Source organism: Salminus brasiliensis, chromosome 22, assembly GCF_030463535.1.
Source record: "Salminus brasiliensis chromosome 22, fSalBra1.hap2, whole genome shotgun sequence".
Classification (NCBI taxonomy): domain Eukaryota; kingdom Metazoa; phylum Chordata; class Actinopteri; order Characiformes; family Bryconidae; genus Salminus; species Salminus brasiliensis.
The window spans coordinates 30,780,829-30,852,917 of NC_132899.1; the positions used below are offsets into that span (position 1 = coordinate 30,780,829).

The 72,089-nt window shown below is 44.9% G+C and overlaps 2 protein-coding genes across 7 annotated transcripts in view; one reads left to right on the forward strand and one right to left on the reverse strand.

The window, feature by feature from the left end:
- Positions 1-1,845: 1,845 nt before the first annotated feature.
- On the forward strand, positions 1,846-51,482 carry arhgap27 (Rho GTPase activating protein 27). 4 transcript variants are annotated; one of them, XM_072666655.1, is made up of 18 exons: positions 1,846-1,991; positions 3,861-4,788; positions 37,959-38,429; positions 40,403-40,636; positions 40,932-41,012; positions 41,116-41,217; positions 41,495-41,566; positions 45,271-45,338; positions 45,427-45,514; positions 45,876-45,977; positions 46,084-46,182; positions 46,890-47,004; positions 47,437-47,565; positions 47,664-47,762; positions 48,333-48,410; positions 48,566-48,697; positions 48,794-48,899; positions 49,002-51,482. In XM_072666655.1, exons 2-18 carry the CDS (start codon positions 3,916-3,918, stop codon positions 49,174-49,176), a joined length of 3,024 nt encoding a protein of 1,007 aa, XP_072522756.1. In that variant the 5' UTR covers positions 1,846-1,991; positions 3,861-3,915; the 3' UTR covers positions 49,177-51,482. The 4 variants fall into 4 exon arrangements, with proteins under 4 accessions (XP_072522756.1, XP_072522759.1, XP_072522758.1 ...); XM_072666658.1 differs by having other exon boundaries at positions 48,569-48,697; XM_072666657.1 differs by having other exon boundaries at positions 47,440-47,565.
- Positions 51,483-65,835: 14,353 nt separating this feature from the next.
- ppp1r9bb (protein phosphatase 1, regulatory subunit 9Bb) overlaps positions 65,836-72,089 on the reverse strand; it is a 19,664-nt gene continuing 13,410 nt past the window's right edge. Inside the window, exons 3-10 of one of the 3 annotated variants that reach the window (XM_072667140.1) lie at positions 70,831-70,951; positions 70,611-70,715; positions 70,087-70,222; positions 69,579-69,743; positions 69,367-69,420; positions 68,982-69,211; positions 67,632-67,722; positions 65,836-67,102 (exon numbers count right to left, since the gene is read on the reverse strand). In XM_072667140.1, coding sequence (XP_072523241.1) covers positions 67,049-67,102; positions 67,632-67,722; positions 68,982-69,211; positions 69,367-69,420; positions 69,579-69,743; positions 70,087-70,222; positions 70,611-70,715; positions 70,831-70,951 — 956 coding nt within the window. In that variant the 3' untranslated portion in view covers positions 65,836-67,048. Of the gene's footprint in view, positions 67,103-67,616; positions 67,723-68,981; positions 69,212-69,366; positions 69,421-69,578; positions 69,744-70,086; positions 70,223-70,610; positions 70,716-70,830; positions 70,952-72,089 lie in introns of all 3 variants that reach the window. The other 2 variants (XM_072667138.1, XM_072667139.1) reach the window with 2 other exon arrangements.

Below are 72,089 nucleotides of genomic sequence, written 5' to 3' on the forward strand. Positions count from 1 at the left end.
ACCACCTCGTCTCAAGGGTCTTAGTGTGGTTGTTTTGGTTGGCGTCCGAGTGCGATTGCTGTGTTCAGACCTGCCCAAACGAACCGCACCAAGGGTGGAGACGGACCAGGGACTGATTTAACTGGACTAAGGGTGTGTTTACAGTTGTGGCTCTGTTACCTTGGTCTGAGAATGATGCCCAACTCTAGCTGCAAGAACACCTATAACACAGCCATCTTGTGACATCACTTCCTGTGTTTGGTTGGTTTAGATGCCGTGTTGTGTTCATACTTGTGTTTGTTTAGAAACGGGTCGAGACCCACCTGCTTAGGCGGTGTTGGTCAGCTTGTCTGGTGCACAGCAGAGCTCATAAGGCATTCAGGCGTACTCTAACTAACCGCGCTAACAGAGCAATCACAGCACAGTTGAGCTGAGAAGTGTAAACACACTCTAAGAGCGTTTTCACACCTGCACTTTTAAGTCCGGTTAAATTAAATTAAATTGAACTCATTAATGTGATTTTTTGGGGCAGGAGTGAATAAAGACATTTAGCAGACGCTCTTCTCCAGAGCAACTTCCAAAAGTGCTTCACCGTTTACTTAGAAAATAGTCTAAGCTCAGATTCTACTAAATACAGAAGTCAGTCTGGAGACCATAATACTCTACACACTCTACACTCTGTACAGTAAGTACTCTGGGAAGAGGAGGGTCTTCAGTCGGCGTTTGAGGACAGCGAGCGACCATTTGGACACCCAGGGGAAGTTTGTTCCACCACTTTGGTGCAGGACAGGACAAAACAAATACATAATTGTTTGTAAATAAATTAAAAATACATAAATAAATAACTGATTCAGACCAGAGCAAATTAATAAAATTAATTTTTTACTTTTTTATCTTTTAAACTTTTTTACATTTCTCAGACGTTTTGTCTTGAGTTTTGTGAATCCAGACCCAGATTTCCAACCATACCTCAGCCCATTATCTGTACATCAGCAGCTGTAGGCTAAGACGCACCACAAACTGAGTTGGCTAAAATGCTAGCTGCTCTCCTCGCTTCTATGCTTGAGGAGAAGTGAGAAAGTGATTAAGTCTCATTTCCTGATTAGGCTTGATGCGAAGTATTGTGCTTCCCCACCCACCGCATGAATGCAGTCCACTGTGAGAACCTTGGCCTGTTATTACTGAGGTATTTCAGAGCCGGTGTGGAAATCTGCTGCAACTCAGAGTGCTGGACTGAGCAGGGATGACATTTAGGCTACTGTTGTTTTTCCCCGGCAGAACACAATTACTGGAAAAGTCATTCCTCTGTGTTATGTCCACTGAAAGGTTTACAGTGGCATGTTATCGGGCCTGTCCAGGGGCTCGGAGGAAGCCAACTTGAAGGTTAGGTCTTGTAAAGCTGGAGAACCATCGATTTTACATGTCTACTGTACCGTGTAACATGGCCTTCAAAATGACCTTCGCTGGTTGAGTCACACATCATAAATAGCTCATGAAGGTACAGCTGCGCTACAAATACACGCTGTCAATGTGGGTTTGTGTGGGTGTTGCCACTGTGTGGTGGTTTGGAATAGAAACCACAGCATTAATCCTTCTTCATCCACCCAGCACCTCCCCTGTTCCTCTTTCATTCACCAAGTGTCTCCTCCTCACATTTTCCACTTCTCCCGAAGCTCTGTTGCTCTGTTGCTGTTGTTGCCAGAGCATGTCAGCTCCCAGCGGACAGTCTAGCATCTCCTGAAACACTCCTTCGCGCTGTCAACACGCCCTCCCTCTCACACACACGCATACACACACCCACAAACCCGTCCTGCAGCATGAGCCGCCTCCCTTCTCACATTCGCTGCTGTGCTGAGCGCTACAGTTCAAAGGTTTTCTGTGTGAAACGTGAAGCTCTACGAGAACCACCAGCGAAAACCTGGGGGAAGGGAGGCTGACGTGATGAAAACACCTGCTTCTGCAGTGCTGTGGGCCAAAAGGAGAAGTTTACACTGCCATCTCGCTTGCTGTAGGTAGGCCTGCCATCATTGTGCTTTAATTTTCAGCCTACAACCCTGACGCAAGTCTGATGTCTGGTCATGTTGTGCGATTAGTAGGCATCTGAAGTGTGCGGTGGTTTGTTCCTGGGTCATACGGTGATGCCTTCTTGACGTTGCCTTGAGTGGATTACCGAAAGTTGTCGGGAAGTCATGATGATCAGCTGGATTTGGCCACCCAACCATGCCTGGTTGTAGTAGATTGATAGAACAATGGTATGAGCATAGCCGTGACCATAGTTGGAGTCAATGAAGTTGTTTTGGGAGGGTCTTAATGGCACTGGGGAGTTAGTGTCATCAACCAGTACTAGATACACCGTCTGTGGACAGCTTTAAACCATGCATAGTGGCAACTGTCAAAGATACACTGGGCTGGACTTGCTGTGAGCCACCTGATGTTGGTGGTATCAGTCCAGAACATGGGCTTAACTAAAGCACCGCCTCCTCAATTCTTCCGTTCGCCTTCCCTTCTCGTACACCATCTTGAGGTGCCACCGTTTACATGCCTAGAGATTTCCATGAGTACTCGTTTCATGTTCTCATGAAACTGCATCCACTATGCACTGTGTATTTTTGTTTGGCTGGCGTGAGGATTGACAATTGGGGAACTTCTTACTCAGCCCAGCCAGAGCGATCCTTATATGGGAATCCGAGATTGCAGTATATCACACTGGCTGATGCTGTACAGCAGACAGCTGAAGGTTTTCCTGTTCTGTGGGTTGTGACTACATTTCCCCTATTTCAAGGGCCTAAACTTCTCTATGGGCTTGGGGTTTTGTACAGGCGTTCCTGCAGACTGCATTCACTTCCTGTCGCTGGTACGGTACAACAAACGTGCCTGTGCTATGCTGCACTAATGCAAAGCTGTAGGCATCTCCCCGGTCTTTTCTGTTGCCCTCATTTCCAAACCCAGTTGACTGGACTTGACGTAGCAACTCAACCAACCACTCGGTCAAATGGAAAAAGGGCTTGCACAATAAGCATCCCAAACCTTCGGCCTCATTGTGACTTTCTGTGATGCTCGTGTACAGAAAGCATGTTGAGTAATAAGTTATGACTGAAGAAGGCAGTGTTTCATACAGTGAGGGACTGTGAGGGACTGTTCTGCTTCGAGACTCCTGGTGCTTCTAGGCAATTTCAGAAAAATGCTGTTTGGTCCAGGTCTAGGCTTAATCTGTGTCTGGAAAACCGGTTCTTCATGTTCGTAGACAGTAGGTTTGTGTTGATGAACTGTCACATAGTTGGCCTCTCCCTTTTCTTACCCCACGGCATTTGAAGTAGCTCCAACAACAGCCTCGCTGTTCCCCTTGTCCGTCTACATTCCTGTTCTCTGAAAAGACCTGGGCACTGATCTGAGGTGAGGTCCTACCTACCTGTTTCGCGGTAATCTTCAGGATGTAAATAGCAAAAAGTGATCCAGGGTCAGCACTCTTGGTCCGAGAAAGTTGAACCAACATCTGCCCTGGTTTGTTAAGTAAACCAAATAGTCTCAGAAGACAGGAAGACATGATTGATTTGACACAAGGCATCCAATTAAAAAGCAAGAGTCAAATAAAACATGCCTTACATTTCTAAACTCAGCTTGTATCCTTTGGGTTCCTGTACTTGTATGCCCCAGGGGTCAGGGGTCGGCAACAGACCTACTAAAGCAGACAATTGACAGGTGAGTTGAATCAGGCAAAGCACAAAACTGCAGGAATCCAGCCCTCAAGGACCATAATTGGCCACTCCTGCCCTAAGTGGATTTAGATGCATGAGAAGTTTAGAACCTGTCGATAAATCCAGTTTGTGAAGCGAACAGTTTAACGCCAAGTGTTCAAATATCTTCTTGTTCTTGATCCACAGCTCCAATGATGATCCACTGTGAGCCTTGACCTGGGAACACGGAGCGCTGGGAACAATGTCAGTTTTACAGGTGGTGCAGGTGAACTTCCAGTACGAGTACACAGCTCGAGATGGCAACCAGGTGTCCATCAAACCCAACGAGCGCTATGTGCTGGTGGCCAAGACCAACGACCACTGGTGGCATGTGCGTAAAGACGAGACCACCAAACCTTTCTTCATCCCAGCCAAGTATGTAACAGAGTTGCCCCCTGAGCCTTCAGCAGCAGAAGGTGGGCAGGATCCCTCAAAAACAGCAACGCCTTCCTCTGAAACGGCACCTCCTACTACAGGGGATTCTTCGGAGGTAACCATTCGAGACCCTAAGTCCATCAGGAGAGATGTAAAGAAGGACGGCCACAGGATCTCAACGTTCATCATCCCGCAAGATCTGTATGACAACAGGTTATGTGAGCTGGAGGCATCTGAGGCGAAAGCTGGGCCAGACCCTGAACCTTACGACTTGCACGTTGATAAACCCCAGGTGGATGACTCCCGTGGGGGCCCAGCAAACTCTTCTGCTTTTGAAGAGGACGAAAGCCCATACGCCGTCTCTCCACCACACTTCCTTACTGTCCATTCACACGGCAAAGAAACAGAACCTAGCTCAGCGAGTGGCGAGGCCCAATCCCCTAAAAACTCTTCGGTGGACATAGATGAAGATATTGTAATGCTCAAAAGAGCCGGTTGGGACCTGAAAATATGGAACCTTAAGGAACATGGTATTTATGAGTCGATAGGTGAAGTGAACAATTCCGTGGAGACTACAGACACTGAGGCAGAAGTTCCACCAATCTCACCTGGTTCTTCTTTACCCACTACCAGTCTGGTCTCTGCAACGGAGCAAACTCCTGGATCTCCCACAGGGGTGCCAGATGCTCCTCCAGAAAAGGTAAAAACACTTCTGCAATTTGTGCTCATGTTCCCAATCCTGGTCCTGGAATGTCTTTGCACATGCTTGTGTTTTCCATGCTGTAACATATCCTAACTACTCCAGCTCAAGAGCAAACTAGTTGAGGAGTTGGATCAGGGTAGATGGTCCCAACTGGAGTTAAGAAACTCTAGTGTTCTAACATGTCCTCTTCAAGTCCTGAAAGGCTTGATTTCATAGCTAGGACAGTGGGCTCCAACCCTGGTCTTGTTTTTTCCCTGCTTTGACACACTCATTTCAACTTGGTAAAGACTTTTTAATGAGTTAATTAGTTGGCTAAGCTGTTCCGGGAGCAGGGAAAACAATGAACATGCTGGACAACAGGCCTCTAGGGGGGCCATTGGTCTAGCTCAACAATTAGGAACCACAGATTTTGGAGTGCCCTGAGTTTCTGCTGATGAAAGGCCATGCATGGCCACTGTGAGGTGCTGTACTCAACCAAATCACAGATCACTGTTGGGAAGCCTGTAGCGTGTTAAGCTCAGCTCAGTGAGGTGGTGCTCTCTTGGAATGACTCACATTCAAGAGTAATAAAGCCTGCGGTGACGGGGAGGCGATGAGGGCTGTGCAGTCACAAGACTTGACCTGTTCTGAGGTCCTGCTTTGGTAGCACCTACACTTACACAAAGAAAATATCTCAGATTTATCATGCCCAGATGTTTACCAGCTGTGTTGGAGGTGTTTGAAATGATTGATCATTGTAGATCACCACAAAAAAATAATAATACAGTGAGGGGCTTCATGTGGCTCAGTGGTCTAATGTGCTACCACTATGGCCCGGGGGACGCAAGTTCGAGTCCAGAACCATGCTGCTTTGCCATCAGTGGCTGGAGTCTGAGAGAGCACAATGTTGGGAGCATTGCTAGTGCTAGTGCTAGGGGGACTTAGGAACGGGTGGGTGCACTGCCAAATGATTGTAATCTAAACTTTTAGTGGTGGCCTTTAAGATTATCCATTACAAAGCTGTTTGCTTCAGGGTGGAAGTTTATTTATGTAATTGTTGATATTCATTTCAGCGAGGGCCTTTTAATGTTGGTCATAGTTGTGCTAAGAGGTGTCAATTGGAGCCTGTGACCAGGAATGTGGCCAGGGAGTCTAGGTCTCTTACCCCAATTATTTTTGTTTGACAGATTTTCTCCCTTTTCTCCCAGTTTGGTTCGGCCAGTTAACCCACCTGTTCGTAGCTCCCCTTAGCACTAGCAACGCCCCCCAACACTAGAAGGGTAAGGGTACATGTGAAGGCAGCCTCTGCCTCCTTTCACCAGCTAACAGACGCCTGTGCCAACACCGCTTAAGAGCAATAAAGCAAAAGAGGGCCATCTACCCACCTGGAGAGAGAGCGCAGCCAGTTGTGCTCTCTTGGACTCCGGCCACTGATGGCAAAGCAGCATGGTTCGGGATTCAAACTCGCAGCCATAGTGGCAGGGCAATAGACCACTGAGCCACTCATAGATGCCCTACTCCAGGGGTTTAGGTTATTATGATTTGTTGATCTCTTGTCCACTTACTGTAAAAGGCGCTATACAAATAAATTAGATTAGATTAGGTTAGATTTGATGATGTATCATGATATTGAATCATATATTTATGTCTAGTTGAAATGCTACTGGTAGCAAATTGAGACAAGTCGAAAGGATCCATGTCTTGCCGTCAGAATGCAAGTTATTTATTTATTTATTTATATTTTATATTTTATATTTGTGTTTTGCAGAATCTGTAAGGTTCACCAAACTAACCTGCATTTACTCCAGCCACGCTGCTGCGCTTTACTGATAGCGCATTTTAACATTTTCAGAACTTCAGGAACTGTGTGCAGGACGTGAGAGCAGCTACTTTTCCACGATCATCATGGTTCACTTATTTCTGTGCTCTGATCGAACGCCCGGGCTAACAAAGCCTCCGTTTTAATTGCTGCAGCGCAGAGCCAAAGTAATCTACATGTGAATGGCCTGGCTGTCTTTTCTCCCTGACTAGCTTGGTTGGGCTAATGCTATGAGACGCGCACACACACACACACACACACACACACACACACACACACACAGTGCCCAGAGAAACTCGCTGACTTATCACTGTCTTGTCTACTCTACAAGATATTTGTGCCTTTTCTCACAGTTTTCACAGTAACTTTAAAGTCCAGCGTAGAGCCGAGGAGCCTGGCTTACTGTTTACTGCCATCTCAGCATCGCTAACAGCAGGCTGACTCTAAACCGACTCTAAACTGATTCTAAACCGACTCTAAACTGACTCTAAACCGACTCTAAACCGACTCTAAACTGACTCTAAACCGACTCTACATTTACTCTAAGCCGACTCTAAACCGACTCTAAACCAACTCTAAACTTACTCTAAACCGACTCTAAACCGACTCTAAACTGACTCTAAATTTACTCTAAACCGACTCTAAACTGACTCTAAATTTACTCTAAACCGACTCTAAACCGACTCTAAATTTACTCTAAATTTACTCTAAACTGACTCTAAACCGACTCTAAACCGACTCTAAACTTACTCTAAACTGACTCTAAACTTTTTTTTCAGATTGTTAGCAAAAAACAGTATATCATAGTTATCCATTAAAAGCTTTTTTGAAACTCAATTATTTATCTTTTTTACATTTAATAATATTTTTTATTCTAATAATGCTAATTATTCCTGGGGGATGGAGCACTAATCGCTAATTCAATTAAAGAATCCACAGTTGCTGTAAGAAGAAAAGGATATGGTTAAAATTAATTCATTTACAGATAAATTATCAATAATCATAATCATAATAATAATTATGTAGCTAATTTCTGAGATCTGAAATCAGGGACGGCCTCTTAGCTAGCTGAGTGTTTTGCACTATATGGGAGGGGAATGTGAAGGGGGAAGTGATATTATTGGTTAATATTACATAATTAATAATACACCTGCCCGCTGGTGCATGGTGACATCATCAAAAATAGAAGATGTTTTAGAGGCAGTAAAAAATAAAGCACATTTTGATTTGGGGAAAAAACATTTATATTTAATTTTAATTAAAAATAAAATGTAATTATAAAAACATTTTCTTAATTTATAATAAAATAAATTATGCTGACTAAATAAATTACATTTTTTGATTTCCTGGAGTAACTTTTTGATAAATCATTTTTTTTCTTTTCATTTATTTCTTTTCAGTTTTACATAAACAAAAACAAATAAGAAAAAAATTATATATAGCATACAAATACATGGGCAATGTAAGGATTCTAAAAATCTTATAAAAATCTAAGGTATAATATTTGAAATATTTGAATCAAAATACAATAGGGACCAAATTCTTCACAGAAAAAAAAATTATGTGTATATATGTTTATCATAAATAATATAATATAAATATAATATAAATAATTAAATAACAGAATATACATTCTTTTAAGTTCTATTATTTTATACTTTATAATTTTTTAATATGACAAACAAATATTAATTATAATATTTGACTTTTGAACGTTTGAAAATGTTAAACTATTTTAATGTTTTCATTTTTATTTTTTTATTTTTATTTTTGTATAATATTGTCATATATTTAAAAACAAAAAACGATCCCCTGGCCAAGCTAATACGCTAGTGATGCTACGCTGTGATGTTACATCCCTTACTGTAAAAACTTTTACACATTTTAGAGTTAAATACAGTCTAATTATTTCTTAATAAAAGTCCTTTATACTTTTTATCAGTTTTAAATAGCATAAAAGTATCAGAAATGTAAGAACTAGTACTCAGGTACTAGTACTAGAGTCCTGTATTGTATGGTATTGATGGTGTTTGATGGTATTGATGGTATTGATGATGTTGATAGTATTGATAGTATTGATGGTGTTGATAGTATTGATGGTATTGATGGTGTTGATGGTGTTGATAGTATTGATGGTGTTGATGGTGTTGATAGTATTGATGGTGTTGATGGTGTTGATGGTATTGATGGTGTTGATAGTATTGATGGTATTGATGGTGTTGATGGTGTTGATAGTATTGATGGTGTTGATGGTGTTGATGGTATTGATGGTGCTGATGGTGTTGATAGTATTGATGGTGTTGATGGTGTTGATGGTGTTGATGGTATTGATGGTGTTGATGGTATTGATGGTGTTGATAGTATTGATGGTGTTGATGGTATTGATGGTGTTGATGGTGTTTATGGTGTTGATGGTATTGATGATGTTGATGGTATTGATGATGTTGATGGTATTGATGGTATTGATGGTGTTGATGGTGTTGATAGTGTTGATGGTGTTGATGGTGTTGATGGTATTGATGGTATTGATGGTGCTGATGGTGTTGATAGTATTGATGGTGTTGATGGTGTTTATGGTGTTACTTAAGGTGGACAGACTGGTCAAACCAGCCCTGAGAGAGTTAACCTCCCCGCGACCACGCCCCCCCTCAGGCCACGCCCCTCCCCTCTCCAGGCCCCGGCCAGGCTAGCTACCTGTAGTTTCCCCCAGGAGGAGGAGGGACTTCTCGCCGCCTGAGCTCTAAGGAGCATCCGTACAGACACCAGGAGCGCGGAGCACGAGCGACCTCTCAGATTTCCTCTCCTTATAGGAGGGTAGAGGTTTGGGAACCCGGGAGCTTTGACGGAGGGGACGGGGAGGCACTTGTTGCACGGTAGGCTTTCACTGTGGATGCAGTCGTGTTATTGTTTTGGTAGGAGGAGGAGGTGGAGGAGGTGGAGGAGGTGGAGGCTGCAGCGACCTCTTAGTCGAATATCCTGCTCCACCTTAAACAGCACTGTGCAAACGGCACCATTTAAGGTGGAACGGGGGGTTCCACTAAGAAGCCAGATATTTAGCACGATATTTATCTTAAAACTTGGTTAAACATGGATTAAACTTTAGCTTACTGTTATTCCCCACTCTCTCTATCACACACTGTGCATTTGGGCCCTTAATTTACTTTAAAAAGTTCACAAAAAGTTTTGTTTTGGTGTCAAACTATGGAAAATATCCTCTTTCAGGTTAAATTTCTCACAAAAAAGCTGCACAAGAACCCAGCAGGGCTCAAATCTCAGAATTAGGACAGGTCATTTATGTTCCCACAGTCTCACAGATGTGTTAAAGCCCCGTCTGTGGGGGTTTCATGTAAAAGTAACAAGGCTTTCATACAGGAAAACAGGCCTTTTCGGCATTCCAGCTCTTCTGGGTGTGTGGAAAAGCCGGGGCGCCTCTGGAAGTCCGCCACTGAAGTTTTGGTTTCCATGGCAATGCGCTTTCCAAGGGTGGCACTCTGGTGGTGAGGTGCCATTCAGTCCGGCGGGCACAGTGTGCAGGAGTCCCGGATATGTAGGTCAGCTTATGCTAATGCAAGCTCACACGATTCATTCAGTGGGCCGGCAGACCCTGCAGCCGTGTGTGTGTGTGTGTGAGAGAGAGAGAGGTGAGGATGTGGTTTTGTATGTGTGTGTGGTGTGTATTAGAAGGTGGGCTAGACCTAGATGCGGCCTATTGTTGTTAAAACTTCTGTAGACCTGTTGTTAACCATGTCACATTAAAGGGCCCATGTCCCACATTTCCCATGCATTTTACCCACGAATGAGGGGCTACAAGTGGACCTCATGGCCCTCCAAGGGTCCAAGGAAGAATGGTGGGAATGGGTGGAGCTAAACAGCTCACGTCCATATAGGCAGATCTGAGTTAGCTAGATTTTGTGACATCACAAAACCTCTTCAGATTCAAGACAGGCCACTTTAACAGTGCTTACCTTCTACAGCAAATGTAGGTTTATTAAAAATAAAAGTTAGAAAAGTGAGGGTGTCCATACACAGGCCAACTAGGTAAGTTTTTTTTATGTGAAATCACAAAAACTATAAATTTGCAGGCGACTTTTTTTTGAGGTTTTGTCATGTATGGCCTGGGTGGACCATTGACTGGGTCTTCATACTATATCAAATTATTTTAATAAAAAAAAACAAGCCAGAAAGGATCCATTAATATAGTATTAGCCCTTTAAGTGTGCATTTACGTGTAAGTTTCTGTGACATCACAAAAACCCTATAACAGTGGACCTTTTACAGTATTTACATAACACATTAATATTTTATATATAATGGGACACATTTCATTTTCCATATTTATGCCTTTTAAGTGTTTATTAGCACAGGCCAAAAAGGTGGGCATATGTCAGCCCAGTCTTTGTGACATAACAAAAACAAACGAGTGGGCGGACCTTTAACAGTGTTTACATACTGCAGCAGCCTCGTTCTCTATCCTGTATTACATACAACTTAAAAGTATTTTAAGATTGATGTATGCAAATGAGGCCTGTTCTGATTGGTCACCCTTAATTCCGCCTCATTCAAAAAGAGGTCTGTGGCTGTGACTGGAATGGCTCCCTGTTCACGTTCACGTATTAGGGCCCCACTGAGTCAGTGTCTGAATAGTAAAGTGGAATTCGAGTGTGATTTTGAGGGCACTACAATCCCCCACAATGCACTGGTCATTTCTAGTGAACTGAATGTGAACCAGAATGCAACCTGAGTCTCTTTGTTACTAAGCAACAGACGGTAGAACGAAGTGAAACTAGCGGTCAAAGGTTAGTCCATAAACCGCTCAGTGCTTTTGACTGTTTCACATTCACTGTATTTGTGATGTCACAAAAATGATATTTCCATATAGCCCACTGCTCACCCTACAGCAGTGGAGTGGCTGGATATTCAACCGAACTGAGTGTTTTGTGCCGGGCTGCGGTTCTGGAAGAGGCACAGTAGAGGGCAGCCAGTCAGAATGCAGCTAATTTACATACATCTTTCTTAAAGGTACAGTCTGTTTAATTGCACCACATATTAATGCTTTAGGTGGACCTCAGGGGAAAAGTATAACTGGTAAAATCTTGCATATGGCCCCTTTAATGTGCATGAGGTTCTTCATTAAAGGGTTCTTCAGTTTGAGGCTCTTAAGGTGTAGAGATTTTTTAAAGACCCTAATCAGGTTGTGTCTCCTGGTCAGCCACAGTGTTGCAGCCTGATCTCACATCCCTGACTTGATTCATCCATTGACCATAAAGTCCTTAAAATATGTTACAACAGAGGAAACGGTCTGGGACTGAGAACCCTTGTTTTGTTAGGGATACGGTTCCTCCAGTTTCGGATTGAAGAACCTACAAAAGTTCTTCCCTAGAAAAGTAGAGGCTGTTACTGCAGCAAAGGGGGACAAACCCCTATTAACCCCTGGATATTATGAGAAACACTGAAAAAGTAGGTGTCCACAAACTTTTGGACATACTGTGTGTGTGTGTGGAAGATGGTCATTAATGCTTAGTAATTAGTTATAAACATCGTAGGGAGCCATAGACGCTTAGTCTCTGCTTTGGACAGTTGCGGCTCTGTTGTGTGTGTGTGTGTGTGGAGCTGAGAGATCCCTGGGGCGGTCATGGCCGGTCACTTACATAATCATAATTATGCACTGTATGATAGAAATTAGCAGAATGGAGCCACTTCTTATGCAGTTGTACTGGACCTGAATGGACACAGGGTGCCAGAATGTACCAGGACCTATTTCTGGAGCAAACATAGGACCCTTATTTGGTTTCAAGGGCCAGTCTGAATGGACGGTCTGAATGGACGGGCAGGCAAGGAGGGTCGTAGCACAGAAGCGACCAGTTCAAACCTAGCTCTTTTTGCAGCTTACCTTTCATATATGGACTAAAAGGTGCTAAAAGGTGCAAGTGGGCAATGTTCGGCTGTCTGTCACATATGGGCCCTTTAAATGGAATTATCTGTGATACAAGGCCTTTAAATTATTACAGGCCCTTTAAATGAAGTGGTTTTCTGTGATATGGGCCCTTTAAATGGGTTTTTTTTTGTGTAATTGGCCCTTTGTGATTTTTTGTGATATTGTCCCTTTAAATGAATATGGACCCTTTAAATAAAGTGTTTTTTCTGTGATATGGGCCCTTTGTGATACAGACCCTTTAAATAAATATGGACCCTTTAAATAAGTGTTTCTTTGTGAAATGGGCCCTTTAAATTACATGGTTTTCTGTGATATGGGCCCTTTGTGATACGGACCCTTTAAATAAATATGGGCCCTTTAAATAAGTGTTTCTTTGTGAAATGGGCCATTTGTGATATTGGCCCTTTAAATTAAGTGTTTTTTTTTTATATACAGGCCCTTTTAAATTATGTGGCTTTCTGTGATGCAAGCCCTTTACCTGAAGCAGGAGGGCTTTGTGTGCTGTAATAGGTGCTGTAGTATAATTTGCATGTTATATTGGGGTCGTTTGGACTCGGGCCTGACACTGGCCTTCTATATTCGTACATATGAGGCCGTTTACCCGTTTGTTGACCCTCTGTTTAAAGGGAAAGCACACATTTAAAGGGAAAGGCCACCAACGGTTCAGAAATTCTGCAGGGCTTTGAGATCTGGATAGTCAGTAAAAAGGCATTATCTGTGTTGTGGTCATGGCGACTGATACCTGGTTCCATTCACCACCTCTATGAAGAAATCTGAGTCAGTCGTTTTCTCTGCAATGAACCACAATTTCACACCAAACCCCCACTCTGAATGCGTTCAGCGTAATCGCTGAGTTATGAGGACATTTGGAAAATAGCTGGAGTTCCCCTTTAATGAAGAATGGTTAGAGCCCTTTAGTGACCTTTCACCCTCTGAACTGAAAGCATGTGTTTAAAAAAGGCCTTTTTTATTTTTTATAAATCCAGTGAAACTGAGTGACTAATGGGTGTGGCAGTGAGTCACACAGTTGCTTGTCTAACCCAAACCCTGACCCAGTCGGGAGTCCCTGCAGTTTCAGTTTCGACGAGGATCCTGAAATCCGCCCTGACCGTGAGGATTATTGTTTTTCTGGCTTTAAAGCCCATATGTGCAAACGATCTCAGCCCTGATTGGCCACGTGCTGCACCTCATTTACAAAAGCATTCTGGGCTGAAACACTCCTTGCAGCTTCAGTGTGAATGGGCGGGTATATGTAAATTAGTATTTGTGACATCACAACAATGACATTTAAAATGTGACCAAGTGGTGGGTTTACGTACTACATCAACTCTGTCTACTCAAAATCTACTGAAAATGTGAAAGCATAACTAATGTACACACTAAAAACACCAGCAGCCACTTAGCAACACCCTAGCAACCACTTGAAGTACCGTAGCAACCACCTGGAAGGCACTTTTCTACTGGTTTGTGATCTTTAAGATGCTTCAACGGAACAGTTTTATATATAAAGAGACTATTATAATCCATAAGCAGTGTTTACAACTGAACGCATCCTTTACCAAGTAGTATCTATTGAAGTAGCTAATTTGAATCTAATCTAACTGGTGTGCTATAACCTTCCACTACTTAGCTACATTAGCCTTGTCGCTCCAGTGCACAGCAGCAAACATCAGACACCATGTTTATTTAACACCAGGTTTAGCTGTTCAGCCAAAAGTACTTAAAAAAGGACAGAAGTGTGAGATATTTCCATAAAGTATATCCACTTCTGAGATGATGTGCCACTCAACACGAATTGAGGCAAGTTTAAGATTTTTAGGTTATATTAACAGCGCCTTGTTTCACTGGACCACTTGAGGCTCCCAAATAATTGTTTTTGGTTTTGGTATTATTGATAATTTCATCTTATTGGTGGAAAAACAAACATGACAAATTCAGTTCGCTGACTCTAACAAGGGAAACAACCTCAGAAAGTCTATATTTATCTCTAGCATGGATCAGTTGACTGATTGCACCACCCCTGTCTGGCAGGTGGACGATCAGCATTTTTTTGGCTCATCTGGTTTATTGTGCTCGTCTTCTGCTCCATTTCTTTCTTGCCGTGAGCAGTCATTAGTGAGAAGTGACATTGACAAGACTGTTGTGGTTTGATTGACTAGTTGAGGCTAGCCGCTAGCTCTTAGCATTCAGGCCCTAGGACTTAAACTTGCATCTGGACTGAAAAACAAGTTTGGAGTCAAGCTTCTTATAGGGGGCAGTCTCACACTCTGTGTCAAGTGTCATTTATGTAACATCCTTTTTCAGTTGGTGTGTTGTCCATTTCCTCGTTTCAGAAGCTAACTTTGGTGGGCTGATGTGAAACCCAAGGCCCCCGCATATTGAAGAGCGCTCCAGCAGAGTCGTGCCATTCAAAACAGGACGTTACGTCAGGGAGGGTACACTTCTGCCAAGTCATACACTGTGTTCAAGATAGTCCCCATTAGTCACTGGTCCTTTCACTGGAAAATCATGAGCACAGGGCAGCTCACACTACCATGACCGCTACTATCTCAGTGTCGGTGCTGTGCTGAGGATGGTCCTCCACCATGAGCGCTACATCTAATTAAAATTTGAACTAGTGATGGCCCACCAGTAGGCCAGGTTCTATATTCCAGTATGGTTAGTACTGACAGGGTGAACAGTGTCATACTGCTAATGATACTCATAAATAATGATAGTACAGATAGTACTGCTAGCTAATACTTGTGCTTCAAGTAGTGAAAGTGTTAGTGATAAGTGATAGTACTCAGTTCTGATAAATATTATACTCATAGTACTGATAGTACTGGTAGTGCTCATAGTAATCAGTATTGATACATATCATACTCAGCATTGATATTACTTATAGTGCTCATTGTACTCAGTACTGAATATCGTACTCATAGCATTGATAGTAGTGACTATACACCATACCCATACATATCACCCAATCCTATGTCCACACTGCTTAATTTGCATAGGACCCTCTCGTGCAATAGCCCCCCCATGGCCAGATAAATCAAATTTCTTATAGATATTTATTTATTATTCGTTCGTTTGTCTTTTTCTTTTCCATTTTCTAACAATTTGGTTCTGCCACTTAATTCACCCATTTGTCGCTCCCCCTAGCACTAGCAACCACCTCTTGCCTGGCAGCCGAGACGCTCGGAGAAAAGGGGCAGGTCCCCAGCTCCACCACAGCCAATTGTGCACTCTCAGACTCTCTCAGGGTCATGGTGGTAGCGCATTAGACCGCTGAGCCACTCTGAGCCCGTCTTATAGGTATTGATTTGATCGTTAATGTAGAAAGGAAGAGTGTCATCATGAAGAGAAGCGGCGATTCACTTCAGTATGCTCAAAAACACTCCCGGTTGACTCTTTTCACAGCGCTCTAGTGAACAGGGCTGGTTTCAGTCCGGCACATTTGCATGTGGGATTTCTGGTCTGCTATGCTTTCTGTTTCTCTTGTCCTGACGCTGGAATTTACGCTGCTCCTCATTGGCTCCTGTTCTCCTCATTGGCTTACTGATGATCCTGCTGCTCAGCTGGATGGGGCATGATGGGGTGGTTGTGTACGAGTGTTTGCTTGTTCAGACTGCAGGTGTTTGTCTCTGTGTGTGTGTGTGTCTTTACCCCTTTGTGCCTCTGGGCATTATTAACCGTCGCCATGTAACCACCGCCGTACACTTCCAACAGCAGCAGCGCTCGAGTCCGGGCGTATAGCGCTGTGAGGTAATCCAGGATTCCAGGCCATGCTCAATGATGTAACACGAGGTGGGGGGAGTGGAGGACTGGCTTCAATGGGTCTTCTGTGTAAGCGAGAGGCGCTGTGTGTGTGTGTGGGTGAGTTTCAGGCCCCTGTCTCGTCCATTGCTGTTTCATTGGAATAAGTAATTTGGTTAAGTAAGCGGTCGCATGCTTTCTCAATCTGGGGCCTCCACAGTCTGTCCCTTATCCATCGATTTGGGCAGGAAATTCTCTGTGGAATTTCATCAGCAGGAATCTTAGGCCCATGTCAGCTGATACTAGCACTCTGACAGCAAACGTAGAGGCTGTGGCTTTCTCATATTTGAATGGGACACATTACTCTTACGCACACTAAATTGACAAAAGTATTAGGACACCTGCTAATTTGTTGTTTCTTCTAAAATCAAGGTTATTAAAAAGAGTTTCTCCTGCTTTTGTTGGAGTAACTGTCTCATCTGTCCAGGAAAGAAGACTTTCCACTAGATTTTGGAGGTGCATTCAGGGATGGGAGTGTTGGTCCAACTAATCCCAAAATATTGGATGAAGCACCATCATCCCTTATTCCAGAGAACACAGTTCAGCTGCTGGGGGGGGGGGGGGTCTTTATACCCTTCTAGCCCATGCCTGGCGTTGGGCAGCATGGTGCCAAAGGTTCATGAACTTCTCTACAGGTACTAAACAAGCTATGTGTATGTGTGCATTTGCACATCTGTGTCAGCAATGGGTGCAACTTGAAATAGCCGAATGCATTTACTTGAGCGGTTGTCCCCAAATGTATATACACTGTCCAAAAGTTTATAGACATCTACTCGTCCAGGATTTCTTCCACAATCAAGGGTACTAATAAAATGGTTGTCCCCCTTTGCTAAAGTAACAGTGTTTACTCTTCTAGGAAGGCTTTGCACTATATGTGAGAACATGGCTGTGTGGAGTGTTTGATTGTATTCAGCCCCATAAGAGCGTATCTAAGTAAATAAAATGTGGCGTGATTTCCTGAAAGTGGCCTCTTCCATGAAGACCATATTAGTGCTGGTATGTCTGCACAGTAGAACAGTGCACCACCACTTCAGAGTCTGATCAATGTCCCTGAAGGTCTTTTACAGTCAAACAGGGGTTCTGGTCTGATCTAGCAATCCTACCCACAGTTCTGTCTGAAAGTTGTCTTAGTCCCCCAGACCCCAACTTGACCTCCATCGTTCCCGTTTACTGCTATTTCTCTAAGTACATCAGTAACTGAATAAACAGCTCCCTAACACTCTGCTATCTTACAGTCTTCTCCTGCTTAGTGGGTATCAGTTCTGTTAAAGTTCAGAGTGCTCGGCAGCTGCTTAGAGGAGCTAAGCCATGGTGGGACGAGGTTTGAGTGTTTATAAAGCTTTGACATCACCTGGCCTTTTCTGAGCAATGACCGTGAACAAGCCTCAGCCCTAACAAGCAAATTAGGATCTGAGAGCTTGGTAAAAGGTATCAAGAGCCACAATCTCTTAGGGCATGTCATTGTATATCAAAGCGTAGAGGTGTTCAGTAATCTCTGATAAACTTGTTTGTACGGTTTCTGACACTGCATGAAACATTGTTATTTATAGACTTGAAGAGAAGTGCTTTGCATACCTTGCAATTCTAATAGCAGCCGTGCTGTAAAGCCACCTGAAATTAGTCTATAAGAGTCAAGTCAAGTCAGATTTATTTGTATAGCTTTTTACAACTGTTGTCATCACAAAGCAGCTTTACATAATTAGTAATAATTACTAGAACAACGTAAGACATGAAGGATCAAAGACCCCCAGTGAGCAAGCCAACGGCGACAGTGGCAAGGAAAAACTACCTCAGAGCTGGAGGAAGAAACCTTGGGAGGAACCAAGACTCACAAGGGGGACCCATCCTCCTCTGGTCAGAACTATTTAAACATTATTGATAAAAATAACCAAACCAGATACAACAGATAGTTAATAGTGGCAGATAGTTACGAGTCCATTTAGGTTTTAACATGGTCATTAAACAGGTAGCCGTGGTAGGAGAGTGTGCCGCTAGTCTGGTATGGGTGGTGGTGGGAGGGGGGCCTGATGGTCGGACTGGTAGGTGGCAGCTGGTCTGACGCAGGCAGAGGGGACCTCAGCGGGCAATCTTCTAGCAGGTCGGGCTGGGTAGCTTGGAGAAGGTAAAAAGAGAGAGTTAGTACTGAGAGGCATTTTATGGAGGGCAGAGAATGATCAGTAGTATCAGAGTGTCTCTGACGACTCCGGCAGGTCTGACTATAACAGCCTAATTAAAAGGTGAGAGCCAGAAGGTAACACAGACACGGGAGCACCCTGAAAACGCTAGCATCCATCTGCTCCACCGTCCACAAACCTGAGTGATCGCGTGTAAGCAGCGAGACGACAGTGCCATCATCTCAGTGTACTACAATTTCCTGTGTCCGCAAACGCCTGGACCTGCATCCTTTATCTAAAGGGAAACATTAATTACCTTTACCTTGAATTACGGATTATTTGTGGGTTCTTTGTTGTTTCTTTCTGCTCCTGTTTTGCCTTCAGTAAATGAAAAAAAAGCTGCTCAGTTAGGTTGAGGTCAGGTGAGCATTTCCTCTGGGCTATCAGTTTTGTAGCATTTTACTGAACCTGAGTAGAAAGTAGAGCTCTATATGCTTCAGAACCCATCCTGCTCTTTCCATCAGCAGGACACCATCAATAAACACCTGTGATCCCGTTCCACTGGCAGTCAAACATGGCAGAGCCACAATAGTACCTCCGACAGATGCTGTTTTACTTTTGCCATGATCTTTATCTTCCTTGTACTCGAGCTAATCTTGGATGCATCTGTCGAAAATACCTTGTTCAGTTCAGTTCAGTTCCAGATCTGATCAGACTTTTTAGTTTTTGTATGCCCTGATCTTTCTGTTTCTAAGGTTTACCAGTGGTTTGCCTTTTAAAGAGAACACTCTGTATTTACTTGATTGTAGATTTTGATTAGTGATTAGTGGACCTAGATGTAAGGTGTTAATTTCTCCAACAAGAAAATAATTCTGCCATCATCTACTTTAGTTGTCTTCTGTGGTCTTCCAGGTATTTTGGTGTTGCTGAGCTCATCAGTGAATTTAATTAGGAATTTTTAGGAATGTACCTGGCTTTTGATCTGACCTCCCTGGACCACTCATCATTTTCAGTCTAATGATGACCTCCTGCATGTGTTTATCAGTTAAGCACTTAAAATGATTCTGCTTTTAAAGGAATAATGGCCAACATTGCTACTGATAATTATTACCCTGATGTATTTTAATTGACTGTTAACAATGTTATCATCAGTGAGTGGGTCAGGCTTTTAAGAAGTGGTTGGAAGGCCCCAGCGGGCAGGTGGGTGGGTGTTGGGGGTGGGGTCTGTATGGTGAACTGTCAGGCAGCGAACTGCTCTGTATGTCCTGTACTTTCACACATTTAGAGTCAGAGTATTTAAGGCAGCTGCTCTTGCGAGTGACTTCAGTGGGGAGATTCCCCCTGAGGTTAGTCTGATTATAATCTTATGAAAACGGGCCACATCCATGTGCGCAGGCGGGAGGATGGAGGTGAGGTGAGCTTCAGTGATACTGTTTGCTTTGATTGTGTGAAGTGTGTTCATACAGATTTAACAGCTTCAGTCCTCAGAACCTACATATTACTCAGTACAAACTGAGTAACACCCTTAACAACCTTATTAATAACTGAATAATACACCTTAATATTAATAACTGAGTAATAATATTTGATATTAATAACTGAGTAATATAATGTAATATTAATAACTGAGTGACACACCTGAATATTAATAACTGAATAATATAATGTAATATTAATAACTGAGTAATGCGCCTTAATATTAATAACTGCGTAACAAGCCTTAATATTAATACTTGAATAATACACCTTAATATTAATAAATAAGTAATACACTTCAATATTAATAACTGGGTAACACCCCTTAATATTAATAACTGGGTAACACACCTTTATTAATTACTGAGTAATGCACCTTATTATTAATAACTGACTAATGCGCTTTAATATTAATAACTGTGTTACAAGCCTTAATATTAATAACTGCGTTACAAGCCTTAATATTAATAAATGAGTAATACACTTCAATATTAATAACTGGGTAACACACCTTAATAGTAATTACTGAGTAATACACCTTAATATTAACAACTGAGTAATACACCTTAATATTAATAAATGAGTAACACATCTTAATATTAATAACTGAGTAATGCACCTTAATATTAATAACTGAGTAATACACTTCAAAATTAATAACTGGGTAACATGCCTTAATATTAATGACTGAGCAACACTCTTTAAAAGTATTAACTGAGTAACATGCCTTAATATTAGTAACTGAGTAACTATTTAATATTCATAGCTGAGCAACATTCTTTAATATTAATAACTGTATAATACACCTTAATATTAATAACTGAGTAACACTCTTTAATATTAATAACTGAGTAACACTCTTTAATATTAATAACTGAGTAATACACCTTAATATTAATAACTGAGTAACACTCTTTAATATTAATAACTGAGTAATACACCTTAATATTAATAACTGAGTAACACCCTTTAATATTAGTAACGGAGTAATACACCTTAATATTAATAACTGAGTAACACACCTTAATATTAATAACTGAGTAATACACCTTAATATTAATAACTGAGTAACACTCTTTAATATTAATAACTGAGTAATACACCTTAATATTAATAACTGAGTAACACCCTTTAATATTAGTAACTGAGTAATACACCTTAATATTAATAACTGAGTAATACACCTTAATGTTAATAACTAACACTCTTTAATATTAATAACTGAGTAATACACCTTAATATTAATAACTGAGTAATACACCTTAATATTAATAACTGAGTAACACTCTTTAATATTAATAACTATAATACACCTTAATATTAATAACTGAGTAACACTCTTTAATATTAATAACTGTATAATACACCTTAATATTAATAACTGAGTAATACACCTTAATATTAATAACTGAGTAATACACCTTAATATTAATAACTGAGTAACACTCTTTAATATTAATAACTGAGTAATACACCTTAATATTAATAACTGAGTAACACTCTTTAATATTAATAACTGTATAATATACTGTAATATTAATAACTGGTGCAGTGGAGCGGATTCTCCGGGTTATGTACTAAGTGTTGTGGGAGCTCAGTGGTGGTGTATCAGAAACACAGGGTCTGTTATTGTAGTGAGGTTGCCTAGGTTTAGACTCTCGCTGAAGATTTGAATAGCAAAGGACTGCTGCACCAGAGCGCCGGATTTAGACAGGCAGGTTGTTTCCTGCTCAGGATTGTTCCAGGAACTTCTCGAATCCAGCGCTGTGGCACAGGAGCAGTAAACAGATTTCACAACCGATGAACACAACCTATAAACCACACAGACTTCAATACACCCGACCTGTGCTTACACTCACTGGCCACTTTATCAGAAACACCTACCTTGTGCTTCATTACTGGCCATTTTATTAGAAACACCTTCAGTATGCTTCCACTTGCTGGCCACTTTATTAGAAACACCTACCTTGTGCTTCTTCTTACTGGCCAATTTATTAGAAACACTTACCTCTGTGTTTGGTTTTTTACTTGGGCTTCATCTTTAGCTTGAATGGTAGGGAGGAGAGATAAGACTGGCTGAAAGGAAGTGGAGGAAGTCCCAACACGACTCCGACCTCCACTCCTATCAGTCTCCTCTCTCCAGGTTCAGAACGGAAGTTGCTGCTGCTAAAGCATCTTTCTACAGAGGGAAACTGGAAGCATCTGCATCTGACCCAAGTCATGTTGCAAATGTAACTCGGTCATTCAGATTTCTCCTGTACAACATCCGGAGAATTCGACCCTTCCTCTCTAGAGAGTCGCCCAGGTGCTCGTTCAGTCTCTTGTCACTTTGAGACTTGACCACTGCAGCTCTCTCCTGGCTGGTCTTCCTCTGCGCACCATCAGCCCCCTGCAACTTATCCAGAGTGCAGCGGCACGGGTCGTGTTCAACGTTCCTAAATTCAGCCATGTTTCCACTGCTGCGTTCTCTCTTCACAGGCTTCCTGTAGCTGCTGCCTGCATCAGATTCAAACCCCTGACTCTGGTCTACAAAGCCCAGAACAGGCCAGCCAGCCCCTCCATACTTTATGGTAATGGTCAAAAGCTGATCTGCACCAAGAGCCCTTCGATCTTCAAGTACGGCTCGGCTCGACCCGCCATCCCTCAAAATCCATGGAAGACAAGCGTCCAGACTTTTTACTGTCCTGCACCAAAGTGGTGGAACGAGCTTCCCCTGGGTGTCCAAACAGCAGAATCGCTCGCTGTCCTCAAACGCAGACTGAAGACCCTCCTCTTCTGAGAGGACTTGGGTGAATAGCAGAGTGGTCTCCTTACTGACTTGTGTTTAGTAGAGTTTAAACTTAGAGGGTCTTTGAATTATTCTTCCACTTGCTGGCCACTTTATTAGAAACACCTACCTTCTGTTTTCTTCTCTGGCCATTTTATTAGAAACACCTACCTTCTATTTTCTTCTCTGGCCATTTCATTAGAAACACCTACCTTCTGTTTTCTTCTCTGGCCATTTTATTAGAAACACCTACCTTCTGTTTTCTTCTCTGGCCATTTCATTAGAAACACCTACCTTCTGTTTTCTTCTCTGGCCATTTTATTAGAAACACCTACCTTCTATTTTCTTCTCTGGCCATTTTATTAGAAACACCTACCTTCTGTTTTCTTCTCTGGCCACTTTATTAGAAACACCTACCTTCTGTTTTCTTCTCTGGCCATTTTATTAGAAACACCTACCTTCTATTTTCTTCTCTGGCCACTTTATTAGAAACACCTACCTTCTGTTTTCTTCTCTGGCCACTTTATTAGAAACACCTATTTTGTGTTCTCAGTGGCCACTGTATTAGAAACACCTACCTTGTGCTTCATCACTGGCCACTTTATTAGAAACACCTACCGTATGCTTGCACTTGCTGGCCACATTAGTAGAAACACCTTGGTGCTTGGTGTTCATTAGTTGATTGAGGTGCTGATTCAGGTGTAGTTTCAGGTCAGCTAGAAGTGTTAATTGCAGAGGAGGAGCCAAGAGCCTCAAATCTTGATAAATCAGGTGTGTAGCTGCTACAGACGTGCACATCTGTAGCGGTTTATTCAGAACGGACCAGCCAGCCCCTCCATACTTTATGGTAATGGTCAAAAGCTGATCTGCACCAAGAGCCCTTCGATCTTCAAGTACGGCTCGGCTCGACCCGCCATCCCTCAAAATCCACGGAAGACGAGCGTCCAGACTTTTTACTGTCCTGCACCAAAGTGGTGGAACGAGCTTCCCCTGGGTGTCCAAACAGCAGAATCGCTCGCTGTCTTCAAACGCAAACTGAAGACCCTCCTCTTCTGAGAGGACATGGGTGAATAGCAGGGTGGTCTCCTTACTGACTTGTGTTTAGTAGAGTTTAAACTTAGAGGGTCTTTGAATTATTTTTTCACTTGCTGGCCACTTTATTAGAAACACCTACCTTCTGTTTTCTTCTCTGGCCACTTTGTTAGAAACACCTACCTTCTGTTTTCTTCTCTGGCCATTTTATTAGAAACACCTACCTTCTATTTTCTTCTCTGGCCATTTTATTAGAAACACCTACCTTCTATTTTCTTCTCTGGCCACTTTGTTAGAAACACCTACCTTCTGTTTTCTTCTCTGGCCATTTAATTAGAAACACTTACCTTCTGTTTTCTTCTCTGGCCACTTTATTAGAAACACCTATTTTGTGCTTCATCACTGGCCACTTTATCAGAAACACCTACCGTATGCTTGCACTTGCTGGCCACATTAGTAGAAACACCTTGGTGCTTGGTGTTCATTAGTTGATTGAGGTGCTGATTCAGGTGTAGTTTAAGGTCAGCTAGAAGTGTTAATTGCAGAGGAGGAGCCAAGAGCCTCAAATCTTGATAAATCAGGTGTGTAGCTGCTACAGACGTGCACATCTGTAGCGGTTTATTCCGTTCAGAACGGAAGTTGCTGCTGCTAAAGCATCTTTCTACAGAGGGAAACTGGAAGCATCTGCATCTGACCCAAGTCATGTTGCAAATGTAACTCGGTCATTCAGATTTCTCCTGTACAACATCCGGAGAATTCAACCCTTCCTCTCTAGAGTCGCCCAGGTGCTCGTTCAGTCTCTTGTCACTTTGAGACTTGACCACTGCAGCTCTCTCCTGGCTGGTCTTCCTCTGCGCACCATCAGCCCCCTGCAACTTATCCAGAGTGCAGCGGCACGGGTCGTGTTCAACGTTCCTAAATTCAGCCATGTTTCCACTGCTGCGTTCTCTCTTCACAGGCTTCCTGTAGCTGCTGCCTGCATCAGATTCAAAACCCCTGACTCTGGTCTACAAAGCCCAGAACAGGCCAGCCAGCCCCTCCGTACTTTATGGTAATGGTCAAAAGCTGATCTGCACCAAGAGCCCTTCGATCTTCAAGTACGGCTCGGCTCGACCCGCCATCCCTCAAAATCCACGGAAGACGAGCGTCCAGACTTTTTACTGTCCTGCACCAAAGTGGTGGAACGAGCTTCCCCTGGGTGTCCAAACAGCAGAATCGCTCGCTGTCTTTAAACGCAGACTGAAGACCCTCCTCTTCTGAGAGGACTTGGGTGAATAGCAGAGTGGTCTCCTTACTGACTTGTGTTTAGTAGAGTTTAAACTTAGAGGGTCTTTGAATTATTCTTCCACTTGCTGGCCACTTTATTAGAAACACCTACCTTGTGCTTCCAACCACTGGCCATTTTATTAGAAACACCTACCTTCTATTTTCTTCTCTGGCCATTTTATTAGAAACACCTACCTTCTGTTTTCTTCTCTGGCCATTTCATTAGAAACACCTACCTTCTGTTTTCTTCTCTGGCCATTTTATTAGAAACACCTACCTTCTATTTTCTTCTCTGGCCATTTTATTAGAAACACCTACCTTCTATTTTCTTCTCTGGCCACTTTGTTAGAAACACCTACCTTCTGTTTTCTTCTCTGGCCACTGTATTAGAAACACTTACCTTCTGTTTTCTTCTCTGGCCACTTTATTAGAAACACCTATTTTGTGCTTCATCACTGGCCACTTTATCAGAAACACCTACCGTATGCTTGCACTTGCTGGCCACATTAGTAGAAACACCTTGGTGCTTGGTGTTCATTAGTTGATTGAGGTGCTGATTCAGGTGTAGTTTCAGGTCAGCTAGAAGTGTTAATTGCAGAGGAGGAGCCAAGAGCCTCAAATCTTGATAAATCAGGTGTGTAGCTGCTACAGACGTGCACATCTGTAGCGGTTTATTCCGCTCAGAACGGAAGTTGCTGCTGCTAAAGCATCTTTCTACAGAGGGAAACTGGAAGCATCTGCATCTGACCCAAGTCATGTTGCAAATGTAACTCGGTCATTCAGATTTCTCCTGTACAACATCCGGAGAATTCGACCCTTCCTCTCTAGAGAGTCGCCCAGGTGCTCGTTCAGTCTCTTGTCACTTTGAGACTTGACCACTGCAGCTCTCTCCTGGCTGGTCTTCCTCTGCGCACCATCAGCCCCCTGCAACTTATCCAGAGTGCAGCGGCACGGGTCGTGTTCAACGTTCCTAAATTCAGCCATGTTTCCACTGCTGCGTTCTCTCTTCACAGGCTTCCTGTAGCTGCTGCCTGCATCAGATTCAAAACCCCTGACTCTGGTCTACAAAGCCCAGAACAGGCCAGCCAGCCCCTCCGTACTTTATGGTAATGGTCAAAAGCTGATCTGCACCAAGAGCCCTTCGATCTTCAAGTACGGCTCGGCTCGACCCGCCATCCCTCAAAATCCACGGAAGGCGAGCGTCCAGACTTTTTACTGTCCTGCACCAAAGTGGTGGAACGAGCTTCCCCTGGGTGTCCAAACAGCAGAATCGCTCGATGTCCTCAAACGCAGACTGAAGACCCTCCTCTTCTGAGAGGACTTGGGTGAATAGCAGAGTGGTCTCCTTACTGACTTGTGTTTAGTAGAGTTTAAACTTAGAGGGTCTTTGGATTATTCTTCCACTTGCTGGCCACTTTATTAGAAACACCTACCTTGTGCTTCCAACCACTGGCCATTTTATTAGAAACACCTATCTTCTATTTTCTTCTCTGGCCACTTTATTAGAAACACCTACCTTCTGTTTTCTTCTCTGGCCATTTTATTAGAAACACCTACCTTCTACTTTCTTCTCTGGCCATTTTATTAGAAACACCTACCTTCTACTTTCTTCTCTGGCCATTTTATTAGAAACACCTACCTTCTGTTTTCTTCTCTGGCCATTTTATTAGAAACACCTACCTTCTGTTTTCTTCTCTGGCCATTTTATTAGAAACACCTACCTTCTATTTTCTTCTCTGGCCATTTTATTAGAAACACCTACCTTCTATTTTCTTCTCTGGCCATTTTATTAGAAACACCTACCTTCTGTTTTCTTCTCTGGCCACTTTATTAGAAACACCTACCTTCTGTTTTCTTCTCTGGCCATTTTATTAGAAACACCTACCTTCTGTTTTCTTCTCTGGCCACTTTATTAGAAACACCTACCGTCTATTTTCTTCTCTGGCCACTTTATTAGAAACACCTACCTTCTGTTTTCTTCTCTGGCCACTTTATTAGAAACACCTATTTTGTGTTCTCAGTGGCCACTGTATTAGAAACACCTACCTTGTGCTTCATCACTGGCCACTTTATTAGAAACACCTACCGTATGCTTGCACTTGCTGGCCACATTAGTAGAAACACCTTGGTGCTTGGTGTTCATTAGTTGATTGAGGTGCTGATTCAGGTGTAGTTTCAAGTCAGCTAGAAGTGTTAATTGCAGAGGAGGAGCCAAGAGCCTCAAATCTTGATAAATCAGGTGTGTAGCTGCTACAGACGTGCACATCTGTAGCGGTTTATTCAGAACGGACCAGCCAGCCCCTCCATACTTTATGGTAATGGTCAAAAGCTGATCTGCACCAAGAGCTCTTCGATCTTCAAGTACGGCTTGGCTCGACCCGCCATCCCTCAAAATCCACAGAAGGCGAGCGTCCAGACTTTTTACTGTCCTGCACCAAAGTGGTGGAACGAGCTTCCCCTGGGTGTCCAAACAGCAGAATCGCTCGCTGTCTTCAAACGCAGACTGAAGACCCTCCTCTTCTGAGAGGACTTGGGTGAATAGCAGAGTGGTCTCCTTACTGACTTGTGTTTAGTAGAGTTTAAACTTAGAGGGTCTTTGAATTATTCTTCCACTTGCTGGCCACTTTATTAGAAACACCTACCTTGTGCTTCCAACCACTGGCCATTTTATTAGAAACACCTACCTTCTATTTTCTTCTCTGGCCATTTTATTAGAAACACCTACCTTCTGTTTTCTTCTCTGGCCATTTCATTAGAAACACCTACCTTCTGTTTTCTTCTCTGGCCATTTTATTAGAAACACCTACCTTCTATTTTCTTCTCTGGCCATTTTATTAGAAACACCTACCTTCTATTTTCTTCTCTGGCCACTTTGTTAGAAACACCTACCTTCTGTTTTCTTCTCTGGCCACTGTATTAGAAACACTTACCTTCTGTTTTCTTCTCTGGCCACTTTATTAGAAACACCTATTTTGTGCTTCATCACTGGCCACTTTATCAGAAACACCTACCGTATGCTTGCACTTGCTGGCCACATTAGTAGAAACACCTTGGTGCTTGGTGTTCATTAGTTGATTGAGGTGCTGATTCAGGTGTAGTTTCAGGTCAGCTAGAAGTGTTAATTGCAGAGGAGGAGCCAAGAGCCTCAAATCTTGATAAATCAGGTGTGTAGCTGCTACAGACGTGCACATCTGTAGCGGTTTATTCCGCTCAGAACGGAAGTTGCTGCTGCTAAAGCATCTTTCTACAGAGGGAAACTGGAAGCATCTGCATCTGACCCAAGTCATGTTGCAAATGTAACTCGGTCATTCAGATTTCTCCTGTACAACATCCGGAGAATTCAACCCTTCCTCTCTAGAGTCGCCCAGGTGCTCGTTCAGTCTCTTGTCACTTTGAGACTTGACCACTGCAGCTCTCTCCTGGCTGGTCTTCCTCTGCGCACCATCAGCCCCCTGCAACTTATCCAGAGTGCAGCGGCACGGGTCGTGTTCAACGTTCCTAAATTCAGCCATGTTTCCACTGCTGCGTTCTCTCTTCACAGGCTTCCTGTAGCTGCTGCCTGCATCAGATTCAAAACCCCTGACTCTGGTCTACAAAGCCCAGAACAGGCCAGCCAGCCCCTCCATACTTTATGGTAATGGTCAAAAGCTGATCTGCACCAAGAGCCCTTCGATCTTCAAGTACGGCTCGGCTCGACCCGCCATCCCTCAAAATCCACGGAAGGCGAGCGTCCAGACTTTTTACTGTCCTGCACCAAAGTGGTGGAACGAGCTTCCCCTGGGTGTCCAAACAGCAGAATCGCTCGCTGTCTTTAAACGCAGACTGAAGACCCTCCTCTTCTGAGAGGACTTGGGTGAATAGCAGAGTGGTCTCCTTACTGACTTGTGTTTAGTAGAGTTTAAACTTAGAGGGTCTTTGAATTATTCTTCCACTTGCTGGCCACTTTATTAGAAACACCTACCTTGTGCTTCCAACCACTGGCCATTTTATTAGAAACACCTATCTTCTATTTTCTTCTCTGGCCACTTTATTAGAAACACCTACCTTCTGTTTTCTTCTCTGGCCATTTTATTAAAAACACCTACCTTCTACTTTCTTCTCTGGCCATTTTATTAGAAACACCTACCTTCTGTTTTCTTCTCTGGCCATTTTATTAGAAACACCTACCTTCTGTTTTCTTCTCTGGCCATTTTATTAGAAACACCTACCTTCTATTTTCTTCTCTGGCCATTTTATTAGAAACACCTACCTTCTATTTTCTTCTCTGGCCATTTTATTAGAAACACCTACCTTCTGTTTTCTTCTCTGGCCACTTTATTAGAAACACCTACCTTCTGTTTTCTTCTCTGGCCATTTTATTAGAAACACCTACCTTCTGTTTTCTTCTCTGGCCACTTTATTAGAAACACCTACCGTCTATTTTCTTCTCTGGCCACTTTATTAGAAACACCTACCTTCTGTTTTCTTCTCTGGCCACTTTATTAGAAACACCTATTTTGTGTTCTCAGTGGCCACTGTATTAGAAACACCTACCTTGTGCTTCATCACTGGCCACTTTATTAGAAACACCTACCGTATGCTTGCACTTGCTGGCCACATTAGTAGAAACACCTTGGTGCTTGGTGTTCATTAGTTGATTGAGGTGCTGATTCAGGTGTAGTTTCAAGTCAGCTAGAAGTGTTAATTGCTTGGAACTACTTGGGTGAATAGCAGAGTGGTCTCCTTACTGACTTGTGTTTAGTAGAGTTTAAACTTAGAGGGTCTTTGAATTGTTCTTCCACTTGCTGGCCACTTTATTAGAAACACCTACCTTGTGCTTCCAACCACTGGCCACTTTATTAGAAACACCTACCTTCTGTTTTCTTCTCTGGCCACTTTGTTAGAAACACCTACCTTCTATTTTCTTCTCTGGCCATTTTATTAGAAACACCTACCTTCTGTTTTCTTCTCTGGCCACTTTTTTAGATACACTTACCTTGTGCTTCCACTTGCTGGCCACTTTATTAGAAACACTTACCTTCTGCTTACAGTTGTTATTAAGCTTTTAAAGCTAAATGAATTATATTTTATAAATATTTGAGTTACTGAACGTGACTGTATATTATATTAGAAAAAAAGTTTTTTCAATTTCTTGAATAAAATGATAATTTTTTCAATCAGTTATTTGATGCTTCAGGCTTTAGAGGATTAAGTGCCGTCAGCTCGGTTCTGACTCCCCCCGGTGTCGGTTTGGACAGTGTGTCTGTAGAACGTCTACACACTGAACGACTGCAGTGTGACTCAGTGGAAGATCCGCACGCCCTGCAGTACGATTACTAATCTGCCCAGGTCGCAACCTTCGCCCTTCCTTTCTGAGGGAAATCTTTATTTAAGAGGAAGCGTGTGTGTCTCATTGTTTGGAAACATACACAACCACACATGCACTCTCAAAAAACACACCCACACACTTCTTCGCACGCGCCCGTGGTTGCTAGCTGTAACCGTCTTGCTTGGTCAGGCAGATACTTCCCACTTCCCACTTCCCCTACAGCAGAGTGTAACAAGGATTTGGCTGGAGGCGGAGTGGAGGTGGAGTGGAGGCGGAGTGGAGGCATTAGCTCTTCCAGGCAGTCACTGATATCATCTGATATCAGAATCACAACAGCTAACCTGGCATCCTACGGCGATTCAGAATTTGCAGATCCTTGGAGCTTCTGGGGTTGCTCTGGTCACTGTGAGGAGTTTACTGTGTTCACCAGTGTCCGAGTGGAATTCCTGGGTACTCCGGTTTCCTCCCATCTCCCAAAAACACACAGTAGGAGAACTGGATATGCAAAATTTCCTCTAGGTGTGAGTAGATGGGTGTGGTATTGTGTGGTACTACAATAGTTTTGAATTAGCTGCATTCATAACCCGCTAGAAGTCCAGTTGGATTTAGCCCAGTTGTCATTCTTGTTCTTGTTCTCCATGGTTTGCCCTCTGCAGGTTCTCCTGTAAAGGAGATGCTTGTTGCTCATCGGACAGTGACGCTATAAACAGCACAAAACACGTTCAAATTTGCATGTTTAGCTGAATGTCCAAAAAGGAATGAAAATCCAGTGGTCTGTTCATGTAAATCACTGTTGAATTTGCAGTCTGAAGTCCAGTTTGTTGATTTGAAGGACCAGCCAGTCTCTTGAGGTAAGCCTTCAGCCTAGCATGGACAACGCCAGTCCACAGGCAGACATGCTGGCCCTCACAGCATGCCGAGATTCCGGAGCTTCTTAGCTGCTAGTAAGCTGCTAGCTGGAATAAACGACTTATTGAATTTTGCCACAATTTTGCTAGTCACAGTGGCATCAGACAACACCATGGTCTTGGGGTCTGGTCCTCGCAGGAAGGCAAGATTCTGGATCTTCTGAGCTGCTACCAATGAATGGAGTTAATGTCTTACCAAATTCCAGAGGTGTCTGGCGATTGTGCAGTGTCTTTCCACAAGAATGAGACCAATGACTTGAGAAACTTGGACATGGTTGCCAGGTATTTCTAAGCAATTATCTTCCGATGCCGGTATGATTTCAACATCGCAGTGCTTTCTTTTGTTACAAGCACATGAACCAATCAGGTGAAGTCTTTCCAGGCTCCACATGTGGATGAGACAGAATACAGCTAACATCTCAAAAACAAATCCCTCCTGTCTGACCTGTCTTCTCCACCTGTCTCGTGTCATGGGGTGGACGGAAAATCACTTGCGTCGGTCGTCGTATTGAGAAATAGATATACGGCCCACAAAAAACTGAAAATAGGACAAAACTAATCGTCTGGAGACAAGAGGCAACAGGACGAGAGGCTGACAGGATGGAATTTGTCTCAGTCATTCCCTTGGCAAAACTGAGCTATTTGTGTCTGATGGAAGCGTGAACGTTAAAAACGTACCAAGTTGGAAACAGGTGGGCGGGCTTTTGCTCGTCTTGGGGATTTTTGCAGTGGTCTTTTGGGTTCAGGTTCACTTGTACCCTCAGGTACTTCACCCCCGTGGTGTTACGTGTCCACCCACCTCTTGGTGAAAAATAATAGGGGACAGGCTGTTGTCGCTTGACGAGTGAAGAAGGAATACTGTGTTTGTGCCACTGATGGCTTTGGCCCAAAACGTCCCTTAATCCGTGCCTTTGTAGTTAATTCAAGACTTTTTGGGTCCGTCATGTTCGCCAGGCTGAAAGCATGACTAGAGTTTGCTTATTAGTGCAGAACTTGGAAGCTCCCAGAGATGTCAAAATCAACGGGATGAGGAAATGAGCTTCAGTGATAGGTTTCGGTTAAGGCGAAAGTTAAAGTACTCCTTTCAGTGGTGGGGAGAAAAAAATGGATGTGTTTTACACACAAGCGTTTCAGTGAGTGACTGAAAGGAAGCGTTTTTGTAGAGCTCAAAGCTTCCTCTTTAAACGCACCAGTGAACTGTCTTTGCCTCTCGTCTTCGTTCTGAATCGGGACAACTTTTCTGAGCCCAACCAGCTCCTCCTTTCTTCCTTTTTTATTCATTCTCTCTGTTGACATGCTGCCGCCCACCTCTCTGTTTATCATCCTCTATCTCTCTCTCTCTCTCTGTCTTATTTTCGCTCTCTCTCACTCGCTCACTCTGCCCCCCCCCTCCCTCGCACTCTCTGAGCCCGCAGTTCTCCTTTTTTACTCCGTCCACAAGCGCTGCAGACACAGCGTGGTGAAGATGCTCTTGCTTGACTGCATGTTCGAAAGTTAGTGAGACTTCATGGAGCTCAGGATCCCTCCTGTTCACACTGCGCTAGCTGTAGGGTAGCTAGCGTTCTGGCTGTTAACTGTCGTAGGATTTGGAGCATCTGAAACAGGAACCATGGTGGACTATTACTCCAAAGTGCGGATTAACTGTCGGCCAAAAACAGCTATGGCCTACTCTCTGGATCCTCAGGTAGGTCACTTTGTGAACATGGTTGGTTTGATTCTGCGACCTGATGTGTTGGTTCTGTAACTTGGGTGGACATGCTGATATAACATTTCAGCATCATGTTGATGTGTCAGGTATGTTGATATGTTACAACCTGTTAGTTTGATACAAAGAACTGATGTTGATGTGAATCTATAACTTGATGGACAAGTCTGTACATTGATGGAGATGTTTGACTCTACAATCTGGTAGCTGTTGGTCTGGTTGTACTGCTTGGTGAACTTATTGGTTTACCTATGAACTTCATTGTCGATTCTTGGTGTGGTATGGTTCCACAATGTGGTGGACATGTAGCTTTGCTTCTACAACTTAGTAAAAAAAAGTATAAATTCTTCATCGTATTGTTTTGGTGGTACAATGTAGAACTTGGATTCCATCTACAAGCTAGTGGACATGGTGTAATTTTACGTCTAACAGAATTACATATTTTAAATCTGACTTGGGGGACTTGGTCTTTTTTCTACAACTGGGTAGAAGCGATGGTTTGATCGTACAACATGAAGGGTGTGATGGTTTGACTCGATAACTTCATCTGAAACAGACAGATTAGCATGTCCAAAATCTGTTTTGAAGAACTTCATGGACACGTTTATTAGATTTTACTGCTTGTCGGTCCATTTCTACAAAGCTGCACCATGTTACGTTGAAGTTTTCGAAAGCAGGAAGTTGTGAAGGAACTTGCCCATGCACACACACCTCCAGATGTCAGTTCCACTTGGGTGTTTCTGCCATGATGCTGTTGCGTCTTTAGCCCTACTTTGAGAACTACAATAGTGCCATAGATAACGGGGGCAGAACACAGGCCAAACGAGAGAGATGTGTAGTAGAAATTTCCCGTTTCCCATGCTTTCTGTTAGACATCCGCGACTTTGGTCAGACGTTATCTGTCTGTTCTGAGAAATCTCGTCGTGAGGTCAGATCTTGGTTGTGTTATTGTTAGCTAGTCAGCAGTCTCTTCCTGTTGAGACACTCCCTGTGCGACTAGCGTGGCAAGTGTCAAAGAGTATGCATGTTCCCTCTAGGGTAGTGGCAGCCTCTCAAAATACACATTATCAGGATGCTGTGCAAGTCATAGCAGACACGAGTCACTATATCAGACATCAGACACCATCAAAACACAACCGCTGCCCAGCAGTGCATATAAAGGTCATTCACCAAGCCGGGCCATTCGGGTATTCTGTGTGACTTTTGGATCACTTGACACTGATTAGACGGTTTGTCTGGTCTTCTTCATTCAGAGGCAGTCTAGTGTAAATCGATCAATAATGTGTGTGTGATGAGTTGTCAGCTGCCGATAATGAATGACCTCAGGGACGCTGTTTGCTTGGTACCAAAAAAAAAGAAAAAGAAACATAGTGGGCCTCTATCCGACCGTCAATCCCCCACTTATCCCATCTCTTCTCTCCCTGGCTCTCTTGTTCTTTCTCTATGCCTTATTCTCTTAGCCTACTTGTAAAGTGACATATGCAGGGTATACGCCTGTCTCTGTTGGCCCGACGCATTCAGCTCATCTAATTTTATCCTCGGTAAGGTGGCATACATTCCGGTCTGGGAATTTTGCGTTTCCCTTAAGCACTTATTCTTTCTTGTTCTCTTTTTTTTTGTCACCCTTACTTTGTGCACTTTTATCTAGTTCCCGTTCTAGCTCCCAGACATCAGCCCTGGCCATTTGTTATACTGTGGTTATACACGTCTATTTAACACATTACAGTGTATTATGACTTCTGTACAAACTGGTGTGGCTATTCTTTAGTAATACAAGTTTAGTAATAACACTTTCGGCCCACAGGCATTTTAAGGGGTTAATGGACCAAGAACAGCACCAAAGCTGTGTGGTTCTAGATGCATTAACTATGACTACTCTATTGTTTCTTGTTTTCTTGTTTGTCTGAATATCTTTTGTGGCTTTTATTTACATCCGTTTTTTTCTTTTCTCTCTTTCCGTCTGTCACTGCATTTTTCTGTCTGCCTATTTTTATGTTTTCCTCTGTCTATCTTTCACTGTCTGTCTGTCTGCCTCTTTTCCTTCCTTCTTTGTTTATATCTTTCTCTATGTCTATGTTTTCCCCCCATCGTTTTTTCTCTCTCTTTGTCTCTCTATCTGCCTCTCTCTCTCTCTCTCACATTCTTTCAGAGGTACCTCAGAAGTGGTGTGTATTCTCGGAGGGCTCTACTGGGAGTCCAGGTGAGCTCAGGACTGCACCTGCCTGAACTTCAGAAGCTTGGACTCAAGCCGAGTTTCATTCCCCATTCCCAGCTCTCGTGCATGGCCCGTTCTTCACCCTCACTGCCATTAGCCTCGTCTGACCCAACAGTTCTCAGATCTGCAGTGCATGTGTCGTAATATCATCTTGGCCTGGAAGATACAAACGAAAAGATACATTCAGTCCATTTAAATATGGCCATGTACCAGTGTTTACAGTTATCTCCAGAAACTTTACATCTTCATACAAACACAATTTTGCATGTTGTTACGTTATACGTGTTGCAGTCACTGGGGTTGTATATGCAATAGGGTATATATCATTATATAATTCTGAGGAGGCCGATTTACCACATGCTCTTAAACAATAAAGGCTTTTTGAGGGATGTCATAGAATAAGCATTTTTGCTCTGTAAAGAACCATTTTTAATATTTTAAACTGATATAGAACCTTTACATTGACATTGAATGGGTTTTTTGCAAAACAGCTCCTTATGAAAGCGGAAGTCCGTCTTTAAAGACATTGTTGAAGTAAATGTGGCTGAGCACATTACTTTAAATAGCAATCCCTGTGGTATTGCATTTAATGTAAGGCAGCGTTAACATAATGTAAAGGTGTTGTTATTTAAACACATTTACATCATTTAGCCGGTCCTCTTATCCAAGTCATATTCCACATGTAGAAGGACAAAGCCTCAGGAGTCTTGTCCAAGGACCCTTACTGATGTAGTGTGGTGTGCTTAGCTGTTTGGCGAATGAAACCCTAGTCTGCTAGTGTATGGCTAGTGTTGTTATCCACTATGCTACCCAGACGCACCCAAAAGTACAGTGTCAGAGCGGCACTCTATCAAAAACTAACATCAAATGAGGGGAAAAATGGAAATATTAGCATTCCTCTAGTTACACTGACAGGCTAAGCTAACTGTGAGCTAATATACTACCCGCAAACTAGGGCGGTAATCTAGCCAATAGCTTATGCACTAAATGCGAACTAAAGCGCAGTCATTATTTTTGATTGCTGAAAAATATATTTTGCCATGTTTTGCATTCACATGTACAGCATGGTCTGACACTCGTATCCAGAGTGAATTTACGTGTGAATCATGTTACACAGGGAGGCGAATGTCGAGTTTCTATAGGTGTGGAGTGGTGTGGTTGTGGTTGAGCTATCAGGGCTGTAAGAATACAGTGTATTGTATCATCCAAGGCTCTCGATTAAAAAACAACAGCACTGGGATCGAACGACACTAGAAACACATCGAACGAAAGCTAGAAAATTAGCTAAGGGCTGGCATGCCGGCTAGGCTAGGGCCATGTATGTGTAAAAACACAGCATAGTGGGTAACAGCTCTGAGGCAAACGCTGACCCAAACCGTAGTCTGCCACGCGAAAGGCAATGTTGTTACCCGCTACACTACACCAAGCATGCGGTTCATTTTTACACGTACAAAAACGCCTGTGTTAACGCGCCTAGAGCCAACCTGCTAACTGTGTACTAGAGTGCTAGTTCCAGGCTGACTTTCACTTAATTTTCTATGTCTGAACTGCCTTTCAGTAGTATCCCTGTTTTCAGGTGAATGTTTCAAATCAATAAAAGCGTGTATCTCCTCACTCTATGGTGTAGAGCTACCCTGTTGTCAAATTAGCGTCAGAATGCAGGTCTCGTAATTGACAGTAGAGTAGTGTGTTTGCAACAGCACTTTTCACAGAAGCGAAATTTCACCCAGCGAATGATAACCCAGTGTATTTGACGTAGTGGCTGGAGCGCAGGCCGCTAGCCGGCTTTGTCTGTGGTGTGTTCATTCTTTATTTACTCTCAGGCAGCGCTCTGCGGCATGTGCGGCCGTCCCCAAATAGGACAAATTGAAAGCAAGATCAGGAGGGTGGCTCGGCCGAGGTGGCAGTCCTCTCGGCTCGCACCGACTTTGTGTATTTCCTGTGTCTGCAGGATGTGTGTTTTTAGCGAGCGTACTCAAAGGCTAATAAGACACTTCCGTGGGCCGCCTGGCTGCACAGACCCTCCTCATGTAAAGCTTTACAGTGCGGTCTGAAAAGCTTGTCGAAAAATCAGCGGCATAGTTTGTGAGGGCTGATTGAGATGCTTCATTGACTTGCTTATCAAGTGTGTCTGTCTGTGTTTGTCTCATTTGTTTAAATCCTTTGTGAGAGTATGTGTGTCCGACCCGTTTGAACCAAGACAGTCATCGCCTCATCGCTACATACTTCTGTACAGACGTCTGTTACCAACCCTGATTTCTTTACAGTGGTGGTAAATGGAACCATAGCCTTTATATTGTCCTTCCAAACCCACCAGTGAACCTACCCTGGTCTCCTGAGTTTTCTATGGAATGATGATGATGGTAAAATAGTAGAGATTCTGAACTAATCCTGTTTTCTTTAGGGACTACTTTTTGCCGCACTACACCCTGCAGCATGTATCCCTCCACCAAATTAATGATATGCGATTTTTAAACCAGGTTTTAGAGCCGAACTCTTCTCAGAGCTCTGGTAGAACAGTGTCTCAGGCATCAGGCAGTGTCTTCATCACCATTAGGTGAAGAACTTTCTGTGAGGAGCTTTTATTAGAGTTTCAGACGTCTGCTTCCCTTCACCACCACTGTAGAATAGTTCTGACTGGGTAAGTTTCTCTAGAACTAAAAATTGTGTAGCAGAAAGCGGTAGCAGTAGCGGCTAGAGTAGTGGAGCCGCTGGGCTAGACCTAGCCGCCATATCTATTTCATGGTACACCCAACTGTTTCCTAAAGAATCCTAATTGACCCGAATCATCCTGAAGTCCAAGACTCCTCACACTGACTCTCTACTGTCTGCTCTGTCCCAGGTGGAGGATGAGGACGTGTCGGCCGTCTACGTGAATGTCCCCAGGGTCCGTCGCAGCGTCTCCGGCTTGCCCTCACCGCAGTCCTCCTGGGAGGTTTTGGACACTCCAGACTCTCCCCCTGATCTCCCCGACAACATTCGCCTGGGCTCCAAGGGATGGGAGATCCACACTGACCAGGAGAGCGGTCAGCAGTACTACTATCAGCCCAGTACAGGCCGTAGCACCTGGGACTACCCGCTCAGCGCCTCCATGGAATCTGACATGGGGACGGAGGAGCCTCCCGCCTCACCCTCCCCAGCTCAGTCTCCAGCCTGTTCCCCTCTAGGGCCCTCCCCACCAAGATGGAGCTCGGACTGGGAGAAGGTGCTGGACGAGAGGAGTGGCAGACACTACTTCTTCAACCCTGTCTCGGGCGAGAGCTCCTGGGACCCTCCAGAGGACTTGCTGGGCAGTCTGCAGGACGGGGGACCGGTATGTGGAACAATACGTTTGATTAATGAGAGGCGAGCGCTTCGGCACAGTTAAAGATTTCTCTTAGAAGTGGCACGAAACCCCTTTCTCTGATGCCGATATTGAAATCCTGAACATGTCTAACAATGTCTGATATTTACACCTTAAAAACAATGAGATTTTATTAAATCCCTTTACTTCAAAAAGTATCTTAAACTTCTCAAACACTCGAGTACCCCACAGTCCGAAACACACAGCTAACAACATGACATCACACAGTGGTGTTTTGCCATAGATCTGTTTTCCACCCATACCCAGTCATATACACCCATATCCACTCATACCCAGTCATACCCACCCATATCCATTCATCCCCAGTCATACCCACCCATATCCATTCATACCCAGTCATGTACACCCATATCCATTCATCCCCAGTCATACCCACCCATATCCATTCATACCCACCCATATCCATTCATCCCCAGTCATACCCACCCATATCCACTCATCCCCAGTCATATCCACCCATATCCATTCATCCCCAGTCATACCCACCCATATCCATTCATACCCAGTCATGTACACCCATATCCATTCATCCCCAGTCATACCCACCCATATCCATTCATACCCACCCATATCCATTCATCCCCAGTCATACCCACCCATATCCATTCATCCCCAGTCATATCCACCCATATCCACTCATACCCAGTCATATCCACTCATACCCACTCATACCCAGTCATATACACCCATATCCATTCATCCCCAGTCATACCCACCCATATCGACTCATCCCCAGTCATACCCACCCATATCCATTCATCCCCAGTCATACCCACCCATATCCACTCATATCCACCCATATCCACTCATACCCAGTCATACCCACCCATATCCATTCATCCCCAGTCATACCCACCCATATCCATTCATACCCACCCATATCCACTCATACCCAGTCATACCCACCCATATTCACTCATACCCAGTCATATCCACCCATATCCATTCATACCCACCCATATCCACTCATCCCCAGTCATATCCACCCATATCCACTCATACCCAGTCATACCCACCCATATCCACTCATACCCAGTCATATACACCCATATCCACTCATACCCAGTCATATACACCCATATCCATTCATCCCCAGTCATACCCACCCATATCCATTCATACCCACCCATATCCACTCATACCCACTCATACCCACCCATATCCATTCATACCCACCCATATCGACTCATACCCACCCATATCCATTCATCCCCAGTCATACCCACCCATATCCATTCATCCCCAGTCATACCCACCCATATCGACTCATACCCAGTCATACCCACCCATATCCATTCATCCCCAGTCATACCCACCCATATCCATTCATCCCCAGTCATACCCACCCATATCCATTCATCCCCAGTCATATTCACCCATATCGACTCATACCCAGTCATATCCACTCATACCCAGTCATACCCAGTCATATCCACTCATACCCAGTCATACTAGGGCTGGGTGATATGATGTAATAATCACAGAATCACAGAATAAACACATCAGTAGTAACAGATTCTTATAAACTACTATTCAGATCCTCTCCCGTACTGAATACAGTGATTTCTACTCAACATCTGCTGCTCCTCATCTAATGAACCCAGTCTAATTACACTGTTGATAATAAAACCTGCAGCTGATCAGTGTTTATTAAGCACTAACGGTCTCCTCCATATGCTTAGAAATATCGTCATATTGCCCAGCTCTAAGTCATACCCACCCATCCATATCCACCGACCCATGTACTCTCAGATCCCCCATATCCATCCATACCCACCCCTACCCTCCTCTGCCCCACAGCAAGCTCAGTTTCCATATATAGTCTGAAATTTCGTTTTCTTAAAAAAAGGTAATTTGGGGGGGGGGGGGGGTGACCAATGATCTTACGTCACATCATCTGTCCACTCCTGTCCCATCGCTAGCCTCCGCTTCCCGAGGAAGACTACCCTGCTGAAGATGATATCCCAGTGTCTCCAGGCCAGGAGGACATTGCCTCGCCTTTGCCCTTCCCCCTCACCTCAGAGTACTCTCTAGCTCACGTGAAAAAAGCACCCATCCCTCGAGCCTGTCTGGACCGCAGTACCCCTGCAGGCTGGACCCTCAGCATAGACCATGACGGAGCCTGGGTCTTCACCAGTGAGCACACACAGGAGCAGGTACCGGCTGCACCTTTAGAGCGATCCAAGACATCTAATGCTTCTTGAGGCTAATGCAGCTAGTAATGGACTAAAGTGGTTGTGGCACTGTGTGGCATAAAATAACCAATAATCACAGATAAAATGACATCACAGCTACAAAATCAGGACATTTCTCTGTATTTCTGTCCATGTTTGAAGATGTCTGTCCCTGTAGACTTACATGATAGAAGTGTGAGGTCCTACTGGAAACACTGGGGGGTGTAGCTATAGTCATGTATTCATACTGGTCTGAAGTAGCTGTTTGTACTCACAGTGGATTAAGTCGCTGGACGATCGAGGACAGGCGTACTACTACCTGAGAGATGGCTCCAAGTCCCAGTGGACCTTACCTGAGGTCAGTGTGTTTTAGATATCAGATATTTAACATCAAAGATAAACAGAAGCATGGACTGGACATGTTCCTGTTTCACTAACTCTATCTCTCGCTCTCTCTCTAGCTCTCTGCTGGTCTGGGTCAGTGTCGGGTGGGGAATGGGGGGGTGATGGAGCAGGATGGAGCCATGAGGAGCTGGAGGAATAGCACAGGATCTCAGGATGAGGTGCAAACACACACACACACTTTACCACTTGGATTAGCTAACTTCTAACTGCTAGCATCGCCCATGCTGAGATATGTGTGTGTGTGTGGGGGGCGGGGGATGACCATCTTACCCACCCAGAATGTGATCCCACAGCCAGTTCTCTGGGACTGGCTGTAGCATCACTGGGAATCGAGATCACAGCCTCTCGGTGGCAGAGCCAACACTTGAGGCCGCTGGTTGATGCAAACTGCGGACACGGATCTGAGCGCTAAAAGTTCTATGTTCTCCCTGCCAGAAGTTCTCTCTGAGCCATCGCAGGAATGCCTCGGACAGCGACGCGTCCAGCTCGCCGGAAATGCCTCATAACGTAAGTCCCTTTTTCACACACCGAGTCGCATGATTAGAGTCATTGTAAAGACAAAGACTGTAAAGGCCTAAATCATCACACACTCGCCTCAAGCCGTGTGGAGGTGTTCAGTCTTCTCTGATAAGAGTTGCTCATGGGGTTTCTGACCATGTACGACTCCCTGTTATCTAGAACTAAACTACAGAGCAGGCATAAAAACAAACAGCAGCAGCAGAAGAATGCTTCTGAAGTGCAGGAACACCAACAGCACTGTTTATTTCTTCTGTTGTCGGTTATTAGACTTCACCTGCGAAAGCTGGTACAACCGAGCCTGAGAGGATGTCGACAGATCAGAGCTCAGAATCACAGCTTCAGAAAGTGCGTTTTTAACCTTCATTTCCGCCGAACGGATGCAGGGATATGTGGTGGAAAGGGACTGGGATTGCGTTGATGGATGTGGTGACGGGCGTTATACTCTAAATTATCTTTATAATAGTTACAATAGTACATGTAATGGTTTCCACCAGGCCTACACAATATGTGCAGTTGTAATCAAGACCTAAGTGAGCCCATTTGATCGTTGTCCAAGTCTCAATTCTAGATAAACATAATCTACGCTACGCTAAAAACACATGCGCAGTTGTACTGTCCATGTCTGTTGTTAAGCACATTGAGTGAACACCCACAGTGCAGGCCAGAAAAAGTAAGTGAATTCTTAAATTGAATGACTTAAGAGTTGTGGATGAGGAGGGGTCAGGGGTGATCGTGCAACGCCCTGAGCTCACTAACATGCTGAAGGCAATCAAAACCTCACAGCAATGCTCCAAAGTTTAGTAGAAAGCCTTCTTCCCTGGACAGTAGAGACAGTTACTCCAACAAAAGCACTTTTTAATAACCTTAAATTTCAGAAGAAACAATGACTGAGCAGGTGTCCCAATACTTTTGTCCATATATTTTGCCAGAAGCACAGTAGAACACTGACTAGGAGCGGTTCACTTACTTTTTCTAGCCTGCACTGTGTGTGCTCAATAACAGTCACTGACAGGACAACTGTGTGTGTGTGTTATTAGTGTAGCTAGATGTAGAATTGTGACTTGGACCATGATCACATTTCATTAATAATCAATAAAGATAATTAACAAACAATAAATCATTTAACTGCAGTAAAATTCTAATGATTAATAAGAAATATATTGTGTAGCCCTGTGCTTCACTGATTGTCTTAGCATGAGCTAAGTTTGGTGGAGGGACATTCAAACCAATACCTGTCCAGGCTCCGCCCACAAACACATTCTTACATAGGTAATGTTGCCATGTCTGGAAAGACTGCTAGGTCAGACAAGCTTTACAGAACGCTGGCAAAAGCCCATTCACCCTAATGAGAGACTGTAGCTCCGCCTCCTCAGTGTATATCACAATACCTACATTTAGAGCGTTATTAATATTCACCCTAATGACAGACTGTAGCTCCTCCTCCTCAGTGTATATCACAATACCTACATTTAGAGCGTTATTAATATTCACCCTAATGAGAGACTGTAGCTCCGCCTCCTCAGTGTATATCACAATACCTACATTTAGAGCATTATTAATATTCACCCTAATAAGAGACTGTAGCTCCTCCTCCTCAGTGTATATCACAATACCTACATTTAGAGCTTTATTAATATTCACCCTAATGAGAGACCGTAGCTCCGCCTCCTCAGTGTATATCACAATACCTACATTTAGAGCGTTATTAATATTCACCCTAATGAGAGACTGTAGCTCCACCTCCTCAGTGTATATCACAATACCTACATTTAGAGCGTTGTTAATATTCACCCTAATGAGAGACCGTAGCTCCGCCTCCTCAGTGTATATCACAATACCTACATTTAGAGCCTTATTAATATTCACCCTAATGAGAGACCGTAGCTCCTCCTCCTCAGTGTATATCACAATACCTACATTTAGAGCGTTAATATTCACCCTAATGAGAGACCGTAGCTCCGCCTCCTCAGTGTATATCACAATACCTACATTTAGAGCGTTATTAATATTCACCCTAATGAGAGACTGTAGCTCCTCCTCCTCAGTGTATATCACAATACCTACATTTAGAGCGTAATTAATATTCACCCTAATGAGAGACCGTAGCTCCGCCTCCTCAGTGTATATCACAATACCTACATTTAGAGCGTTATTAATATTCACCCTAATGAGAGACTGTAGCTCCTCCTCCTCAGTGTATATCACAATACCTACATTTAGAGCGTAATTAATATTCACCCTAATGAGAGACCGTAGCTCCGCCTCCTCAGTGTATATCACAATACCTACATTTAGAGCGTAATTAATATTCACCCTAATGAGAGACTGTAGCTCCTCCTCCTCAGTGTATATCACAATACCTACATTTAGAGCGTAATTAATATTCACCCTAATGAGAGACCGTAGCTCCGCCTCCTCAGTGTATATCACAATACCTACATTTAGAGCGTAATTAATATTCACCCTAATGAGAGACCGTAGCTCCTCCTCCTCAGTGTATATCACAATACCTACATTTAGAGCGTTATTAATATTCACCCTAATGAGAGACCGTAGCTCCGCCTCCTCAGTGTATATCACAATACCTACATTTAGAGCGTAATTAATATTCACCCTAATGAGAGACCGTAGCTCCTCCTCCTCAGTGTATATCACAATACCTACATTTAGAGTGTTATTAATATTCACCCTAATGAGAGACTGTAGCTCCGCCTCCTCAGTGTATATCACAATATCTATGTTAATAAGGTCCAGAACTGATCCGAGCTCAGCAAACCTCCATCGCCCAGTTTTGAGTCTAGAACCGATCTAAACTCATCTGAAAATGACCAGACCACATCATCCAGCAAAATTCAGGCCGAAAGTGACCCGAATTGGCCCATCACTACTCAAAGTTAGTAAAGGCAGTAATATCAGATAAATCAGTGTATAAACAGCGATTAGACAATAAACAAATAAATAAATTAATTAATAGTAATAATAATATTACAGGAACGATCCGCTGTCCAAATGTGGGTTCAGACAAATAGCTCCTGCTGTGGAAAGGCTGTGTTTGTGGGCGGAGCACTCAGTGGTCAGTAGGTCGTGTTCAATTTCCATTGTCATCAAATATGAAATTTTCATAATAGTCAGAGAAGTGCGTGTTCCGCTTTCGCCTTCACTCTTCCTCAAATAGTTTCCTATAGTCACGTTTCTCGTGATTTTTTTAGCCTCATTTACACACAAACACACACTCACACACACACACACACTCTAGTCCTGTTCCTTTCCGTAGCGCACAAACACTAATCAGAGTAGACCAGCGAATCCCACCTGCTTTACTGCCACCTGTTGGTGAAACTCTGCTGATAAGCTAAACACTCTCTATACAAAAGTACCCAGAATCCCTATTAAATACACTCATCGTGTAGAGAGTGAGAATTCTCTTTGGCCAATCAGCTCTCTGCAAGGTTTACACAACACATTGTACTCCCTATTTGGCTCACTTGGAACTACGAGTTAGCAGGTACTAAAAAAGCACCTGGTTCCAGGTAACAGGTACCAAATTTGCCTACCGGAAAGGCTAAAAAAGGCGAGGCGAGTCAAGTAGAGCAGTGTAGATACCGTGCAGTGGAAAACTGCCACCTGTCTGCGGGAAGGTAGCTCTCCGGAAGCAGCGGCTTTAACTGGTCCTGTCCGTGGTTCTCCTCCAGGTGTCCAATTTGGAAAAAGCTGGAATTCTCAACAAGACCAAGATCTGTGAGAACGGGAAGAAAGTAAGGTAAGGACCCGTGGCTCCCTGTTTCTGTTGAAGGTGGTTGAGTTTAATTTCGGAAGTGTTTCAGTGTTTCTTTCTGCTGTTCCTACAGAAAGAACTGGGCTCTCTCGTGGACTGTTCTCCATGGAGGGGTTCTCACGTTCCACAAGGACCCCAAGTCCAACCCGGCAGGAGCAGCGGTGAGTGCTGCAGTACTAATGGATGAAGAGAGGTTGTGTAAAACTGAATTCTGAACATTTCTGGAACGTCTTCCTCCAGGAGATGGAAGATGAAATGTAGGATTTGGGCCTGTTCAAGGGTTTCCTATAAGCTAAGAAGCTCTACAGAACCTTTGTCTTTAAGAGTCAGGTGGTCAACAAACGGTATGTTGTGTCTTGGCTGATGGACTGTACCTGGAGCTGATCAACCATGTTGATCTGATGTTCACTGAACTGTTCCTCTCTGTTCCCTGTTAATGAATCTTTGTGAAAAGCTGTGTACCGATGTGGTCGGCTCAGTGGGCCGGTTTGGTCTTTTACCAGTATGTTTCTGTTCCCACAGAGCAAGACCAACCAGTTTGTTCCTGAATTCACGGTGGATCTGAAAGGAGCGACTATCGGCTGGGCAGCGAAAGAGAAGTCCAGCAAGAAGAACGTGCTGGAGGTGCAGCAGAGAAATCCAATCTAGTGAACATTTGTAGTGTCTTACAGGGTAAATTGTGTTGTTGTGTTTAAACATGCTGTATGTGTGTGTGTGTGTGTGTGTTTAGCTGAAAAGCCGTGCTGGTGCAGAGTTCTTGGTCCAGTACGACACTGAGAGCATCATCACCGACTGGCACAAAGTCATCACTGACACCATACGACAACTGGTACAGTGCCCACACCCATACTGATCACACACTGATCACACACTGACCCCACTGTGAGTACAGACTGATCCCATACTGATCCCACTGTGATTACAGACTGATAACAAGACTGATCACACTGTGAGTACAGACTGATCCCACTCTGATCAGACTGGTCCCACACTGACCAGACTAATCCCAAACTGATCCCACTCTGATCAGACTGGTCCCACACTTATCTAACTAATCCCAGACTGGTCCCACACTGATCTAACTAATCCCAGACTGGTCCCACACTGATCTAACTAATCCCAGACTGGTCCCACACTGATCACAGACTGTGCCCACACTGATCTAACTAATCCCAGACTGGTCCCACACTGATCTAACTAATCCCAGACTGGTCCCACACTGATCACAGACTGGTCCCACACTGATCTAACTAATCCCAGACTGGTCCCACACTGATCACAGACTGGTCCCACACTGATCTAACTAATCCCAGACTGGTCCCACACTGATCACAGACTGGTCCCACACTGATCTAACTAATCCCAGACTGATCCTACTCTGATCACGGACTGGTCCCACACTGATCCCACTTTGATCACAGCCTGATCACACATTGATCCCACTCTGATCAGAGGAATCCCACTCTGATCACACACTGATCACAGACTGGTGTCTTTAACCTCCCTCCGTTCTCTGTCTCTGTCTCTGTCTCTCAGGATGTGGAGCAGCACCACTCTGAGGATGAAGAGGAGGTCAGTGAGAAGTCCTTCAGCACAGAGAAAGAGGACAGACCAGTGGTGGTCTTTGCAGACAGACGGAGGATGAGTAACGGTAATTAGGATGGAGAGTGTTCTTCTGCACCACACTAATAAAGCCACACTCTGAATCTGTACAAAGCCAGAGTGAGTTTAGAAATCAGAGAGACCCCAGAAATCGTTAAGATATCTTTAGACGTCTTTAGACTGTCCCCTCCTCACCCGCACTGTTCATTCATCAAAACTGGCCTGGTTTTAAAAGCACTTCAGTCTACAGCGGTTTAGCCCCGCCCATTCACACAGAAGATATAAGCAGTGTTTCAGCCTGCCGTCTATAAATATCCATGCATTTGCTTCAAAGCTCCAGAACAACAGAACTCTTGTCTAATTCTCTACAGTTGTAGTAGGAGATTGTCTGAGCACACAAAAAAAACCTCAACAATTCTTGAAAACTTTTGGCCAGATGTAGCAAAATGCCCATCATGCTGTCGCGCTCTTTCACCCTCAGCAGGCAGACAAACTTCGTCTAGTTTTACATCGTCTGAAGCCGACCCGAAGAAGGTCCGCAACAAACTGAAGAAGTTTCTCCTGAAGAGGCCGACCCTGCAGTCCGTCAAGGAGAAGGGCTACATCAGAGGTAAGCCTCCCCTCCACAGCCCAATTGGGTTCTGCGTGCAGGAGGTTCTTGGTTATTGTTATTAATCTTACTGATGCTTTTTCCTCTGTCGGATGCAGAAAACGTGTTTGGCTGCCACCTCCACAACCTCTGCGCCCAGGAGAAAACCACTGTACCCAGCTTCGTGGAGAAGTGCATCCAGACGGTGGAGAAAAAAGGTACAGTGTGCTGCTCACAGAAAAAGTGACAAATTGACTACAGGAAAAGGCAAAAAAAACCCAAACACCTAAAATAATTACATGCTGCACATGGGGCCGATACATGTCCCCAGCCAGCCACCGCTATTTTTTTTAAACTGCTGCCGATGCTACACGCTCGGAGGAAAGCGCCGGGTCCCCAGCTCTAGCATTGAACTCTATCCAGTCTATCACTTCATCATACAACATAATATCATATTAAAAATAATGTTTTTCAAACAAGCAAATCAACCTGAAAACAGTGTATGTATTTGTCTTTACAACACTAAAGGACTAAAAACTACTGAAAATGTAATTTAATTACAAAATTACAGAATAAAGGTCATTCGTAATATTCGTACAGTAACCTCATATTGACAAATATCAGACAAACCGACCAGATTCAGAGTGTTTTCACCTGCCAAGACAACATATTGGCAGTGTAGCCACTAAAGCCACAAAAAAGTATCTCGGTGCTTTGACCCCTAAATATAACTAGATTTGAATGGGACAAGAGTGACCTCCGCTAATACGTCCACTACTGTCTCACAGGTTTGGGGATTGATGGAATCTACAGAGTCAGTGGGAACTTGGCTGTCATTCAGAAACTGCGTTTCAAAGCTGATCATGGTACGTCTTTTTGTCTTCTCTTATTTTTGTTGTCATATATTTCTATGCCGTCAAAAAGTAAAAAAAAAAATGGCAGCAATGGAGAAACAAGATTTTAGAAAAGACCTCATGACTTCCGAGCCCAACGTTGACCTTTTTTTCTTAATGAATGTTAGCAGAGGATCTGAACCTAGAGGACGGAAACTGGGACATCCACGTCATCACAGGAGCGCTGAAGCTGTTCTTCCGAGAGCTGCAGGAGCCTCTGTTTCCGTACAGTCACTTCAACAGCTTTGTCCAGGGCATCAGTGAGTTTCCTAAGTGATTGAGAGTGGGGGGTTTGGGGGGTTCCTTCTGGGTTCGTAAAGCATGACACGTTCTTGCGTTGTTCTGGTTTGCTGTAGAAATCCCAGACTACCACAGCAAAGTGTCCTACATGAGAGATCTGGTGAAGTCGTTACCACAGCCCAACCACGACACGATGGAGGCGCTCTTCAGACACTTACGGAAGTACGGCCTGGCTTTTCATGTGGACAAGGAAATCCGAACGAGCGAGTGGTCTCGGTGCTATTGTACACTTCCTCACCCTCTCTCTCTCTCTGTCTCTCTCAGAGTTATTGAGTACGGCGAGGAGAACCGGATGACCCTGCAGAACGTGGCCATCGTCTTCGGCCCGACGTTGCTGAAGCCCGAAGTGGAGTCGGCCAACATAACCATGTATATGGTTTACCAGAACCAGATCATCGAGTTAATCCTAAGCGAATTCGTGAGCATCTTCCACATGTGACCCCCCTGAGAACCAGAGGTCTGCCATCAACACTTCAACAGATCAGGGATCCTCGTATCTGGGGATTCGAGGTCAAGAAGCAATCTGTGAAATCTGCTCGGTCTTTAGGCAAGCTGTCCGGAGGGACGTTAGAAAGGCTGAGTTAGCGCTATGCAAACGATATCTCGCTAACTTTGAGCCTTTAGTGGCTGTTGTTTATTTGTAGCCGTGTTGGCAGCATGGTCACTCGACTCTCACGCGACTTGACCGGTTAATAGCCGTGTCATTTATTTGCTTTGAATAAGATTAAATGTAGCTCTTAGGATTTAGATGTGACACATTAGAAGAGGATGGGGAGAGCTGTAAATAGAGGAAGGGTAGAGAATTATTAATAATACTCCACTGGAAAATATAGGCGAGGTTTCTGTTTCTGATACTCAGGCAGTTTTTTCTCTGGCTGTGCTTCTCAGATGTGATCCGTTCATTACGCCCGTTCATTGAGCCTCCATAAAAATAGTCCTGTCCGTCTCAAAAAAAAAAAAGGAGGGGGGGCGTTCCGGCCTAAAACCAGCCTTTCAGACGTCGTCTGTGGGGGCGCTTAATATTCTGTAGCGTGGAAATGATCTCCACAGCCTGTTCGTCCATCAGGGTTCTCAAACTACACTACCCAGCATGCCTTACATGAATAGTAATAAGGAAATCCTGACTGCTAACGTAGCCACTGATGCACAGGCTTTTAAATACTAGAGCCTGACCTAAATCCACATTTTGGGCCTCATTCATGAACCGTGAGCAAATGGTTCATTTGTCATTGATGGGCGTGAATTATGGTATGGTAATTGTAAAGAAACATGCAAAAGCCCCCAAATTGTGAAGCATTGGCATTAATTCGTATAAAACACCTTCTACTAACTTACACAGCGTTCGTGGAAAGTTGGTGGAAAGTTATTGGACGGGTCTGTTTAACTCAAAATTTGCTCATGTTTTTACGAAAGTTTCACGAGTGAGACCTACAAATCTGTGGCTGTAAATATTGATCATATTATTATTATTATTACTATTATCAGGACCACGCCCGTGAAGCTGGAACAGGGAGGCGAACTCCAATGACTTGCTGTGTGAAGTCAAGCCCCCCCTTGTGGCTGGGGTGAGTAGTATAGATACTCCGTAACTCCACTTATAAGTTCCTACATGATATGATATGCTATCTGGCCTTCTAGCCGTAACCCCCCAAAAAAACTGCCCCAGAGGGCTTGTAGTTTTTCAGAAGCTCCTCCCACCTTCAAGATGCATCATCAGAAGGGGGTTTCTAGACTTCCTACACCCCTAATCTCTCTCTAGAGTCTCAAAAAAACAGCCCACCCTCAAAAATCTGCCCCAGAGGGCGTGTAGTTTTTCAGAAGCTCCTCCCACCTTCAAGATACATCATCAGAAGGGGGTTTCTAGACTTTCTACACCCCTAATCTCTCTCTAGAGTCTCAAAAAAAACAGCCCACCCTCAAAAAACTGCCCCAGAGGGCGTGTAGTTTTTCAGAAGTTCCTCCCACCTGCTAGACTGAACCCTTGAAATCTCAGTGTAGAAGTAACTACACGCCGCTGTAGGAGGCGAGTAGGCATGTTTAGGACGGATGGTTGTTTATTTTTAACGTTAGCCGGTGTGCCCCCTTCAGGACAAGGCAGTTATTTTAACTTTTTTTTTTAATGCACTGATTTGTCTTGTTGCAGAAGCACTGATTCTCTGTCATACTTAGCCTCGACATAGACAAGTCCATTCTCCTGAGCCGGAGGCTTTGACTGGGCCATGCAGTGGTTTAAGCTGTGAAGTTACTCTACTCCGCTGAAAAACGCAGTCTCAGAGGCGCACGAGAGTAGATCAAATAAATATTGTGGCTATTAATCGAGAAGCGTTTAGGGCGGTTCTTCGACGTGTTGTTTAAGCCACCTCTCTTTCTGTAACACCGTCACCTGCAGCGTAGACGAGTGCACGTGATATTTATATATATATATATACATACTACTACAACTTAACTGTAAATGGGCAGCGGTAGTTTACCTGTACAGGGTCTTTAAAGGCTTAATGTGTTGTTTAGGAGTTGTTAAGGACCAGGATCCCAGCTTTTCTCTGTAAGAGTTATTTGCACATAGACAAAGATTAATCCGGGAGGAAGTGAAGAGAGCGTAGATGTAAAGAATTGTAAAGCATTAATATTTTATGAAGATAAGGCACATGCATATGCGTCATTTTAAGCGGATTGAAGGTGTATATAGAATAAAGGCATATTTATGCTGTAAATGACCCAGAATAAACAAGCTTTTAATAAAGTTAACTGTTTTACAGCTCATGTGTCATTGCCCTACTTTTACCTACTGTTGATCTCTGAGCTCTAGGAAACGGCACAGGCGGAACTATGTACTGTGGGAGGTGTTCGGAAGCCCTTCATTACAACTGACACGAACCTACATAAGCACGTGTGCCAGTGCTGCCCTCCAGAGGTGATTGTCCACCACGTAATGGTTAATATACACAGTAGGGAAGCCCTGATCCAGACCCCCACAGGCCAGTCAGTCTCCAAATGCTGACAGATCTGATCTTTGTGAACTTTAAGGTGAACTTTCTGTTCCACCTTAAATAACCCAGCAGTTACACTTTAACTGCTGCACTATTTAAGGTGGAAAGAAGAGTTAGCATTAGAACTGCTGCTAACTGGTAACGTCACCGCTCCCAGATGAACTTTGTCTAGGGAAGCTTTCCAAAAAAATGAGAAGTTGGTCTGCAGCAGCTGAGGATCAGGTCTGTTCATGACGTCAAGAGGACACCAGATGGCGCTCTGTTACAGCAAACCTAAGGATCAGAAGTGGATTGGAACCTTAAAGGCCGATACGTTCAAAAATGCCTGGATCGGGACATCTCTAATACATGGTATGTCCAAAAGTTCCTCACCCTTTCTAATACGTGAACTGTACGTCTTTAATGTGAACCCACTGCTGCCCAAGTTCAGAAGGAACCAGTTGGAGAACATGAACCTAAACGGTGGGGGTGTCAGAACCACAGCAGTCCGATCGTCAGCCTGATCGTCAGCAGGTGAGCAGTTGTGTATCTTCTCTTTGTGGCGTGTCTGTAATGAAGGTGTTCAGTCAGACTCTGTTCTCAACAGTCTGTTCTTGGTTTGTCAGGTTTTTAGGTTGTCCCCCCCGAGCTGATGCCAGTGCCAATGGGTCATCCTATCCATGAACTTCGGTCTTCAGGGCTTCATCCCTCTCTGAAGTGTTTGTGTGATTGAACTGCTCGCTGATCCCCCACTGTGAGCTGTTAGTGTAGTTCTCCTTCCACCTTTCCGGACCTGCTGAAGTGTGGAGAGCAGCTGGAAGTGAGTCCTCCAGGCTGGAGCATCTCCACTGCAGTTCCTGTGATCATCTCAGCTCAACTCAACTCAACTCAACTCCAGCTCACCCCCACCTAACACTGCTTTTACAGAGCTGGAACAAGAGGGCGAGAGACCATAGGGTGGTATGGAGAGAGAGAGCATCTTAAAATAAAGGTCTACTGTGAACTTCGTCAGAGGACGTCCTAGACAGCTCATTTGCATATGAAATGAGCAACTGACCAATCCGGTGCCTCCAAAGTTGATGACTCTTTAAATACCCCGCAGTATGACTAGTGTTCTCGATCGCGGTGAGGACCAAAAAATCGGGTTTTCTTCACCGCGGACGAGAAAACTAGTCCACCAGAATAAGTCAAAATCAGCTCTGTGAGTTTTTCTTTTTTTCAGTCTGCTTAAATTACGACTTTTAAATCTCAGCTGATCTCGAACCTCTGGTCTCACAGTGTCAGGGCTCGGCAGCTCACCTCTTGCAGGGCTCTCGCCCCTGTCTCTCATGCTCGCTCAGGTCTGAAGCGTCTCCGGATCATCAGAGGATCCAGTAACGCTCTCAGTCTGAACCCACGCTGGGCAGATTCAGGTCTGAAGCGTCTCCGGATCAACACAGGATCCAGTGACGCTCTCAGCCTGGACCCACGCCGGGTGGAGAGCGAGAGAAGGTAAATTTGGGGCAAGCCCAAATTTATAAAAGCAGCTGCTTCTGAAGCAGAGAGTATGTTAGAACTAGGTAGATCATCACTGGTAGGTTCATTACTGAGACAATTATGCAAACTCCACCCTAAACGTGAAGCCTAGTGCACCAGCCTGAGTAAAGCCAGTAGATCAGACCTCCCATCCTATAAAATATAAACTCCTCCCCTAATTCATTATATATTCCCTTTTCAACATCTGGGCAAGTTGCACAGGCTCAGCCTGGCATGAAGCTTTACCGAAGCCACACATGAGCTTCAACCCCAACCACCAACACCGCCACAGTGGGTGGAGAAAGGTGACAAGAGAAAGCATCTCTGTGATAAAGCCAGATTTCTAGAGCTAGGAGGTTCAGAAGCTGTGGGTATAGTAGAACAACTCTTATCATCAGTGGTAGCTTCATTACTCATCCCTATTATGCAGACTCCGCCCAGTCTACCCTAATTGTGAAGCCTAGTACATCAGATCAAGTGAAGCCAGTAGAGGCTGGTCCACTGTTTGACACTCCACACATGGTTTCATATACATTAATTAGTTCATTAGAACCTTCTAACATCTGGCAAGTCAGTTTAAGCCTATGTCTTATCAGATATTCAAGGGCAGTTGTGCCCAGCATCTCCCAGCACCTCCTTTTTGTTACCTTCATAAAGAGACACAACCTGCAAGAAGGTGAAGGATAACCAAATCAGGGTGTGAGAGAACCTGTCAACATCACTAGGCTTCACATTGATGGTAACAGCTCTGATTAACCAATCAGTGTAAGACCTGGAAGACCCTCCCACTGTTAAGTCCTTGTGGGGTTTGTAGGATGAAGTCTTGTCCTCAGGTTTCACACCAGAGGCAGTGAAGGGCCCCACTTGAGTTGCACACTACAAAGGGTACCTAGATAGGCTCCCTCTAAGATTGAAAGAGAGGGAGTATATAAGGGGGGGGGGGGGGCATATAAGCAATCCAAGCTTTGGGGAAGCAAAAGCCAGAAGGTTCTGTTAACGACGTGCATGTTTTATGACCAGCTTTTTCATTGGTGGTAAAAGAACTGGCCAATAGGCCACACCCCCTGCTTTCATGAACGAGTCAGATTTGAGTTTTGGAGCTGGCCAATAGGCCACACCCCCTGCTTTCATGAACGAGTCAGATTTGAGTTTTGGAGCTGGCCAATAGGCCACACCCCCTGCTTTCATGAACGAGTCAGATTTGAGTTTTGGAGCCACAGGCACTGAAACATACAACTCCCACAGCCCAGCCTAGAACCGCCTACTGTGAACGTGAACACATGTCCAAATGTTTGTGGACACCCCTTCTAACGAATGCATTCAGCTTCCTTAAGTCACACCCGCTACTGACACACACGGACAGCTTGTCTATTCCTTGTAGGGATTTATCACCAATAGAATAGGACTCCCTGGAGCAGATGCTGGACCATGCTGCCTAATGCTAGGTGTGGGCTAGAGGGGTATAAAGCCCCCAGCAGCACTGATCTGTGGAGCAGTGGAGGATCTGTGTTCTCTGGAATGATGATGGTGGTGGTACTGCTCCATCCAGTACTTTTGGATAAAAACTCTTTTTTAAAACAATGAATAAGCAGGTGTCCCAATACTTTTGTCCATACAGTGTAGCATGTTACACCGCTAATGCTAACGTGAGGTAGCTTTCTTTATCGAGCGCTAAACTATGAACAGTAATGGACTTGATCACTGGGCTGTCACTCTGGGTGGCTGACTCACTGAAGCTAACGGTAACTCCTACGTTAGCATGGTCTAATCTGTTAGCAATGTTGGACGAGGCCCATAGCCTAGCTAATCCTTATGACGCTTGTCCCCACACTAATGCACAATCAGTGCAGCTGAAGAGGCTAAACTGGAACAGCTGGTTATGTGCTTGTACCGCCAATCAGCGTAGCCCTACGTCATTAAGCCCGCCCACTGAAAGGTTCTCTGGCCAGTGCTAAACCGTACCCGTGTGGGAAAGCCCCCTGCTCAGGACCGGTCAGCCCCCCGGTGGAAAAAAGGGGCCAATGACAGTTCGGTCTGAGCTGTTACCATCAATGTGAAGGCTAGTACCAGCGAGAGGGGGGGGGTGGTGATGGTAGCTGCGCTGACTGCTCTTCTGGGTCACTGACCTAAGGTAAAGCTTAGAGTAGCCCCAGCTCTTGCAGACCATGTTATAGATGGTGTTGCATATACTCCTGAATTCTGGGTGGAGCTCTGGGTGGAGCTCTGAGAAGAACTTTGTGTTCTGAACCCACACCCAGTAAGAAAGCTGGTATTCAGCACAGCATAGGCGTAGGAGTAAGAGGATGACTAGCACATGTGTATTTATATAGAAAGTGCTGTCAGAGATGAAAACTACATGAGTTTTATAAGCAATCTTAACCACAGAGCTAAGAAAGGATGCCCAGCCTCTACTGGCTTCACTTGATCTGATGTACTAGGCTTCACAATTAGGGTAGACTGGGCGGAGTCTGCATAATAGGGATGAGTAATGAAGCTACCACTGATGATAAGAGTTGTTCTACTATACCCACAGCTTCTGAACCTCCTCGCTTTATAAACCTGGCTTTATCACAGAGATGCTTTCTCTTGTCACCATTCTCCACCCACTGTGGCGGTTTTGGTGGTTGGGGTTGAAGCTCATGTGTGGCTTCGGTAAAGCTTCATGCCAGCCTGAGCCTGTGCAAGTTGCCCGGATGTTGAAAAGTGGGATATACAATGAATTAGAGGAGGAGTTTACATTTTATAGGATGGGAGGTCTGATCTACTGGCTTTACTCAGGCTGGTGCGCTAGGCTTCACGTTTAGGGTAGAGTGGGTGGAGTTTGCATAATTGCCTCAGTAATGAACCTACCAGTGATGATCTACCTAGTTCTAACATACTCTCTGCTTCAGAAGCAGCTGCTTTTATAAATTTGGGCTTGCCCCAAATTTACCTTCTCTCGCTCTCCACCCGGCGTGGGTCCAGGCTGAGAGCGTCACTGGATCCTGTGTTGATCCGGAGACGCTTCAGACCTGAATCTGCCCAGCGTGGGTTCAGACTGAGAGCGTCACTGGATCCTCTGATGATCCGGAGACGCTTCAGACCTGAGCGAGCATGAGAGACAGGGGGGAGAGCCCTGCAAGAGGTGAGCGGCCGAGCCCTGACGCTGTGAGACCAGAGGTTCGAGATCAGCTGAGATTTAAAAGTCGTAATTTAAGCAGACTGAAAAAAGGAAAAACTCACAGAGCTGATTTTGACTTATTCTGGTGGACTAGTTTTCTCGTCCGCGGTGAAGAAAACCCGATTTTTGGTCCTCACCGCGATCGAGAACACTAGTCATACTGCGGGGTATTTAAAGAGTCATCAACTTTGGAGGCACCGGATTGGTCAGTTGCTCATTTCATATGCAAATGAGCTCTCTGGGACGTCCTCTGACAAAGTTCACAGTAGACCTTTATTTTAAGATGCTCTCTCTCTCCATACCACCCTATGGTCTCTCGCCCTCTTGTTCCAGCTCTGTAAAAGCAGTGTTAGGTGGGGGTGAGCTGGAGTTGAGTTGAGCTGAGATGAGCTGAGATGATCACAGGAACTGCAGTGGAGATGCTCCAGCCTGGAGGACTCACTTCCAGCTGCTCTCCACACTTCAGCAGGTCCGGAAAGGTGGAAGGTGAAGTCGCTGATCCCACTGTGAGCTGTTTAATCAGTTTCAGCAGTTTAATCACACACACACACACTTAAACACTTCAGAGAGGACAGTCAGAAAAAAAAGTGGAACCGCTAGGCAGTGGAACCGTGTTCTCCGGCGTAGAGTTCAGCCAACATCAGCATCCTGAGATATACACCGACCTGCCACTTCATTAAAACCACCTCCTTATTTCTACACCCACTGTCTATTCCATCAGCCCCACTGACCACATGTGTAGCTCTATAACTCTATAAAGACCGAGTCCATCTGTGTCTCTGGAGACTCTCTGTGATCAGCCTCCTCTCACCCTGTTTGTTCCTCAATGATCGGGACCCGCCCAGCACTGTAGTGATGGGGGCAGTGTGGGAAACAGTGGTGAGATCAAGACATGCCTGTTTAGCAGGAGATGCTAGACTAACAATGCTCACACACACACACTGCTCATCGCCCTCATCTCTGTGAATACTTGCCAAATCTAAGCCAACATCTAACTTATTTGCTTGGAAAATGAATCGATAACACTGCATAAACGAAGCTGCTGACTTCACAAGTTCAGTAGGGAATCATGAGGAATACAGAGGCAATCTAGAGAGGTTTGCTAACTATGCTAATGTTAACTAATTAATTAGATCAGGAAGGTTTTTAATGGTAATATCACACTTTTCCAGAAATAAAAAATGGTACCAAGTGTCTGTAAATGCGACCAAGAGCAAAATGTAACAGTAATACGGCAAATAATACAAGTACGATTAACAAACAGAGGGGCTCTTCTCACTTCACATCTACGTGTAGCTCCACCTTTCTACAATCCAGCAGAGCAAGGCTTTAAGGTACTGATTTCTGGGGGAATTTGGAGACGCAGGACAGCTCAGGAGACCGGAGGCCAGTTCAGAGGAGGCTGTTTCGCAGATGGCCGCGTCCGAATCCAGTGCTAATTTCCAACACTAACTAGTTTATAAGTCAGGATTGTTTAATATATTATAATAATTATAATATATTATAATTATATATATTAATATATATATATATATATATATTAATATATAATCTGACAAAATAAAGAATAAAGCATCTCACTGACCGCGCGTGAATACGGTCATTTCCATCCGCCAACAAATGAGTTACTGATCTGCAGCGGTGAAAATCACGAAACACCAGGACCGACTAAGGTCATTAGGGTGCGTTAGGGTCAGGGATGCTGACTGGGATTTTGGGCCCCATTCAAAAATATATACAGCACTGTAAAATGGACACTTATTAATCCACAATAGCAAATATGACGCCCTCAACCAGCAGGACCGGCCCGAGACCACCACTAGACCACCACAGACCAACGTAAAAGGGGTGTGGGTTTGCAGCAGGGTGTGGAAAAGTAATAATAATGATTTATAATAATTATAATGATATCATTTATGACTGAGCTCCTGCCATTATGCAACCTGACAAGTGGTTCAACACAGTGCTGCTCACCTCCTTCCTCGGCTGGGATAAGGAGGGGCTGGGATGTAGGGCTGGGATGAGGGGCTGGGATGAGGGGCTGGGATGAGGGGCTGGGATGAGGGGCTGGGATGTGGGGCTGGGATGAGGGGCTGGGATGAGGGGCTGGGATGAGGGGCTGGGATGTAGAGCTGGGATGTAGGGGCTGGGATGAGGGGCTGGGTTGTAGGGCTGGGATGTAGGGGCTGGGATGAGGGGCTGGGATGTAGGGCTGGGATGAGGGGCTGGGTTGTAGGGCTGGGATGTAGGGGCTGGGATGAGGGGCTGGGATGAGGGGCTGGGATGAGGGGCTGGGATGAGGGGCTGGGTTGTAGGGCTAGGATGAGGGGCTGGGATGAGGGGCTAGGATGAGGGGCTGGGTTGTAGGGCTGGGATGTAGGGCTGGGTTGTAGGGCTAGGATGAGGGGCTGGGATGAGGGGCTGGGTTGTAGGGCTAGGATGAGGGGCTGGGATGAGGGGCTGGGTTGTAGGGCTAGGATGAGGGGCTAGGATGAGGGGCTGGGATGAGGGGCTGGGATGTAGCCAGCTGCTCTAAACGTAGCCTGCACTGGTAGCTAAAATGGCGGAAATGTAAACACTGGCTGTCTGTGAGGATATTAGCTAGCTAGCTAAACTCACCCACTACACCCACCTCTCCTCCTGGAAAACTGGGCGACACGCTGCAGCTGTCCTGTCCTGTCCTGTCCTGTCTGTCCTGTCCTGTCCCGTCCCCCTCCTTGCCCCTCTTGCTCAGCTCAGCTCCACCACGGCGCTTCCTCCTCCCTCGCCATCACACCGCGCGCGCACCTGAGCGGACTGACCCACCGCGAGGAAACGGGAGGGGGCGGCCAATCTGACAACGCGGAGGTTCTGCGGGTCGAAAAATATCTGTAATATTCAATATCTGACAGAAGTGTAATATTATTTTACTGCTGAAATGACTGAAATCCTGTGAGGGCGCGCGCAGGCCGCTCTCGTAACGCTCAACATGGCGTCTGTTTACAGACCAGGCCCCGCCCTTCAGCGAAAGCAGCCAATCAGCTCGCTGGTTCCGCCGCTCGCGGAAAGAAGCTCGACGTGAACGCGGGAAAGCCTGCGTTCTGCGCAAGCGCAGTAGCCACAACGAGCTGGAAAGGCTTCTTTTGTGCGTTTTTGAGGCGAACAGGGATTAAAAACTTATTAATAATTGAAGTTCCGGACCTTCAGCCTCCTGTGCTTCACTCTGCTCGTTTACTGGGGGTCTGTGTTGAGCGGCTGGACAGACTGCAGGGTGAACGGACTCGCCCTGTGATCCCTGTGAGCTGTGAGCGAGCGGAGGGATACAGATCCGCTGTGAAAAGGCCGCGCTGTAATCCGAGCGAACTGTTGTATCTTAAAGCGATTTTATTATTATATATATTTTTTATCTGATATTTCACGATAACGCACGACATCGAGTTTTATATTGTTTGTGTCCAACAATTCGGAAAATCATCCACGCAGCAGTAAAATAGACACTTAAATATCTTACTCTCAGCATTTCCCTCCGCCATGTAGTATAGTTCCTTCTCCAACTAATCTCCAGTTCTCACTCACAGCGTTTTTTAATTTGTTGATCGTTTGTGTTTTATTGTCTTAATCGTTTTAGTTATATTTTATCTTTAGTTCTTGTTTTTTTCAGCTCAGGACTTTTGAGTTACGTCTTAGTTTAAATCGCGTTAATACTCCTCTCAACCAATCAGCTCGCGAGGGCCGGAACTAACTTTTGTGTAAAAAAGAAATATATTTTGTTTATTTAAGTTTTTTTTTTATCTCGTCACTGTAGAATATTATAAATCATGTTTTTATAAAATAATAAATATATATTTTTTATAAAATAATTAAATAAATAAAAATGCCCGGGGTTGGTGTCCACGTGATTTCCACCAGCCTCCCCTGGCCAACTACTACCTGCTGTATGGGAGAACCTCTCAGCTCATGTAGGTCCAGCATCCCAGCTTTTCCCCTCCACAGGTCAGGAGGACTATAAATACAGCAACAACTATAGAAAATTCTAAATGCATATTATATTTTGTATAGTATATATTATAAATGTATATTAAACTTTTAAAATGTAAAAAAAACAATGTAAAATATACACAAATATTTGAATGAATGGATAAATAAATAAATAAATGTATTTATTACCTTCTGCTTTTCTTTACCTGCTATGGTCGTGCTGCCCCCTGGTGTCCAAAGACTCTTCTTCCACCTTAATCAGGTTAAAATCCCCCTTCTGAAGAAACCGAAGTGTAGATGGAGCTTGCTGGTGTGTTTCAGAGCAGGTTTCTGAGGTGGCAGAAGTCATTTTTAGTCCCATCTGTAATATTAAAAGTACGGTATATCTTTCTTTACTCCAGTATAAAGTATAAAGTGTGTTTATTTTAAAAAGAGCTTCTAATTTCTTCATTTTTAACATCTCCTGAGGTTCTTCGAGTTACAGCAGTGTAAATAATGGTCTCCTCCCATCGCTAATCCCACTGGATGGTGGAAGCGACTGGTCTGGCTTATGAGGCTAAAGGCCTTCAGCCTCCGAGGGGCCTCAGGGCTGCATGGTGGGCTCCCTGCAGGGGCTCTCTGTAGGGGGAACAACAGATGAAGTTGATGAGTGTGAGCTGTGGTTTATTAACTGCGGTATTTGGTGTTTCAGGAAGGTGATCCTTCCTGGTGATCCAGGAAGACAAGCGTCCAGACTTTTTTCTGTCCTGCACCAAAGAGGTGGAACGAACTTGACCCCTGGGAGTCCGACGCTCGCTGTCTTCACACCCAGACTGAAGACCCTCCTCCTCCTCCTCTTCCGAGAGTACTCAGTGTGCAGAGTGTAGAGTGTATGTCTCCGACGCCTTAAACAATCACACCCCTTTTATCTGACTACGATAAAGTGTACACTTAAAGGAGGGGCTTAGGGTGAGAATTGGGACAAGGCCACAGTGAGCAGATCGTAAAGGTTCTGGTTCCAAGGCTAACACACAGATACACCACACACCAAATAACACACACTCACCACTCACGTCACTCTGTTGACCGTTTATTTCAGAAAAGGACATTAACAAAACTCTTCAGGAATTCAGAACACGGCTCGTTTCCTCCACCCAACTGTTCCACAGCCCGACTCGACCGCTCAGAGACTAGCGGTGAAACCTAAAACCAGGCCTCCACCACGAGCTCCACAAGCCCAGTGCCAGGGATTTGTCTTACACTGGGTCCGACAACCATTTCTAATTTTGTATTTATTTTAGATCGCCAATTTCCCAACCCACCCATATTCTCCCCCAGGAGAATACACACGCCTCCTTCAACAGCCACCGCCTGTTTTTTCTAACTTCTGCCGGAGCAATATGGCCAGCAGACGGCAGTGCCGGCCAGCACTGCGCTGGAGCGATGTGAGGGGAAAGTACCATCTACCCACCCTGGAGAGAACAAGGCCAATTGTGCTCCATCAGGCTCCGGCTGCCGATGGCTAGCAGCATGACCGGGATTCGAACTAGCGATCCTCTGGTCATAGAGATGGTGGTTCGAAACACTGGAAACTGTGAACCGGCGACATCCCTCCGGTCGTTAGTCTGGCGTTAGTACGGCAGGTGGGTGCGAGGAGTCTTTTCAACACAGGCTTCATACGCAGCCGCAAGAAGTACATACAGGCCTTCAGGCCCTCTACGCCTCAGTCTACCTCTAGATACAGCACTGGTGTTGGACCGTAGGAAGGATAAGGATAATTAAGACGTGGAAATCTGGACTTCTAAAAATATATGACATGGTTTCATTTAAACGGTTAAAAAAAATAAAATTCATAATTTTTTTTTACTTTTTCTGTAAAATTCAGTGGTTATTAAGTCATTCAGAGTGGGGGGGGGGGGGGGGCTGGTGTGAAATTGTGGACTACTGTAGAAAAACCAACACAGATTGTGGTGGTGAATGGAGGCATCAGTCGCCATGACTACAGTACAATACAAATCTAGCCTTTTTATTTACCATCCCACCAGTGAACCTACACGGCTCTTCTGAGTGCTGTATGGGATGACGATGATGATGATGATGGTAAAACAGTGGTGAGGCCTCCACCACCTCTTTCCGAACTGTCGCCAATGCAGCATCACTAGGCAGCCAACGAGCTCAGAGGAAAGCACCAGATCCCGAGCTCGGATACAATCAACTAACAGACGTCTGTTAAAGAGAGAGCTTGGCCACTTGTGCTCACCCTGTCTCCGGCTGCTGATGGCGAAGCAGCAAGAACCAAGAACCCATACTCAGAGCCCCAAACACATTTCCTTTAGGGAACTGTTTAACACCAACACCCTGCAGCATGTATCCCTCCACCATTTTAATGATAAGCGAAATTAAAAACCGGTTCTAGAGCCGAACTCTTCTCAGAACTCTGGTAGAACAGTGTCTCGGGCATCAGGGAGTGTCTTCATCAGCATTAGGTGAAGAACTTTCTGTGAGGAGCTTTTATTTATAAAGGTTCAGATGGTCTGGTTCAATTCACCACCACTGTGAACAAATTCTGACTGGGGAAGGTTATCTAGAACCGAACGTTTCACACCACGGAACCCCACTCTGAAAGACTCTGCTCACAAGTTGACGATTATTCTGCAATGTTTAAAAGATCTAACATTTACCGTTAGCCCCACTGAGACTGACCATTCCCTGTGCCCCCATGCTAGTTATGCTAGCGTTGCTAAAATCGATGCTAACAGATGCTAAATCATGGTCAGTTAGCATTTCGCACACAAATGCTTGCTGGCACGCCCCTGGCTTAGAGCCCGACCGGTATCAACGATCCACCCACCAGCCATTACATTAGCACCAGAGACCGATGAGGGGAAGAACGTTCATGATCTGGATCCAGTTCTGAGGTTGTTGCTGAGGAGAAGCTGGAAGAATGCATGAGAGCCTGAAACATTGGGGGTCAGAGTATTTCCAAAACATCAGGGGTGGTCAGTACCTACCAAAAAGCGCTCCAAGGAGAGACAACCAGTGGAGCCTAATGGACGCTCATGGAGGCCCCACCCACCTCCCAACTTACAGGACTAGATCTTGCTCAAAGAATCTGCTACTAACGTCCAGGTGCCAGATTCACAATTGGCTGGATTCCCAGGAAAAGATTAAGCCTAGTCCTGGACTAAATTTTTGCTTTCAATGGAACGTCACGATTCAGAAAGCTCTGTAGTCCAAGACTAGGCTTAATCCCTGTCCAGGACACGGGCCCTATCTGTCCAAAGGTTTGTAGACACCAGCTTCTTTCTCACGCTTTGCTTCAGTAACAGCTTCTACACTTCTGCAAAGGTCTGGCGCTAGATTTTGGAGCGTTGCTGTGAGGATTTGATGGCACTCAGCCATGACAGTATTAGTGAGGTCATGTACTGATAATGGAGGTTTAGTTTTAGGTCAAAAATGCCAACTGCTCCACAGCCAGCCCAGCGCTGCAGGGCTTCATACCCATCTGTCTACCAGATGGCCACTTATGCCTGACTGGGTCTGGTTATATTGGCAATTCTTTGCTCTGGTTATTAAAATAAACAAACAAACAAATAAATAAATAAAAAAACACTAAGTAACTTTTTTTAAGTAATGGGTGCACCACAGAATCTCTAAACACATTCATTAAAAGGAGCGTCTGGATACTTTTGTCCGCACCATGCATCGCAGGACCCCTTCAGAGGTCTTGTGGAGGCCATGCCTCAACAGCTTAGAGGTACTTCGGCGGCATGAGTGGGTCCCACGCAATATTAGGCAGGTGGGTGGTTTTAATGTTATGGCTAAAGGCGCCTTCTTCGTCTCCTGCGTCTCTTCTGCACAGCCGTCTTAGGCTCCATCGTCGGATGTCAAAGGTCTGAACCCTGGTAGGTCCCACAACCAAAGGCTGCTTGGCGTGAAAGGCTGTGGGTCAGCCATTGCACCCGGTCAGGCTCTAGCGCCATCCGCGTCAGCATACTGAAGGAGCTCAGTGAGGCCCAGTGAGGCTCCTGGACCGGTTTCTCCTCCACATGCAATACTGAAAGGCAGCAGCTGGTTTTGAGGTCCAAGTCACAGAAACCGCCGTGAACCGTGAAGACATGGCTTGAAGAGAAGAGGGTAAAACGAGGTGTGGCGCCACGTTAAGGCTAAGCTAAGTAGCTAATCGATCATATGCACAGGAACACTACATACACAGGGCTACCGTTCTATTGCTCTTAGCAGCTGGGACGGAGCAGGGGTTCTCCTACAGCGTCCTGTCCCTCAGGCCAGTGTGCTTATAGCGTCCCGCCTCCAAGACGGGAAGCGTTGATATACTGTATTTATAAAGAATATGTACAAATTACACTCGCCACGTCGAGGTGCCGAGGGTCCCGAGGGTCCCGATCAGTACCCCCCTACCCCCAGCCCAACATTTTCCTAAAATCACTGTTTAATGTTTTATAATCCAGTCTGACTCTCCTCCCTGACCAATCAGCTCCCAGCTCCTTTACAACAGGAGTGTGTGTGTAGTGGTCCACACTCTGGACTGGTATCTGTGGTTGTTGGTCTACTGGTGTGTAATAACTGGTTTATAGTGGGTGAATGTGCTGCTGTGGGATTTCAATAGTGTATGTGTGTGTTAGCATTAGCGTTAGCCTCCACTCCACGGTTCTGAACGGGTTCTTCAGTGCTGGTTTATAAAGAGAGAAAGGCGAGTGAGCGGTTCTGCGGTTCTCCCGCTGGTAAAACAGAGCGTTTCAGTGCGAGTTTTATAAAGGGTCAGATATTATGGTCTGTTTTCAGGTTCCACTGTAAAATAGCTCCACACTGCAGAACCTCAACTCCCTTATTTACCTTCTGAGAACGTCCGCGCTGCTGCTGCAGCCGGCTGGGGGTAATGTGCGTTGATGGAGCCTTGAGGACACCAGATGGCGCTCTGAACACCGTGCTTAAAGTCTCAGGTTTAAGGATTAAAATGGCCGATCCCCAAGCCAGTTTCTTACCTCCCGTCACCATTCCCACCACTCTCTTTTGGGAACCTAAAAAAATGCACGTCTCAAATTTACTTCATTTGTATTAATCAGAATCATCTAGGCAGATACAGCCCAACGTGCCATCCCATTGGTTAGACCTTTAGGAGCTGGACAAATTTCATGAGGTAAAAACCATCAGTCTCATACAAGCGCACGTATACGCCGACCGCCGCTGCAATCCTCAGATAAACTCCAGACGCCCGGGTTTAATCTAGAACAGCCCCAAAATGTTCAGATGTAACATCCTTATTAAAGTATCGCTAACATACTACTCGAAACCCCATAGAGGAGCTAGCGGAAATTCACATTATCACATGGCCTGAACTGAAGGCCCATCCCTGAGGCCCTGTGCAAGTTTACGGGAGGGACTGTTTCACTAACTCTTACTTCAGATGCACATATTTCACAAAATATTAATAAAATATTAATAAATAAAAATATTAACAATGGAAAAACTGGAAAATATTTTTTTTTTTTTTTGGGGGGGGGGGGGGGGGGGTGTTGGGATGCTCCTGTAAAGGAATACTTCTGCAAATAATTAAGATAGCAAGATTGATCACGGACTCCAGGTACAGTCAATCGGTCAAGATGTGTTTGGTTCCGGTTCTAGATTAATATATTTTATATGAGGTTAGTTTTAATACTTGTTTATGTAGCTTTTATACATTTTTAAAGCAAGGAAATTAAGATTTCAGGTGTGTTGTTATGGAAAGGACACTGAAGACAATGACAGCTTTAGCGCAATCAGCGAGACTCCAGTGCTGCTTCATTCAATACTCCGACCAATCACCAGCTTCCAACTGTCAAACCTCTTTCTTAGAACTTTCTGATGCCTGCATTTCCTCTTTCCTCTCATTTCGTCTTTTCCGGGGGGTTAGGCTCCGCCCCTGCCATCCATACAGTGTAGTACGAGATTGAAGCTAATGAAACAAAGCGTGTGACTCGTCCCACCACAGTGACATCTGGTGGCCAAACATCAGTGGTCAAAACATCATGATCTCACATAGAACCACAGTTATTTCCTATTTGGCCGCTATTTTTCGCCTATCCACTAGTAGCACTGTTGAGCACAAGGCACACGACCAGCAGAGGCAGAAAATTCTGCTGTTTATGAACGTTTTGAAGATGAAATGGACTGAAATTACTGGAGAAACGGTGTGGATTCATCATTTCAGTGTGGTTAAGGTTTAAAAAGAGTCCAAACGTTACCATGACATGGATCAATGTTTGGGGCCTTCGCTAAAGTATTCTACCTAAATTATCGTGATCTATCAAACTGTTAAAATCTGTTACGACCGAACGAAAGAAGCACACATCAGATATCAAACACGTCTCGGCTGATCGGCTGAATCTGGGGTCAGTGATCAATCAGTAGGACCAGCCTAAAGAAAGAGATCTGCCTCAAGGATACTGGACATGTACCTCTTATGCAAACAACTGTGAGACACAGTCCGTTCTTCGTCTGTTCCTGAATCTGTTAGAAGTGACCGAGCTGCAGTCCAGAACGGGGTAAAAATCAGGGTTCAGGTCAAATCAGAAGCTTTTAAAAACACTGAGAGCTGGAGTATTCACACAGGAAAATGCTGGGGGGGGGGGTTAGAAGGTGGAAGGTTAAAGTGGGTTAGGGTCCAATCTCTGTTCACTCCCATCCGTCTCCCATCACTCTTCCGGTACAGCAGTGGTTGAAAACAGCATCAGTCCTTACAAAGGCTCCGAGGACCTCAGCTCCTCTACCTGTGACTCCAGATCAGTGACCTGAAAGCAGACAAGGACTCGGTCAGATCTTCAGGCTGTGGACCACACCGTCCACAGTGACAGTGACCGCTGGTCTTGCCCAGCATTGCTATTGCGCTGGCTGCCGATGTCATCATTGCTAATGTGCCCAGCATCGCTACTACAGTGATAGCGGCAGGCCTCGCCCAGCATCGCTACCACCGTGTTTATCTCTATCCCAGCATCAGCATCCCTCAGATGTCAGCCATGTTCAGATCATGTAAGGGTCCTTGGCCCTTCACATCTGAACACTAGTAAATATGGGGTCTATATCTTAAGGCTCTGAGGATTAAGTCCTATACCAGGCAGGGTCACTGGAAATGCTACAGGAGCAGATATTCCCGGATATTCCCAGATTCCTCACTGCTGAAATGCTACTGACCGTTCCATGCAGTCAATGGCGGTCCAGCAAAGCTAGGCCTGCCTGGTATCCGCAGTATCAGTGCCTTTTAAAGCTAGACCGATTAGCAGAGGCGGACACATGCGCTCTACACACATGCTCTACCTTGACCTTAAGCTGCTCCGCCTCCTCCTTGTGTGACGCTTCAGCCTCCTCCAGGGTCCTCCGCTGAGCCGTCTGCTTCTTCAGGTATTCAATTTCCCTGCAAGCAATCATACGTAAGCCTTTAAACAAAGAACACGGACAGAAAGGAAAAGGAAGATCCCTAATCCTGGTCCTAACCTTAACCTCAACCCAAAAACCTAACCCTAATCCTGGTCCTAACCTTAACCTCAACCCAAAAACCTAACCCTAATCCTAACCCTGGTCCTAACCTTAACCACAACCCAAAACCTAACCCTAATCCTAACCCTGGTCCTAACCTTAACCTTAACCACAACCCAAAACCTAACCCTAATCCTAACCCTGGTCCTAACCTTAACCACAACCCAAAACCTAACCCTAATCCTAACCCTGGTCCTAACCTTAACCTCAACCCAAAACCTAACCCTAATCCTAACCCTGGTCCTAACCTTAACCTTAACCACAACCCAAAACCTAACCCTAATCCTAACCCTGGTCTTAACCTTAACCTCAACCCAAAACCTAACCCTAATCCTAACCCTAATCCTAACCCTGGTCCCAACCTTAACCTCAACCCAAAACCTAACCCTAATCCTAACCCTGGTCCTAACCTTAACCTTAACCACAACCCAAAACCTAACCCTAATCCTAACCCTGGTCTTAACCTTAACCTCAACCCAAAACCTAACCCTGATCCTAACCCTAATCCTAACCCTGGTCCCAACCTTAACCTCAACCCAAAACCTAACCCTAATCCTAACCCTGGTCCTAACCCTGGTCCTAACCTTAACCTCAACCCAAAACCTAAACCTAACCCTTATCCTAATCCTAATCTTAATCCTAATTTTAACCTCAACACAAAACCTAACCCTAATTCTAACTCTAACCCTAAACTAGCCTTACCCACAACCTAACCCTAACCCTGTTCATACCCTTAACCTCAACCCAAAACCTAACCCAGCCTTTTCCAAAACTTAACCCTGGCCCCAACCTAAAACTAAATCTAAATCTAACCTCAACCCAAATCCTGGCCCTAATCCTACCCTTAACAACCTGAAGCATAATCCTAACCATGGTCCTATTCCTAACCTTATCCTCAACCTAAAACCTAACCCAGCCTTAACCACAACCTAACCCTAATCCTGCCCTTAATCCTAATCCTGGCCCTAATACTAACCTCAACCTAAAACTCCCATCCTGGCCCAAATCAAACCTAACCCTGCGTGCCGTGCTCTAACTGGACCTCCTCGTTAACATAAAGGCACAGTGTTTGACGCAGGCCGGTCATAAGTATCTGGACGTAGACTTGGTGATGTGTTTAGGTATTGGTTGACTCACTTCTGCTGGTATTCTTTAATGAGACGCTTGGCCTTGCTGTATTTGCGCTCCAGGGCCTGGTACTGCGCCTGCGTCTCCTTCAGGTGCTCGTCCACCGCCTGGCAAAGACTCTGGGCCTCCATCCAGTAACCCTCCAGCTTCTCCATGCGCTCCCTGTTCTCCTGCACGCTGCGCTCTAACTGGGCCTTCTCGTTGCGCCAGCGCTGCCTGTCCTGCTCCGCGTGGCTCAGCTGCACAAAACACACGCATGCATGAACAGCTAGGGCCATAAGTATTTGGACAGTGACACAGTGTAAGACATTCTGGAGGAGCATTGCTGTGAGGATTTAATTGCATTCAGAGACAAGGGCGAGAGAGAGAGAGAGAGAGAGAGAGACTGCCTTACCTTCTTCTTGAGCTGCTGAATCTCAGCCTGAGTAACAGCGTGCTTGATCTGCAACTGCAGCACAAACAGCACAAGTCAGTCACACACCAACACACACACACACACACACACACACACACACACACACACCAGTTCTCTTCTGAGGCAGGTGGGAGTTCTCGAGATCACCTCCCTCGAGTCAGAGGTCTGGAAATAGGAAACTCTGCTGGTACCTCTTTGTATTTGTGGGCGAGTTTCTCGGGGTCCATCTCCACGGGAGAGAGTGCGTCCTCGTTCTCAGCCAGGTCGAACACCTCAATTGCGCTGGGGTACATGGAGCCTGTCTCTTCATCGCCGTCCTCCTCCTCCTCCTCCTCGTCGCTGCCATAGGCTGCAGGCTGCAAGGGACAGGCGGGCTAAATCAGTGTTAATGGACACACACACACACACTCACTCAGGTAAAAATATCAAAATAATAATATAAAAAAAATCAGGACTGGTGGACCTTGCGTCCTAACCCTGCTTGACCCTGACCAGGAAGACAAGGATAAGGCGCTGGCTGGGTGGACAGTGTTTTACTGAAGGGTCCAAGTCTGACCACTAGGTGGAGATATAGGACTTCACGCTGTCTGCTTGCCTTGATTTTGCCTGATCTGGTGGTCATGTGGATCCTCCAACTAGTCTCGACAATGCCCCGACACACACACACACACACACACACACACACACACACACACACACCTCATCTTCGTCTCCCGCGTAGTTTTCATAGCGTTGCTCCATCATCTCCCGCTGCCAGCGCTCCTGCTCGAGCGTCTGCTGGATCAGCTGCGCCACCTCGCTCTGCTCCCCCGGCTTCTCCCGGCCGACTGTAAACCTGCACAACAGCAACTGTCCGTTAACAACAACCCAGCCAACCGGCCAGATCTGCGGATTCAGCCTCCAGAGCCTAACTAACTCTGATCTACGACTCCAGATGCACCCGATCGGCCGAGACATGCCTGCCAAGACACGGGTTTGGTGTCTTCAAGGGCCGCAGCTCAAAAGTGAGGTAAAACCGGTGAATTTTATTGGTGCTCGAGGGGCCTCAAGGGGGCGCAAACTCCCTTAACAGGTCAGAGATCAAGCATTGGAGAATCAGCCCCCAGCAGCTCTGCCCCAGAGTCCAGAAAGAGTCTATATGAGCCCAGCCTTGGGCTGAAACCACCCTCAATATGACAGCGCTCTTGACCCTAATGGCGAGTGTAAGAGCGTACAGGCCTCACCTAACTGAACCAGAGGTGTTCCTCAACACAGAGGCAGCGAAACTCTGAGTCACTCCAACCAGACTGATCCCATCAACCTCCACTATCAGATCATTTACTCTGATCCTGAGGGACAGGGAGAGAGAGAGAGAGAGAGAGAGAGGGAAATATGCCACATCAGTTTATGACGTCACGCATGACTTAACTCCATGCTGGTGTTTGTAGGTGTGTGTGTGTGTACCTGCCATCCCGGTGGGCAGCTCCTCCTTCAGTGACCGTTTTGACGAATATCCCCAGTTTCTCAAGGCCCATATCAGCACCGGCCCCCATCCCGATGATGCTGATACCTAAACCCTCTTTGTCTGCACACACACACACACACACACACAACAACAGAGAGGAAGATGTATAGGCACACACATTAGCTATAGATGCTAAGCTAGTAATATTCAAGTGGACATGTCTAAAACCCTATGCAGCAACATCTGAACCATCGATCTGTTAAACAGCCACAGGCCTGTTTCTACCTATAACTGACACAGACAGTCACTTCAGGGGTCTCCAATTAAGATGTGGCTCTGGGAAGTTCAGAAATGCCCCTGGACAAGAATTCTTTATCTGTGTCCATTCAAAACCCACACGTCCAGCCAGCTATCGATTACTGAATCCATCTGTCCACCGGTCTACTCTACACAGCTGTCCTACCCATCCATTCATCCTTCCATCCGTCCTTCCTTCCATCTTGCTTGCTTGCTGCCTTCATCCATCCTCTCTGCCAATCATCCATCCATCCATCCAGCCATCCATCCTTTCTGGCAATCATCCATCCATCCATCCATCCATTCATCCTTTCTGGCAATCATCCATCCATCCATCCAGCCATCCATCCTTTCTGGCAATCATCCATCCATCCATCCATCCATTCATCCTTTCTGGCAATCATCCATCCATCCATCCATCCAGCCATCCATCCTTTCTGGCAATTATCCATCCATCCATCCATCCTTCTTTCTGCCAATCATCCATCCATCCATCCAGCCATCCATCCTTTCTGGCAATCATCCATCCATCCAGCCATCCATCCTTTCTGGCAGTCATCCATCCATCCATCCTTTCTGGCAATTATCCATCCATCCATCCATCCTTCCTTCTTTCCAGCCAATCATCCAGCCACCCAGCCGTTCAATCCATCCATCCTTTCTGCCAATCATCCATCCATCCATCCAATCATCTATCCATCCATCCATCAATCCTTTCTGCCAATCATCCATCCATCCATCCATCCATCCATCTCTTCTGCCAATCATCCATCCTTCCATCCAACCATCCATCCATCTATCCATCCATCCATCCTTTCTGCCAATCATCCATCCTTCCATCCAACCATCCATCCATCTATCCATCCATCCATCCATCCATCCATCCATCCATCCTTTCTGCCAATCATCCATCCATCCATCCATCCATCTCTTCTGCCAATCATCCATCCTTCCATCCAAC

Excerpts from the sequence above, each read along its gene's own strand:
- arhgap27 (XM_072666655.1), top strand. The coding sequence starts at position 3,916 with ATGTCAGTTTTACAGGTGGTGCAGGTGAACTTCCAGTACGAGTACACA. Across the intron at positions 46,183-46,889 it reads CTGACACCATACGACAACTG|GATGTGGAGCAGCACCACTC; the intron begins GTACAGTGCCCA and ends TCTGTCTCTCAG. Across the intron at positions 47,566-47,663 it reads GGAGAAGGGCTACATCAGAG|AAAACGTGTTTGGCTGCCAC; the intron begins GTAAGCCTCCCC and ends TGTCGGATGCAG.